Raw genomic sequence first — 72089 nt, 5'->3', positions numbered from 1 at the left:
GAGATTTGAGGACACAAAATTAGCAAAGGGGAGATGGTATATACAGTATGAGGAAACAGAACAGGGAATGGGGGCATGTATGAGGAGACAGCAAGGGGGAATGGGAGACATATATGAGGAAACACTATGGGGGAATGGGGGCATATATGAGGAAACAGTATGAGGGATAGGTGCAGACAGTATGGGGAGCGAACAGGGGAATGTATGTGGACACAGTATGAGTAGCAATGTGAAAAATGTATGTGGACAGAGTATGGGGAGTGAGGGTGATGGGATGTGTGCAGACAGTATGGGGAGTCAGGTGAGCAGGCAGTATAGAAAGCGAGGGGGTAATTGTATGAGGAGACAGTATGGTGAACAGGGGGAATGTGAGAGGAGACAGTTTGAGGGGGAGGGGAATAGTGTCAGAAGAAGACAGTATGGGGAGAAAAGTGGATGGGCACAGAATAGAAACTGAGTAGTGGGGGCGTAGCATGGGGGGACAGTGTAAGGGCACAGTCAGGAGGGGACAGTATACCAAGGAAGGGTGAGTGTGATGAAAGAGTACAGTATAAATACTTGGCCCTATAGGGGAGACACAGTGTGAGAGGACAGTGTGAAGAGGGGGCCAGTATGGAAAGGAGAGGCCAGTGTGAAGGGCATGTACAATAAGAGGGACAGTGTGGGGGTCATATTTTGTGCAGACAATATAGTGAAGGGCAATTTTTTATTCAGGAGCATTATAATGACACTTCTATCTTTAAGGGCATCATGTGGAGATTTTCTGAAAAAGAGCGGAGAAGATGGAAGTTTGCAGAAACGAGCTGTAGATGAGAAAACTCATCATGGGGTCTGGACAAGATGAAGAAAAGAAGGAGAATGGATCCAGAGACGACATCATCTATAGGGTACCCGGATGTAAATGTTATTTATGATACTAACTAATTCTCATCTTTTTATTTATGTTAGGAGCATTAAAGGAAATGTCCAAGTTTGTAATGAGTCTGCAGTCATTCTATGTGACTGGAGACTTCTGAATTCTCACAGTGTGCACTGCACGCTGTCAGGATTCTCTCGTGCTGGCGATTTACATACATGCGGTCATGCGCTGACTAGACATGTGTGGCCTCACTCAATGAAAATGAACTGAGTGAGGCAGGGCACGTCTAGTCGGAATGTGGTCAGAAGTATACAAATCACATGCTTGTGCTGACATAACTGTCCACCGGCAAGGGAGAATCCTAAAAGTGTGCAGTGCATTAGTTGTGAGAATTCAGAAGCCTGCATGTCAGGATTCAGCTCTGTGGGTTCCCGTAGTCATCACATGAACACTTCACTCATATGCGATTTTCATACTTGTGGTCCTGTGACATCGAGCTTCTCTTCCTGCTTCTATCAGTTTTTCACTGAACATTGAGAGCATTAGGGAGAGCGGCTCGTCGGTACATGACTAAATGTGCAAATTGCGTATGTCCTTGGGAGGGGGGCGCCAAAATGAATTCTTGCCCCAGGTGCCAGAAAACCTAGATACACCTCTGCAGTAGGAAGTGCAAGGTGGTTGAGATCATGAGCTTACAATGTGCTCCAGTGATCCCATTGCGCAAATGTTGAAAGTAATGATCTTAGGTAAGACGGCTGTGATCATGGGTTTTATTCAGATGACTGCTTCCCAGGGGCGTAACAACTGCGGTCGCAGGGGTCGCGACTGCGACGGGGCCCACAGTGTTTTCAGGGCCCGCCCAGTCCAGCAAACAAGTAGCAGGGGAAGGAGACAAGTCACGCACGTATCCTGCTGGCCACGCCCACAGCTTCCCCAGACTTTCAGCAGTGTGCGGCGAGTGGGCGTGTCCGTGAAGGACATGTGACCTAGCAGAAGGGCTGTGCGTGTCACTGACTGAGGCATTAGCTGGTGAGTGATGTGCTGCTTACACACACACACACACACACACACACACACACACACACACCTACCTGTTCTATGCGCACAGGACCTGTGATGAGGTCACAGGAGGGGAGGAGTCAGGGGTCACATGATCAGTGGCCTCAGTGTATGCACTATGCAGGACTCTGCTGTGCTTGATTGTCATGGTGCTGAATGAGGGGATGTTTATGTAACAGAGCTGTGTGTGTACAAGGTGTACAGAGCGGAGCCGTGTATGTGTGTAGTGGAGCAATGTGTACGAGGTGTACGGAGCGGAGTCAGGTGTGTACGAGGTGTACAAAGCTGAGCCGTGGGTGAAAGAGGTGAGCGGATTCGTGTATGTATGGGGTGTATGGAGTGGTGCTGCGTGTGTACAAGGTGTAAGGAGCGGAGCCGCGTGTGTACAAGGTGTAAGGAGCGGAGCCGCGTGTGTACAAGGTGTACGGAGCGGAGCCGCGTGTGTACAAGGTGTACGGAGCAGAGCCACGTGTGTACAAGGTGTACGGAGCAGAGCCACGTGTGTACAAGGTGTACGGAGCAGAGCCGCGTGTGTACAAGGTGTACGGAGCAGAGCCGCGTGTGTACAAGGTGTACGGAGCAGAGCCACGTGTGTACAAGGTGTACGGAGCAGAGCCGCGTGTGTACAAGGTGTACGGAGCAGAGCCGCATGTGTACAAGGTGTACGGAGCAGAGCCGCGTGTGTACAAGGTGTACGGAGCAGAGCCGCGTGTGTACAAGGTGTACGGAGCAGAGCCGCGTGTGTACAAGGTGTACGGAGCAGAGCCACGTGTGTACAAGGTGTACGGAGCAGAGCCGCGTGTGTACAAGGTGTACGGAGCAGAGCCGCGTGTGTACAAGGTGTAAAGAGCGGAGCCGCGTGTGTACAAGGTGTAGGGAGCAGAGCCACGTGTGTACAAGGTGTACGGAGCAGAGCCGCGTGTGTACAAGGTGTACGGAGCAGAGCCGCGTGTGTACAAGGTGTAAAGAGCGGAGCCGCGTGTGTACAAGGTGTAGGGATCGGAGCCGCGTGTGTACAAGGTGTATGGAGCGGAGCCGTGTGTGTACGGGTTCTCGGAGCGAAGCCGTGTGTGTACGGGCTGTACACGGCTGTGGGCAGAGCCCAGCATGTGCACTGTGGGGGAGTATTGCGTGTACTTGCCAGTGTCAGAATGTGCAGTGCGCTTGCTCCAGAGCCAACCAGTACACCCAATACACCCCCACACTGCACAGGTCTGGAAATGACGCACTGTAGCGTCATACCAGGAAGAAACAGCACACAGATTTCAAACGCCGGGAGTGCGCTTGGAATTAGAGCGAGGGAGGACATATTACTATAGGGACATGTTAGTTATAAAATCATTTTTCTCAGCGAGTACAGGGCAGTATTAGGTCAGACTACACAACATTGCAACACAAATATAGTGTGCGAAATGAATAGGGAAAATGTGAATTTCGGTGGGAAATATTTTGGTGCGGGGGGGGCCCCATTTGAAAGTTCGCATCGGGGCCCCTCACTTTGTAGTTACGCCACTGCTGCTTCCTCAACTGTCCTAACTTCTGCACAAGTGCTAAGGGTTGTGCATGCACAGGAATAGACAGCAGCTCCGCATAGAAATGTTGGGACAGTCAAACATGCTAGCTTGCTGGATTTATCATGTGATACCCTCTATTTTTGTGCTTGATGTAAAAGCAACCCTAATCAGATGATTGGAACTGATTTTTGGTCACAGAAATTTCTGAAACAGAATTGACACAAATAAATATACCCTAATTAAAAAACTGAAGTAGGGGAATACATTTGGGGAAACAATCTTGCTTTAGGTGAATGCTCCTACCATGTATACTTTATGGTACAGATATTCTGACCTACATGGAACCAGTTTATATAAGGTTCATAGTTAAAGAGCCTATCTATTTTCCATGCTTAAGTAGGATCTTGAATTGTGAATCTTATTTAGGCTATGTGCACACGTTGCGGATTAGCCTTAGGAATTTCTGGTGCAGATTCTGCCTCTCCTGGCAGAAAACGCACTTGCGGATTTGTTGTGGTTTTTGTGCTGTTCCGCAGCATTTTTTGTGTGTTTTTGCTGCGGTTTTCTTGCGGATTTGCTGCGTTTTTTACCCCTGCGGTTTTCCATAATGGAATGGGTACGAAAACGCTGCAGATTCACAAAAAATAAGTGACATGCTACTTCTTTTAAACCGCAGCGTTTCCGCAGCGGATTTTCCGCAAAGTGTGCACAGCATTTTTTTTCTCTCATTGATTTACATTGTACTGTAAATAAATTGCGGATCTGCAGCGTTTCTGCACTGCAAAAAACGCTGCGGATCCACAGAGAATCCGCAACGTGTGCACATAGCCTTATACTGTTTCTATGTAGGTCAGAATATCCTTGACATATAGCACATAAGTCAGAATTGAAGTGACTGTTATTTTCTAGTAGGATATGACTGAGGTTGTGTAAGGACAGAAATATGGGAAATTACTAAGACTGACTGCATTTTTATGTACTGAATAGTTTCTCAGTCCACTCTATTTGCCCACATTTTTTTGTGGATATCTCAATTCGTGCTTGACTTATGAAAACCTTCAATGCAGCTGTTTTTGGTTATAGAAAAGATTTGTTTTCGTCTATCTGATACCAAACTGAATGATATCCATTTATATGTCCAGTATCCACAGAGTTAATTTTCTTTATAAGAAATATGCTGCAAGGCTGTAGAGAAGCAAGAAGGTTGATGTAAGAACAAGAATAAACTGATAACTATCTGGTTACAAATTATGTCTTCATAAAATGTGCTGTGTGACATTTCATTACACTGCCAATAAAAAATATTTCAACTTTCAATCTACTCTAGCAGCCGGTCACTAGAGTCTAATGTTACTCCAGGTCTTTGTCATTTAAAAGCAGTCTCTTGGCTTAAATATAAAGCCCCAGGCTTATGGGGTGAATTGCTGTAAATCTTTTAGAAGCATCTCAACCAGTCCATGGGGCTTAGCAGACAGTGATTTGGAGAATCATGGTCTAATGCATCTGAGAGATGTCTGTGGAGGACAAAAAAAATGTAAATTATGATGCACCTTGTAATAATATTGTTCTTTGCCACCCAAAGAGAAAGGTGCAAGGTACATCAACGTGCATAGATATGAGTATTTGTGGAACATTTCGTAAACTTTGCTATGAATGGAGAAACAAAGTAGTCAAACAATAAAGCTGAGGTATAGGCAAACTCTTGTATAACAGGCACTCGCAGGTATTGAAAGGGTATTCATGGTGTGTTCTTGGCACAAAATAATGTAGAGACTTAGTGGTATTCGTGCTGGAGCCAGATGTTGTGCACCAATAGACACTTTAGAATAGTATGTGTCCCTAGGATGAAAATGCAATCAAAATTTATTGCAGATATCTAGAAAAACATGCTAGGCTACAGGCAACTGTGGTACTTGGGAGGAAGGAATTTCTTACTGGGCACTGCAGGAACATAGAGGTGAGTATTTGTCACGCATCTTACCAGGCATTGCATGGACTGACAGTTTTGGTGAGGCATTATAGGTGGATCTTATTTCGAATTGGTGAATCTGGAAAAACTGTTTTCCCAAAGTAAATCTTCCTCTGTCAATTAATACAAAGCATGGGTGTTATCTAGCAAGATAACAAAGAACCAAATTAATGAAAAGAGAAACTTTCTAAATCCCTTGATCACTTTCTAGATGACTTTTCTAGATCACTAGTGGTGATAGAATCTGGAATTATTCGAATATGGCAAATAAAAAGATTTTACTTGGAAATTTGTTTCTCAACAAAGTTAGTCCTTTCAAGTTTTTATGCTCCACAGTCTCTTCAGACCCCATAGCATAATAAGTGTTGAATGTAGAAAAAATGAATACTCACCTGACTGCTCACCTGTCTCGATATTCCATCATACCATTGTTTAGTTCTTTGTGCCTCTTTTCCACTTCATCCATCACATTTCACCCACTCAGGCCACCTTGCTTGCTGCCTTTGCCATGAGTAGGCCTCGGCTGTCACTGTACTAACTAGCCATCAGGTGACACACATTGTGACGTCAAGACATGCAGTGCGATAGCACAGCGGACAGTGACCTCAGAGTCCTAGTCATCGATAGAAGCCACTGCATCAAATGAAGTGGCCAAAGAAGATGTATACAATGAGCAAAGGAGAAAAGAAGAGGTGCAGAAGACCAGATGGCACGCTGCCGGGCAGTGGAACAGATGAGAAGCGAGTGTAATATGAGTATCATTATTTTTTTTACTATTTGCCTAGCCGTCTATGGTTCAACAAAATGGCACCTGAAGTAGGCCACATGTTGTCAGAATTTGCATAGAGCAAATTGAAAAAAAACTGTATTCTGGAAATTATGAATTCTTGTAAAATTTTAAGAGAATTCAATTCCATTTTAATAAATTTGCACATCTTTAGTCATAACCAGTAAATGTTATTATTAATATCCCATAACAAGGTTGACTGAATGTCAGCTGAGTAAAAAAACATAAAACAAACTTGCATTGATCATACAATGGACTATAAATGTTATGTATTTTTTTCTTGGAAAAGTCAATTGTTAGACGGTTTTGCACTGGCTACACAGGGGTACATACTTGAGGGGAATTCTACTGTATTTTTCATCCATAGGGAATGGGCACAGGTCGTCATTTTTAGGGATATCACCTTGAATCTGACTGAAAATGTAATGCAAAACCACCCCTCTTACCAGGTAACTCCAGCATCCAACACTTCCTTATTCCAGAAAAGAAGGGGGAGCTCTAACACCCAGTTTCAGGGTAGCTTCCCTATAAGTTATGGCCTGGAGGCGGGGTTAGTTAGTCTGAGTTTGAGAGAGTGAGAGGAGAGGAGAGAAGTCAAGGAGAACCTGGGGAGTGGAGCTGTAACCAAGCTCATCCCAGAGCTGAGCGCTAGAAACCGGACACTGGAGAACATGGTTGCTCGGGTACTGAAGTCCCAGCAGCTAAATCTGGAGGGCAGAAGATTGCAGGTCCGCTGGCACAGCTAACACCCAGCGGCACGGCAGTATATCAGAGCCCAGAGCCCCCACGAAGGAGCGACACCTGTAATAGGCTCAAGCGGCTTGCCATGCGGTAATGTTTTAATTCTAACTGTCACACAGTGAGAGGAACTTGAGGAGAGCTTACAGCTGCAAGAACCTAATAGGACAGTGCAGTAGGAAGACCTCCAAACATACCTGGCTAGGTGGATCCTAAATTACTTCCAGGCTGCCCGATCTCCATTACCATCTGTTACCTGTGCCCCGGACTGCAGCTTCAGCCATCGAGTAAAGGTAAAGAAAACTACTGCCCTTGTGTCCTTCAGTCATTTCTCGCACTCTCAGTCCTGCACCCCAATGTTCACAAACCCTTACAACAGTACCAGTAGCCCTGGGGCCCCGCTCCACCTGTGGGGAGCAGTACAATCCCAGCTGCGTCAGCACCGGCCCAAGCGGTCCCCTTAAGCAGCATTGGCCATCCATTACCAAACACGACAGGTGGTGTCACATTAAGTCCACTATAAACTTTCCCTCATTATTTTATTGCGTGCCCAGGGCCTCGGACCGGGTCACTGCTGCCGTGACAACCCCCTGAACAACTGCCCGACCCGAACCGAGTACCCCATAGCCCTAGCGGGCATCGCACTTGGTATAATTTAAATGATAAAAATAGCTGCAAAAGCATTAAAAAAAACTCCTCTGACGACGCTTCAGGGAAAAAAATCCTGGCATTTTCCTGAGGTGTTATCACCTACCCTACAAAAGACTTGGTGAGTATGTAGGCAGAAATTAGATGTCATGTACACATTCCCCTAACCCCTTTATGCAATGGATAATTTCTGTTTTTCTTCCCCTTCTAAGAACCAAATCTTTATTTTTCCTTTCATATAACCATGTGAGGGCTTGTTTCTTGCCTTGTGAGTTGTACTTTTAAATGACATTATTAATTTTATCATGTGAAGTGGGAAAAAAATTACAAGTTCAAAAATATGCAATTCCACAGTTGTTTTTTCGTCTCTCCTGACAATATGATTTTCCAGGTCAAAACAATCAAGCAGATACCAAACATGTAGAGTTATAAAATGCTATTTATATGTTATATAAATGCATTCAATACTTTGTCGGGGCTCCTTTTGCAGCAATTGCTGCATCAATGTGGCATGGCATGGAGGCGATCAGCCTGTGGCACTGCTGAGGTGTTATGGAAGCCCAGGTTGCTTTGATAGCGGCCTTCAGCTCGTCTGCATTGTTGGGTCTGGTTTCTCTCATCTTCCTCTCTACAGTACCCCATAGATTCTCTATTTGGTTAAGGTCAGGCGAGCTTGGTGGCCAATCAAGCGCAGTGAAACTGCTGTTATTAAACCAGATATTGGTACTTTTGGCAGTGTGGACAGGTGCCAAGTTCTGCTGGAGAATGAAATTTCCATCTCCAAAAAGCTTGTCAGCAGAAGGAAGCATGAAGTGCTCTAAAACTTCCTGGTAGATGGATGTGCTGACTTTGGTCTTGATAAAACACAGTGTACCTACACCAGCAGATGACATGGCTCCCCAAACCATCACTGATTATGGAAACTTCATACTAGACCTCAAGCAGCTGGATTGTGTGCCGCTCCACTCTTCCTCCAGACTCTGGAACTTTGATTTTCAAATTAAATGCAAAATTTACTTTAATCTGAAACCAAAACCTTGAACCACTGAGCAACAGTCCAGTTCTTTGTTTTCCTTGGCCCAGGTAAGACGCTTCTGGCATTGCCTATTGGTCATGAGTGGCTTGACACAAGGAATGCAACACTTGTAGCCCATGTCCTTGATATGTCTGGGCGTGGTGTCTATTCAAGCAAAAATTCCACCAACAGTCCACTTCTTTTGAATCTCCTCCAAATGTTTTATTGGCCTTTTCTTAACAATCCTTTCAAGGCTCTGGTTATCCCTGTTGCTTGTGCACCTTTTTCTAACACTTTTCCCTTCCACTCAACTTTTCATCAATATGCTTGGATACAGCACTCTGTGAACAGCCAGCTTCTTTAGCAAGGACCTTTTGTGGCTTACCCTCCTTGTGGAGTGTGTCAATGACTAGCTTCTGGACATCAGTCAAGTCAGCAGTCTTCCCCATGATTGTGGAACCTGCTGAAACAGACTAAGAGAACTTTTTAAACCGTTAGGAAGCCTTTGCAGGTGTTTTTGTTAATTATTCTAATTTACTGAGATAATAACATTTGTGTTTTCATTGGCTGAAAGCCATAATCATCAACTTTAACAGAAATAAACACTTTAAACAGATCATTCTGTTTTGTAATGACTCTATAATATATGAGTTTCACTTTTGGATTGAAGAACTGAAATAAATTACGGTAACTTTTTGATGATATTCTAATTTTGTTAGAAGCACCTGTATATAGAAGGGGACATAGCATAATACCATGCAAAACATACTCTAATGCGTGGAGAAAAAAAAACTTGCACAAATCATATATTAAATCTATGCCAGCTATATAGATTTCAGTTCCAGAGGCACAGACAGATGAAAGATGTGTATATGTATGGCCAGATTTTTTGGGTTGGGTACAGATTGTGCAGAGAGTTCTGCTGTGTGCATGGGCCCTGAGGTGGAGAGAATTGTGTTACAGCATTGAAAAAATGGTGCTCCACAGAGACTTCATCACAGCAGTTTGGTATCTTCAGCAAAGGCTATAAAAAATAATTACTAATTCTTAATAGTTTTAATACATTTTTTTACAGAATTGTGATAAAAGAATCAACTAATCAACAAGTAAAACTTTATGGTCCATGATTAATATGTGAAGTCCAATCTAAAGGTTGTTTATTCTTTACACAATCTGTTTTCCTCTGCATTTTCTTCAGTGTAGGCAACAGTCACTTTGCTGCCAGATGAGGGGCAATTAAATTCTCAAGGCCATAGCGGAAAAATTCACAAGAAATAACTTCCACTATTTTATTCCTATGAGGAAATAAAACTTAGGTATCTACTACCATGTCAGCTTCAGATGTCAGCACACAAATCACACAGTGCAGCTGAATTACATTACAAATTACATCAAGTTTGTGGACAATTTTCAAGATATGAGGAGTGCACATTTTATTAGCACAGGAGAAAATGTTCTCTTAGCACATTGCTATCATTGTTCACGTATTTAAGGAAAGCGGTATTTACAAGGTCATCTTTTTATGTGAATTTTATAAGCCCATTCCAGAGAGCACTTTCGTCCTCACATAACTTTGGATATCAGATTTTACATAAATGGGTGCAAAAGTATAGCATTTATGATAAAATTTACACTATTACATATTTAAATAATATATGTTTTGTATTATATTAGATTTAGCTTTAATACACGGCAGTCTATAAGAGCCTTTGAAGGGGACATACATGACAATCCTTGTGAGTCAGATAAGCTGAAGAGCAGCCACATGGTTTAGAAGAAGACTGAAACAGCGCTAGAAACAGGAGAAGATGACGATTGATAAGTGTTTAGAAACATCCATGCTATAATACATTCAATGGATATAACCAGTCTACACCAACGCTAAAATGCCAGGTTTTTGTCATGTAAAAAAAATCATACCAAGAAGATTTGTTTTTCAGCAATCTTTCTACCTTTAATTTCGCTCTTAATCTTTACGAATTCATTGAGAAAACAAATCATTTGAGGGGGAAATAAAAATAACAAAACTCATGTTAAATAGTAGTCAGTAAACAACTGCTTTCATTTACAGTGATTCTGATTAACTCCATATTAAGCTTAGCTGTTCTAGTAGAATTTTCTTGACTTTTTCTTAGTTGCATTATACAGCAAAAGACCTGGTCTATAAACAGCTTACAACACAGCAAAAGGATCTCATTGTTAAAAGTAATCAAGAGAAGGATGCAACATTTTTTCTAAGGCATTAGACATATCATGGAACACTGTGAAGACAGTCATCAATAGGCGGCTTATATTTGGCAGTGACATTGGCCAGAACTGAAAGACCCTGAGACATTGATGAAAAGACAAGAATAAAATTGATCCAGAAGGCTGCTAAGAAACCTACAGTAGAATCAAAAGAGCTGCCGGAATTTCTGGCAAGTACTGATTGTTTAATACATGTGAAAATCTCCCATATACACTACCGATCAAAAGTTTAGGGTCACCCAGACAATTTTGTGTTTCCCATGAAAACTCATACTTTTATTAAGCAAATGAGTTACCAAATGAATTTAAAATCTAGTCCAGACACTGATAAGGTTCGAAAAAAAGATTTTTATTTGAAATAATAATTTTTTCCTTCAAACTTTGCTTTCGTCAAAGAATGCTCCCTTTGCAGCAATTACAGCATTGCAGACCTTTGGCATTCTAGCAGTTAATTTGCTGAGGCAATCTAGAGAAATTTCACCCCATGCTTCCAGAAGCCCCTCCCACAAGTTGGATTGGCTTGATGGGCACTTTTTGCGTACCATTCGATGAAGCTGCTCCCACAACAGCTCAATGGGGTTGAGATCTGGTGACTGCACTGGCCACTCCATTACAGATAGAATACCAGCTGCCTGCTTTTTCCCTAAATAGTTCTTACATAATTTGGAGGTGTGCTTTGGGTCATTGTCTTGTTGTAGGATGAAACTGGCTCCAATCAAGCGCTGTCCACAGGGTATGGCATGGCGTTGCAAAATGGAGTGATAGCCTACCTTATTCAATATCCCTTTTACCTTGTACAAATCTCCCACTTTACCAGCACCAGAGCAACCCCAGACCATCACATTACCTCCACCATGCTTGACAGATGGCATCAGACACTCTTCCAGCATCTTTTCAGTTGTTCTGCGTCTCACAAATGTTCTTCTGTGTGATCCAAACACCTCAAACTTGGATTCATCTGTCCATAACACTTTTTTCAAATCTTCCACTGTCCAATGTCTGTGTTCTTTTGCCCATATTAATCTTTTCTTTTTATTAGCCAGTCTCAGATATGGCTTTTTTTTTGCCACTCTGCCCTGAAGGCCAGCATCCCGGAGTCACCTCTTCACTGTAGACGTTGACACTGGCATTTTGCATGTACTATTTAATGAAGCTGCCAGTTGAGGACCTGTGATGCGTTGATTTCTCAAACTACAGACTCTAAGCCTTCATTTCTAAGAACAAGAATAGACTGTCGAGTTTCACATGGAAGTTCTTTTTTTCTGGCCATTTTGAGAGTTTAGCAAAACCAAAAAATGTAATACTCCAGATTCTCAACTAGCTCAAAGGAAGGTCAGGTTTATAGGTTCTCTAATCAGCCAAACTGTTTTCAGCTGTGCTAACATACTTGCACAAGGGTTTTCAAGGGTATTCTAACCATCTATTAGCCTTCTAACACAGTTAGTAAACACAAAGTACCATAAGAATACTGGAGTGATGGCTGTTGGAAATGGGCCTCTATACACCTATGAAGATATTGCATTACAAATCAGATGTTTGCAGCTAGAATAGTCATTCACCACATTAACAATGTGTAACAACTCTGCTGGCATCACAGCATGGCCTCACATCTCTCACACTATCTTACCCACTGTTCCAGGCCATGATGTGGTTTCTGTTTCATGCCAGCTCCATGTTCTGTGCCTCTGCTCTCTGCATGCTTCCTGGCTATGTGTATAGGGGGCCAGCGCCTGAACTCTCAGGTTCTCATAGGAATCAGGTGCATCTGTCTAATCAGTTCCTGACCAATTACCAAGAGGCCTCCTGTATATAGTGCAGCTCCACCCTGTGGTCTGGGCCTGTGCAATGTGTTAGCTCAGTTAGTGTTTAGCTGCTGAGTTTGCCTGGCCTTGCTCTGAGTTACTCCCTCTCTGGAGGCTTTTCTCTGTGCTATTGCCTTGATCTTGTAGTCCGCCCTCCAGGAGGCAGAATATCCTGGTCCCTGAGTCTTTGTCCCTGTGTCTTGTTCCATTGCCTTGTCTGTACTTTGTCTTTTCTCGGTCTCCTTGTCTGTGGCTTCCTTCCCTGCTTTGTCTTTCCTTGTGTTCTCAGTCTGCTTACACTCCGCAGTCTTGCGGCTCTGCACTCAGTCCTTGCTTCGCACTCTCTGGCTTTGCTCTGTGGCTCCGCTCTCTGCGGTTCTATCTGGCTCCGCCTCCTGTGTTTCTGCACTTGGCTCCGTCTGTGCTCTTGGCTCTGCCTCCAGCGTCTCTGCTCTTGGCGTTACCTCCAGCGTCTCCGCTCTTGGCTCCGCCTCCAGCGTCTCTGCTCTTGGCTCTGCCTCCAGCGTCTCCGCTCTTGGCTCCGCCTCCAGCGTCTCCGCTCTTGGCTCCGCCTCCAGCATCTCCGCTCTTGGCTCCGCCTCCAGCATCTCCGCTCTTGGCTCCACCTCCAGCGTCTCCGCTCTTGGCTCCGCCTCCAGCATCTCCGCTCTTGGCTCTGCCTCCAGCGTCTCCGCCCTTGGCTCCGCCTCTTGCGGCTCCGCCTTTGGCTCTGCCTTCTTCTCTTCTCTTTGCTCCACCTTCTACTCGTACTCAGCCTCCTGCGTTTCTGTTCTTGGTTCTAGCTCTTGTGCTTTCGCTCTGCATCCGCTCTTGCGGTCTTTCTCTACTTGTTACTTAGTCCTCCTGTCTGAACAGGTTCCAACCTGTTTCACATACCTGCCTGCAGACCGGTCCCTACCGGTTCTTCCTATGTTCCAGCCGTACCCGCCTGCCTACCAGAGAGCCAGCCGTGTCCGCCTGCCCGCCAGTGTCTCTGTTGTACCCGTCTGCCTGCCTGTGTCCCAGCCGTGCCCACCTGGCAGCCAGAGTGCCAGCCGTGCCCGCTCCGTTCCTTAGTGGGATCAGCAGCCACAGCCAGACATCACCCTGGAGTGGCACCTGGTAGCTTCCTATTGTACAAGTCTGACCTCACCATCAGAGGCTCCAGCGAACACCTAGGAAGCTACTTAGTTACGCCCCTTCCAGGGAAGTTTGGTCTGTGGTCCAGTGGGGCCACACCCCCGTATGCCGGCACCAACCAGTCTGGGCGCATGCGTGACAGTTTGCACAGGCCATGGTCCCCGCTGCTCCATCCCCAATTGTCATCGCTAATGAGCTGTTGGATGAACTTCAAGCCTGCGCTCCTAATGACGAATCCAAGCCAGCAGATCCTCCATGCTACTATGGGGACCCAAAGCAATGTCGTGTGTTCCTGGAGCGGTGCTTGCGTTATTTCAAGTGGCATGCTCCCCAATTCCCCACTGACTGGTTGAAAGTAGGTTTCTTAATGGCCTACCTTAGAGGAGATGCTTTGATGTGGTGCGACCCCCTTTGGGAAGCAGGGGACCCCATCATCTCGAATCTGCCGGCCTTCCTGGTGGCCTTCTGTAAAGCCTTCGATGAGCCAAGTACTGCATCTCCTGAAAAGTCTTCCCCTTCAAGCTCACAGAGACGGTCCAGATGAAAGAAACCTGTAGGTAAACCGTCACTTCCATCCATGACCGTCCAAGACTCATCTGTTCCACAACCCGCCAAAACGGCCACCCAAGCAAGATCCAAGAAGTCTAATAAAAGGGGTCTGGCAAATCTGCAGCCTGAATCTGGTGCTGAGATTGAAATACGGTATCCCTGTGGTTGTAAAGAACATTCAGATGGTCTTTGCCCTGTGAAGCCTGTACTCCAAAACCCTGGGCCAGTAGGAGAGGCTGCCCCTGGCGAGAGTACTTCCTCTCCGTCAAAGTTAATGACTGTTTCTCTGCCTTCTGGGAGCTTTGGTGTGTTTAAGCTGCCTATCATTCGGAGTCAGTGTATGGTCTCCGTTCTACAGCTCCAGAACCCGGTGTGGGCGTTGCCTGATAATGGCCGAGCCCTGCTAAAGAGCATTCTAGTCCTGCAAGGACAACTACAGCTCCAAGTTGGAGCCTTATGCATGAAGAAGTTTGTTTTCCGTATGCTGTCTGTTATGCCCATGGGTCATTCTGAGCCAAGGACTCTACCACCCGCTCTGGTCAAGAGTTCCAGTAAAGTGCTTCGTTTGAACTTACCCAGTCTTGAGAAGTGTCTGGTTCCCATGCATCAAAGACACTCAGCAGTGTCATCTTCTTCAGCTGGTCTGCTAGTCGTCGAGTCAAGGTGTGCTGACGTCACCGAAGATGGGGAAACGGTGACGATGTCTCCACACATCTCCAATGACTATACCAGTAAACAGTTAGTCGTCGAGTCAAGGTGTGCTGACGTCACCGAAGATGGGGAAATGGTGACGATGTCTCCACACATCTCCAATGACTATACCAGTAAACAGTTAGTCGTCGAGTCAAGGTGTGCTGATGTCACTGAAGATGGGGAAGCGGTGACGATGTCTCCACACATCTCCAGCGACTATACCAGTAAACAGCTAGTCGTCGAGTCAAGGTATGCTGACGTCACTGAAGATGGGGAAACAGTGACTATCTCTCCACACATCTCCCACGACTATTCCTGTAATCCGTTCCTAGGAACATCCCCGCCGTTTGGACGATTTCTTCTGGATAACAGGCAGAAGATGGTTCCTATGTGGATACCTTCAGCGTCCTTGTGGCCGGCTGGTGAAGATTTCAAAACAGAAGTTTGTTCACCTCAATTTTTCTCTGACCCGGTGGAGCTGTTGTTCTCCTCTCTCATCTCTAATGACTTTTCTTGTGTTCCGTATCTAAGAACATCTCTGCTACCTGTCGGGCAAAAGTTGAATCCTATGAGAAGGCTTCCAGTTTCCATGTGTCCGGCTGGTGAAGATGTTAAGACAGCAGCATTCAATTCCCTGTTACCTGTCTACCTGAAGGAGGTGCTCCAGCTCATTGTGGAAGCTAACCCTGTTGAGCACCAAGAGACTTTGTTTTATGAGATTCCTGGTGACCCGCCTGCCTTATTCTACCCTGAAGATGTCATGTTGGCCTGGACTATGTGTGCTCCTATCCTTCTTCTACAAGTTATTCTGGCGGGCTTGAAGAAGAGGGGCCGTAAAGGGGGGGGTACTGTAACAACTCTGCTGGCATCACAACATGGCCTCACATCTCTCACACTAAAAAGGAATATCACTGTCCAGCATCCAGCATGACAACAACCTTAAGCATACATCCAAATCAACAAAAAAAGGCTTCGCTCAGACCTGAATCCAATAGAAAATCTGTTGGATGACCTGAAGAGGGCTGTACAAAGGAGATGCCGTCCAAATCTGTCAGATTGTGATGGCAACTCAAGGAAGAGTGGATAAATAAATTGACAATTCTTTCTAGATATACCGTGCTGACAGAATGCTGTTGTAAATTGAAAGGGTACTTCAGCAAAGTGTTAGTTTAAGGGTGTACATATTTATGCAACCCTACTATCTTAGTTTGTAGTGTTTCTTTTTCCACCTGAAAATAATTCAGTTTATTTTTCAATTGAGGCTACTTTCACACTAGCGTCGGAATCTCCCCGTCGCAATGCGTCGGGGAGAGATTCCAACGCTAGCGTTTAGCGCATTGCACAATGGAGGCAGCGGATGCATTTCTCCGGCGCATCCGCTTCCCCATTGTAAAGTGCGGGGAGGTGTGGGAGGAGTTCCGGCCGCGCATGCGCGGTCGGAAAAAGCGGTCCGTCAGGAGCAAAAAACGTTACATGTAGCGTTTTTGCTCCCGACGGTCCGCAGAAGCACGACGCATCCGTCGCTCGACGGATGCGACGTGTGGCAATCCGTCGCAAATGCGTCGTCAATGCAAGTCTATGGGGAAAAAACGCATCCTGCAAGCACTTTTGCAGGATGCGTTTTTTCTGCAAAACGACGCATTGTGATGGATTGCAGAAAACGCTAGTGTGAAAGTAGCCTGAATTGTACTGATTATAGATGGAAAATGTTTTGAAATCTAAAAATCTGGCATTTTAACAGGCATGTGTAGACTTTTTATATCCACTGAACATATTGAAAAGAAAAAAGGAACACATTTTTTGCTGGGACTTCTCCTTTAACCCCTTCCCAAACCCGGATATACTGGTACATCTAATGAGTTATTATTTATTATGCATTACTTATATAGTGTTATCATATTCCACAGTGCTTTACAGACATCATCATCGCTATCGCCATTGGGGCTAACAATCTAATTTCCCTATCAGTATGTCTTTTCAGTGTGGGAGGAAACCGGAGTCCCCGGAGGAAACCTATGCAAACACCTGGAGAACATACAAACTCTTTGCAAATATTGTCATTGGTAGCATTTGAACCTAAAACCCCAACAGAGCTAACCACTGAGCCACTGAGCTGCCCCAATGTAGACTGTAGTGATGTTTTTAAAAATCTAAAAATATATCGAAAAATTTGAATCACTCCCTCCTTTTCCCCAATTAAAAATAAACAAAGTCCAATCTATCAAAGTGTAAAATTACTTAACTAATACAGTAAAAGACGTAAGGAGATCAAAATCAAAACTGCAGTTTTTCAGTAACTACAGCTATTCAAAAAATACAGTAGAAAGCAGTGAAAACAGCATACACACCCCAAAATTATATTAACATAAATGTCTGTTCATTGTGTAAAAAAACAATTCTTCATACAGCTCTATTAATATAAACATGAAAAATAATGATACGAACCAATTTTTTTTACACATTTCTGAACTTTTTTCACTGCTAAGTTTGGAAGTTTGGTGTCACTATAATCATACTGACCTATAGACTAATATTCCCTTTTCATTTTTGTGCTTTGCATAGTGGATGGAGGACATGCATACAGTGTACTAGAATGCTATGGTTAAAGATGCTGGACACTTTTTATATGGGGGAAAGCCTGGTGATGTTCCCTTTAATAAATCAGGCACGTCTGAAAATAGGCATGCACCTCCATGCTCTTCGCAACACTTTGGTGTATCATTAGTGCCATGGTGTTTACACTAGAGAAAAAAAATCTTTGAGTAGTTTGCAAAATGAGAGAACACTACACTATATTCCCTAATTATTATTATAAGGTTACACTTGTATCCTAACACTAGAAGTCCCAGAGAGGGGTCATTTAACATTTCTACCTTTGGAGCTCGAAATTTCTGGGACTTCTAGTGTTAAGGACATGTAAAGCGGTTCTCAGTCTTTTCCTTTTGTTTTCAGGTTTTAATTTGTACAAATGACAATAGATTGGTGAACATAGGAATATGAGAAAAAAGATGCAGCCATACCGGCCAAAACACATTGGTCTTGAATGGATGAATATTATTTAGCATAGAGAATAATCTTGCTTCATTATGCTCTGCTCCATAGGCCTCAAGGACACAGCCCTCTCCTGGTTCTCCACCTACCTCTCTGACCGCTCCTTCACTGTATCTTATGCTGGCTCCTCTTCATCTCCTCGTCCCCTTACTATCGGGGTTCCGCAGGGCTCAGTCCTGGGCCCCCTCCTTTTCTCTCTATACACTGCCCCTATTGGACAAACAATCAGCAGATTTGGGTTCCAGTACCACCTCTATGCTGACGACACCCAATTATACACTTCTTCCCCTGACATCACCCCCACTCTAATTCAAAATACCAAGGATTGTCTGTCTGCTGTCTCTAACATCATGTCCTCCCTCTATCTGAAACTAAATCTCTCCAAAACTGAACTACTTGTGTTTCTCCCTTCTACTAACCTCACTCTACCCAACATCGAAATTACCCTGGAGAGTTCAACCATAACTCCCAAGCAGCATGCCCGCTGTCTTGGGGTCATATTCGACAAAGAACTTTCCTTTACTCTCTATATCCGATCACCCACTCGCTCCTGTCACCTGCATCTTAAAAACATCTCCAGAATCCAACCTTTTCTCACCTTTGAAACTGCTAAGACTCTTACTGTTGCTCTTATTCATTCTCGTCTGGACTACTGCAACTCTCTTCTGATCAGACTCTCTGTTTCCAAACTTTCTCCTCTCCAATCCATCTTGAATGCGGCAGCCAGGGTCATATTTCTATCCAGCCGCTTCACCGATGCCTCCATCTTGTGCCAGTCATTACACTGGCTACCCATTCGCTACAGGGTCCAGTATAAACTCATCTCTCTCACCCACAAAGCTCTCCACAGTTCTGCACAGCCTTATATCTCCTCTCTCATCTCCATCTATCGCCCTACACGTGCCCTCCATTCTACAAATGACCTAAGACTAACATCCCCCATAATCTGAACCTCGCACCTCCGTCTCCAAGACTTCTCTCGTGCTGCGCCAGCTCTCTGGAATGCACTTCCCCAGATGATCAGACTGATACTTAGCCCCGACCTATTCAAGGGCGCTTTAAAAACCCATCTCTTCAAACAAGCCTACCACATCAATTACTCAGTAAACTAACATTGTCCTGTTCCCGCCTTCCAAATATTATCTGCGTGTGAATCTGCACCCTACTATTCATCTGTCTCCACACCCTCCATGCACACGATAACTGCATTTGATACTTGACTATTGCACTTAAACACACGGGCTGATGACCAGATCATGCAGCTTTATATGAAAATCCCTATTTATTATAATTGCCAGACCTGAAATAACAAGCACTTTTCACCTATTGTGTCCCCCCATTTCCTTGTAGATTGTAAGCTTGCGAGCAGGGACCTCACCTCTAATGTCACGGTTTAAATTGTCTTAACTTGTACTGAATTTATTGTCTGTACATGTCCCCGCTTAATTCTAAACTGCTGCAGAATATGTTGGCGCTATATAAATAAGAATTATTAGTATTATTATTGCGTCGTACATTACAGCCGTCTCTTTTATATAGGGTTTTATATGTTCTGGAGAATCCTTATACACATTAGCCTGCCTGTACAGATGACAATGTCAATGATAAAGATAAGGAAATACTGATTATGGTACAATAAGAAAAATGACGTGAGGAGCAATGGAAAATGAGATTTAAAAACTATTGGGTATTTACGTTTTTATCTTCTAAGTGCATTTGGCCAAAGGCAAGAAAAAGCTTTTACCAAGTGCCTACCCTGAAATAGTAGCTCTCCATAGTTTTAGCACCTTTATTATTTGAAAAGTGATATGAACCAGAACATGCAATATGTTGCCTTGACTCATCATTAAACCTATCTAAAATAGTATTATTTTAGTCTCAGTCTACATTGATACCATTAGTTCCGTTTTTAAGGGACTCGGTGATGGATATAACAGATCCTTTTCTTCACATATTCGTTTTTATTTCATATGGGAAAATAACAGACCAATTTTCATCTGTGTGTTAGATCAGATTTTCATTAGTGATTTGTCAATGTGTCCATTTTTATCTTTAGTGATTTTCTCATATATATTGCTTACATTTTGTTTTGCAAATCTTATATTTCCCGTTAGAATGCTAAAATTCACACAGCACACAGATAATACACAGATGGAAATGTGCTGTCTGTGATTGTCATCGAGCTGGAGACTTGTATGGGTGATTTTTATTTGTGACTCAGCGCAAAAATGGACATGTATCGGTGAGGTTTATATAGACAACATGGTCCACAAAAAAATCAGACATTTGAACAGCTTCATAAACTATTATGGGTTGATGTGATTAGAGCGACTGGGAATTTCTGACAGCTAACTTTAGAATGCTTAATCCAAGGGGCATGTCATTCATCTCGCCTCCAGGACCACCTGACATGCAATCTGTGACGGATCACACAGGGGAAGGGGTGTGTCGACTTCACTCACCTCTGGTGAAGGGAGAGAAGGTCCCACAGAGATCGGCTCTCTTGCACCACTACTTGCCCCCGGTCAGTTGGTCTGTACTACAAACGGCTGCACAAAGTCAGCAGCTTGTAGTACTGGGGAGCTGAAGAGAGCGGTCTCGCAGGCGACTGACCAGTCTACCGCGAGAGGCAGCTCTTTCTTGGTGAGTTAAAAACACAGATGTACCGAAAATTACTCCAATAAAAATATAAAAACAATATAAAATATGTATATGAATACAGATTCAATAATCAGATGTTCGTGAAAGAAGTAGAAACCACCAAACCAAGAAAAACAGCCCAAACAACCAATCTATGGATTACCAAAGAAGCACCACGCAGGTAATAGATTATAAAATGCCTTTATTGAATATTGATGGCAAAATTAAAAAACAGACATCTGTGCGCATAACAGGACTAAGAAACAACACATATAATTGCTTCACAAAAAAGGTAGTAATGGTCGACCCTATGTATATATGAATAAATCCCTCAGGGGTGAAAACTAAAACATGTGCAAATATATAACTGTGCAATCAAATAATTCAAAAATAGAAAGTGTATCAAGTCCAGATATAATGTATTATCTCATACAAAGTGCAATGTGCAAAAGCGGCAATTCAAATACCAAAATCTGGTCACACAACCAAAAGTTTCAATAGAGCCAAAAGTGCAATGTGCAAAAAGAGGGATAAAGTATGCTCAATATCTACCTTATGGTTTTGCAACATCCCGTAATTGCACACCCCGACGCGCGTTTCGGAAGTTCTCCTTCGTCCTGACGATTATATTACCAATTCACTTTTACAGCACAATGAAAGCCGTAAAAACTAAATTTAAAAAACCATTGATAAATTTTCGCTGTACTTAAAGTTTTTCCCATTTTTCATTACTGTACTTTGCATGGTAAAAATGACTGGTGCCTACAACTACAAATCATCCCCAAAAAACATGCTTTTCATCCGGCTATCTCAATGGAAAAATAAAAAAGTTATGGCTCTTGGAAGAAAGTGAGGAAAAAACAAAAGTGCAAAAATGGAAACTCGTCCGCTTGCTTGGGTCTGACCAGGATCTGTCTCTCACAGCCATGGGTGGAGTGCAGCACTGCTGCAACTGTTAACCTATTAACTGTCACTGTCAATCTCTGATGGCAGTATAAACAGCGCACAGAATGGGTGGTGCGTCATTCTATGCACCCATCGCACTCCTCCGACGTAATTACAGGGTGCTGATGGGTTGATATGGAGGAATGTTGAAAACCATTGTCCCCGCCAGCATGGAGCTCAGATGAATCTCAACATGTGGACTTGGCTTCAAAGGAAATTGTGCTTTTTACTATATACTGCAATACTAAAGTACAGTCATGGCCAAAAGTATTAACACCCCTGCAATTCTGTCAGATAATACTCAGTTTCTTCCTGAAAATGATTGCAATCACAAATTCTTTGGTATTATTACCTTCATTTAATTTGTTGTAAATGAAAAAACACAAAAAGAATTGTCCTAGAGCCAAATTGGATATAATTCCACACCAAACATAAAAAAGGTGGTGAACAAAAGTATTAGCACCATTCGAAAAATCATGTGATGCTTCACTAATTTGTGTAATTAACAGCACCTGTAACTTACCTGTGGCATCTAACAGGTGTTGGCAATAACTAAATCACACTTGCAGCCAGTTGACATGGATTAAAGTTGACTCAACCTCTGTCCTGTGTCCTTGTGTGTACCACATTGAGCATGGAGAAAAGAAAGAAGACCAAAGAACTGTCTGAGGACTTGAGAAACCAAATTGTGAGGAAGCATGCGCAATCTCAAGGCTACAAGTCCATCTCCAAAGACCTGAATGTTCCTGTGTCTACCGTGTGCAGTGTCATCAAGAACTTTAAAGCCCATGGCACTGTGGCTAACCTCCCTAGATGTTAATGGAAAAGTAAAATTGACAAGAGATTTCAGCGCTAGATTGTGCGGATGTTGGATAAAGAACCTCGATTAACATCCAAACAAGTTCAAGCTGCCCTGCAGTCCGAGGGTACAACAGTGTCAACCCGTACTATCCGTCGGCGTCTGAATGAAAAGCGACTGTATGGTAGGAGACCCAGGAAGACCCCACTTCTTACCCCGAGACATAAAAAGCCAGGCTGGAGTTTGCCAAAACGTACCTGAAAAAGCCTAAAACGTTTTGGAAGAATGTTCTCTGGTCAGGTGAGATAAAAGTAGAGCTTTTTGGGCAAAGGCATCAACATAGAGTTTACAGGAGAAAAAAAGAGGCATTCAAAGAAAAGAACACGGTCCCTACAGTCAAACATGGCGGAGGTTCCCTGATGTTTTGGGGTTGCTTTGCTGCCTCTGGCACTGGACTGCTTGACCGTGTGCATGGCATTATGAAGTCTGAAGACTACCAACAAATTTTGCAGCATAATGTAGGGCCCAGTGTGAGAAAGCTGGGTCTCCCTCAGAGGTCATGGGTCTTCCAGCAGGACAATGACCCAAAACACACTTCAAAAAGCACTAGAAAATGGTTTGAGAGAAAGCACTGGAGACTTCTAAGGTGGCCAGCAATGAGTCCAGACCTGAATCCCATAGAACATCTGTGGAGAGATCTAAAAATGGTAGTTTGGAGAAGGCACCCTTCAAATATCAGGGACCTGGAGCAGTTTGCCAAAGAAGAATGGTCTAAAATTCCAGCAGAGCATTGTAAGAAACTCATTGATGGTTACCGGAAGCGGTTGGTCGCAGTTATTTTGGCTAAAGGTTGTACAACCAAGTATTAGGCCGAGGGTGCCAATACTTTTGTCTGGCCCATTTTTGGAGTTTTGTGTGAAATGATCAATGTTTTGATTTTTGCTTCATTCTCGTTTGTGTTTTTTCATTTAAGACAAATTAAATGAAGATACTAATGCCAAAGAATTTTTGATTGCAATCATTTTCAGGAAGAAACTGAGTATTATCTGACAGATTTACAGGGGTGTTAATACTTTTGGCCATGACTGTATATAGTAGAAGCAATCAGATGATCACAGGTTCAAGTCTCCTAAGGAAATAAATAGGAAAAAAAATAATGAAAAAAGTTAAAAGCACACCATCACACTCCTTTCCCCCCTCCCTAAAAATAAAGATAATAATAATAATAATAATAATAATAAATACACATATGCAGTTTCATCGCACCCATAAAAATCTGATCTAGCAAAAAAAATGATAAACCCGATCCGTAAACACTGTTAACAGAAAACAATTCAAAACAACAAAATTGAGGCATTTTGGTCACCGCAATGCTGCAAGAAAATGGGTTTGAGAAGAAATCAAAATATCTTGTTACCCCAAAGTTATATCAATAAAAATGTTTTCTCGCCCTGCAAAAAATAAAGACTAAAACCACTTCATCGACAGAAAAATGAAAATATTACTGGTCTAGGAAAATGACACAATTTTAAAAAATCACAAATTTCTGATCTTTTTTTACCACTCTAAGGCTACGTGCACACGTTGCGGATTTCTGTGCGGATTTTTCCGCTCAGTTTTTTAAAAATCCACACTGCGTTTTACCTGTGGATTACCCATGGATTTACTGCCGTTTTCCAGCATTTTTTGTGTGGATTTCACCTGCGTTTTACCACCTGCGAATTCCTATAAAGGAACAGGTGTAAACCGCTGCGGAATCTGCACAAAGAATTGACATGCTGCAGAAAATAAAACGCGCGGTATTTTCCGCAGCATGTGCACTGCGGATTTTGATTTCCATTGGTTTACATGGTACTGTAAACCGGATAGAAAACTGCTGCGAATCCGCAGCGTCAAATCCGCTGTGGATCCTCAGGCAAATCTGCACCGTGTGCACATAGCCTAAAAGTAAAAATAAACTGAACAACTTTAGTACCGCTATAATTGTACTGATCTGGAGAATCATAATGCCAGGTCATTTTTGCTGTACAATACTCATAATGTCAGAATTACGTTTTAGGTTTTTTTTTTTTTTTTTGCAACTTTACTACACTTTAATTTTACTATGTTGTAAAATGATTGGAGTCATTCAAAATACCTAATTGAATTCAGTAATTGAATACATTTGTATGCATTTAATAGACAGAAGCACATTTCATATTACACGACATTCTCAATCTATATTGCAACTTTTGTTTTTATTGACTTTGCTCTTGTCCTACATTTTAAGGACATATATTAATCTACAAATATGTAGAGACACACGTCTCTATATCTACTCAAGGTTTCCGTTGTATTTTTAATGTCAATTCTAAGAATGACATTGTGCGACACTGCTTAATACACCCATTCCATTTTTCATTTGTTACACTTGGTCATCCATGTAGAAACAATAAATCTTCATCTTTTCAAGCACACACAGAAAACACTTGTAATCCTCAAGCTCAATGGATTGGTGTCTTAATAACTTATCTTTACAGAGTTTGTATACATCTGCTTTTTAATGAACATTAGACAGAGCACCTAAAAATTAATTAATAATTGGTAATTAATTCTATTCATCATGTCCTAAGGTGATCATCAAGGGGCAAGCGACTCGAGTTGAACCAAAAGCTTGCATATGGCATACTGAGAGCATTGCCAGTTGAGTTAAACATATTTCCCATTTCACTCTTATTCCAGCTCAAATTTCAAACTTTAGTGTTACATATAGAATAAAAATTTACAACATCTCAGTTTGCTGTAGCTAAGAAAGTAGCACTACATGCATGATTTCAAACTGTAAAGATTGCTGATCGGAGACAAACCAACTACAGCTGGTCACTAACGGATTTGGGATAGCAATGTCTAGGGAATTGTGAATTCTTCATCCATAAATGGAACCTGTCAGCAGGACTTACCCCTTATATATGACATACCACCAGGGCTGCATCAGTCTTTTAGAAAGGCTTTCTATCAGCCCTTAATATAGAAAAGTGTAACAGCTATTTTGCAAAAAAACTTGAATAGTCAAAGGGGCGGCTCCACACTTGTTGCAACGTCAATCATGGCTCTCTCGATATGATTACGATGGATTCTAATGAACTATTCCTAAACACTTTGCTGTAATCATGATATGATAATACACCTCTGTAGTAAAGGTAAAGTGCTGGTGGCATTATAAGTGGATAAATCCAGCAAGTTCCCCTTGATCCCTGCAACGTGCTCAGGATTTTCTCACAAGATACACACATGGTCAAAATTGTTGGTACCCCTCATTTGATGACAGAAAAACCCACAATGGTCACAGAAATAACTTGAATCTGACAAAAGTAATAACTAATAAAAAATCTATGAAAATGAATAAATTAAAGTCAGACATTGCTTTTCAACCTTGCTTCTGTAGAAGGAAAGACCAGGCTGCCAGAGCTGCTAAAATGCTGGGTCCGGAACTGCTAGGGCCGAACCTCCTGTTCCAGAGGAGAACGAGATTGCAGCCGGAGCAAGACAGTAACCAGGGTGAAAGGGGCATGGCCAGTCATTGTGAGGAGAAATGAGTGGCAAATGAAGTGGTCTTCCCGCTAGAACACTGATGAGGTACAGACCGCAAATGCTGAAAGAGGAGCGACAGGCCACAACGTGAAGAGAAAGGGTGGCATAGTGAGGGACTCACCAAAACCGGTGGGTGCGCAGGGGAGTGTGCAATTGACGAAGCATCGCAGAACAGACGTCCAGGTGTAGGCCGATATCCAGAGAGGCGCACGCTGGGTAAAAGATTGCAGCACAGCCCTTCAGGCCACAGCAGCTGCATAAGGAGACCCGCACCAAGAGGAATCTTGTGGGGAGCTCTACTCTCTTACTCCACAAATATATGGACTAGGGGCTCAGTGGGTAGAACAGGAAACCGCCCACTGCCGCCAGAAGGACCGTGTGCTATGCGAGGATGCCAGCAGACATTACACCGAATACTGCCAAAATTCACAGGACTTTCAGAGAGTGACAGGCTACAGAGTCATGATAAGTTGAACCATCATCAAGAGACTGTTTAGTTAACCAACGTTTATTCAGTTTTACCTTTGTACCTTTTATTTACCCTACTATCTCCTTGTGAGGAGTTTTCCCGCTAAATGGAGTTTATCCCTGCTCGGCAGCATCTGTGTTACTGCATCCCAGTGCCTGCTTATTACACTTCCACAGAATTAAAAAAAAAAACTCATGAAATAGGCCTGGACAAAAATGATGGTACCCTTAACTTAATATTTTTTTGCACAACCTCTGGAGGCTATCACTGCAATGAAACGATTCCTGTAACTGTCAATGAGACTTCTGCACCTCTCGACAGATATTTTGACCCACTCCTCAAGAGCAAACTGCTTCAGTTGCCTCATTCTTGAAGGTTGCCTTTTCCAGACAGCATGTTTCACCTTTTTCCAAAGATGCTCAATAGGATTTAGGTCAGGGCTCATAGAAGGCCACTCCAGAAAAGTCCAATGTTTTCCTCTTAGCCATTCGTGGGTGTTTTTAGCTGTGTGTTTTGGGTCATTATCCTGTTGCAAGACCTATGACCTGCAACTGAGACCAAGCTTTCTGATAATGGGCAGCACTTTTCTCTCTAAAATTCCTTGATAGTCTTGAGATTCCATTGTACCCTGCACAGATTTTAGATACCCTGTGCCAGATGCAGCAAAGCAGCCCCAGAACATAACAGAACCTCCTACACGTTTCACAGTAGGGACAGTGTTTTTTTCTTGATATGCTTCATTTTTCCATCTGTGAACATAGAGCTGATGTGCCTTGCCAAAAAGTTCCATTTTTGTCTCATCTGTCCATAGGACATTCTCCCAGAAGCTTTGTGGCTTGTCAACATGCAGTTTGGCAAATTACAGTCTGGTTTTTTTAATTTTTTTTCAACAATGGTGTCCTCCTTGGTTGTCTCCCATAAAGTCCACTTTGGCTCATACAACGACGGATGGTGTGATCTGACACTGAAGTTCCTTTAGCTTGAAGTTCACCTTAAATCTGTTAAGAAGTTTTTCTGGGCTCTTTTGTTACCATTCATATTATCCGTCTCTTTGATTGGTCATAAATTTTCCTCCTGCGGCCACATCCAGGGAGGTTGGCTACAGTCCCATGAATCTTATATTTCTGAATAATATGTGCAACTGTTGTCACAGGAGCATCAAGCTGCTTGGAGATGGTCTTATAACTTTTACCTTTAACATGTTTGTCTATAATTTTCTTTCTAATCTCTTGAGACAACTCTTTCCTTTGCTTCCTCTGGTCCATGTTGAGTGTGATACACTCCATGTCACCAAACAGCACAGTGAGTATCTGTAGCCCTATATACAGGCCCACTCACTGATTCCAAGATTGTAGACACCTGTGATGCTAGTTAGTGGACACCCCTTGATTTAACATGTCCCTTTTGTCACATTATTTTCAGGGGTACCATTATTTCTGTCCAGGCCTATTTCATGAATTTTTTTTTTTTTTAATTCTGTGGAAGCATGGTTGAAAAGCAATGTCTGACTTTCATTTGTTTATTTTCAGAGATTTTTTATTATTACTTTTCTCAGATTCAAGTGACCATTGTGGGTTTTTCTGTCATTAAACGAGGGGTACCAACAATTTTGACCACTTGTGTTGATGTGCTATGCCCAAATTATATGAATGCAAACTATAATATACAAGATGGTGGCCCGATTCTAACGCATCGGGTATTCTAGAATATGTACAGTATGTATATAGCAGCCACATAGTATATAGCACAGGCCACAACATATTCTTGAATACCCAATGCATTAATACAGGCCACGCAGTATATAACAGTGGCCACGCAGTATATAACACAGACCAAACTGTATATAACACAGCCCATGCAGTATATAACATTGCCCACATAGTATATAACACTGGCCACATAGTATATAGCAGCTATGCAGTATATAACGCAGCCCACACAGTATATAACACTGCCCACATAGTATATAACACTGCCCACGTAGTACATAGCAGCCAGGTAGTATATAACGCAGCCCACGCAGTATGCAGCACAGCCCACGTAGTATATTGCACAGCTACGTAGTATATAACATAGAGCACGTAGTATATTGCACAGCCACGTTGTATATTGCACAGTCATGTTGTATATTGCCCAGCTACATAGTATATAGCAGAGATGTAGTATATAACACAGCCCACGTAGTATACACAGCCCATATAGCAATGTGAGCACTATATGCGTAGTTAAAAAAGACTTAAAATAAAAAATAAACATATACTCACCTTCCGAAGGCCAATTGAAGCCCTGGCGCCTGTGTGCGGTGCACACGGCAGCTTCCGGTCCCAGGGTTGGTATGAGCGCAGGACCTGTGATGACGTCGCGGTCACATGACCGTGATGCCATGGAAGGTCCTTCTCGCATAGCATCTTTGGCACCGGAACCTGCCGCTTGCACTGCCGAGGACAGCGCGCCACGTCGGAGGGTGAGAATAACTTTTTTTTTATTATTTATTATTATTTGTAACATTAGATCTTTTTACTATTGATGCTGCATGCGCATCATCAATAGTAAAAAGTTGGTCACAAAGGGTTAATAGCTGCGTTAATGGAGTGCGTTACACCGCGGCATAGCGCGGTCCATTAACGCTGCCATTAACACTCTGTGAGGGCTGACTGGAGGGGAGTATGGAGCGGGCACTGACTGCGGGGAGGAAGGAGCAGCCATTTTGCCGCCGGACTGTGCCCGGTGATGATTGGTCGTGGCAATGATCGTGGGCGTTTTGCCACGACCAATCAGTAACTTGGATTTCCATGACAGACAGAGGCCATGACCAATGACTATCCATGACAGACAGACAGACAGAAAGACAGACAGACGGAAGTGACCCTTAGACAATTATATAGTAGATACGGTATTATCAGTGATAGCGAATAGTGATGAGCGAATATACTAGTTACTCGAGATTTGCCGAGCATGCTTGGGTGTCCTCCGAGTATTTGTAAGTGCTCAGAGATTTAGCTTTCATCGCCGCTGCTGAATGATTTACAGCTACTAGCCAGCATAAGTACATGTGGGGGTTGCCTGGTTGCTAGGGAATCCCCACATGTAATCAAGCTGGCTAACAGATGTAAATCATTCAGTTGCTGCAAGGAAAAAAAATCTCCGAGCACTTACAAATACTCGGAGGACACCCGAGCGTGCTCGGGAAATCTCGAGTAACGGGTATATTCGCTCATCACTAATGGCGAACGTTTCAGAGACCAAGTGCCAAAACAGCAACTCAAAACCCACTTATTTATCAGAAAGTACCAATACGGCAATTTAACATCACATTACAGAAGACCTGCAAAATACTCCCCCTTACACACCCACAGACACACACTACCCCTCTGAAAAATACACACTCATACAGCTCCTCTGCAAAATGTATAAATACACACACACACCCTGTCCCTCTGTAAAATATATACACACACTGCCCCTCTGCAAAATACACACACACTGCCCCTTTGCAAAATACACACAGCCCCTCTGCAAAATATATACAAACAAACACAGATACACGCAGACTTCCTCTAAATAATGCAGCCCCCCATCCCCACATCTCTCAAAACTAAACTTAATACATTTAATGTCTAGCTCCTGCTGGAGCTCTTACAAGTGCACGCCTGCACTGTCTTTATTCCTCTTCGGCCCCAGCAGAAATGTAGCACATTGGACCTGGGGCTGACAGCATCACCAGGTAGGCACATAGATCACCAGGGGGGCACAGAGATCATCGGGGGGTGGAACGAAGATCAAAGGGGGCACATAGCTGGGGGCACAGTGATCTCAGGGGGGCATATAGCTGGGGTGGCAGAGAGATCACAAGGGAACAGAGATCACAGGGGGGCACATAGCTGGGGGGGCACAGAAATCACAGGGGCACATAGCTGGGGGCACAGGGATCATAGGGGGGCTAACCCCACCCACCCTGATGATGTCATCAGTCATGTGCAGGCAGCGTCCTATAATGAACTCTGCATATGGATCGCCCCCCCCCGTAGGGCAGTGGGGTACTCGGATCCGGGCCCTTTGGTTCTCAGTGGGGATGTCACGGTGGCTGACCCGGTCCGTGGCCCTAGGGGAATGTCCGTTGTAAATGGGGAAAGGTCTTTAAAGGGATAGTGTTTGTGACGCCACCTGTGGTATTCGGTCAGGGTGACCAACGCTGCTTACGGGTCTTTTCAATGTCTCTTTCTTTGGATGCTGCCACACGTGGGGCAGGTGCAGCTCCGTGAACCCTCGTTCTCCCACAGACCTCGGTCTGCTCTCCTCTCCTCGTTCTCACTTTCTGACCAGACTACGAGTTTTACCTAATTGTGAGGAGTGCCCTAATTACACTGGAGTGTGAAGTGTGTATTGTGGTTGTGATACCTGGACAGAAGATCTCCTTCATTGCCTTCAGACGTAACATCACTCCCCCTGGTGGAAGAATAACATTACTGCAACGACCAGGACTCTGGGGCGCTGCACCCATCCCTTGCCCCCCGTTAAATCCAGTACTCCCAGACTAAGAAAATGAAAACAACAACACATCAGCAAAAGACATGCAATATTTTTGAAATGCTATAAAACAAGTTAATATATACTAAGCTTCCCTTTATGGGAGGTTCGAACACTTGAACGTTGCAAACAATTACATATTTTCATTGCGCGCGCGACTTTTAAAGGCAAAGGGAAACCAATTACTATCTAACTATAAAACACAATTACCCGTACAGGTATTTTGTCTACTTAGTGCAAGTACCCGCTAAGGGTATACTATCATTAACCCTTAAAGTGCAAATCAACATTTTCTTTATCTCTCTTCTACACATGCAGGACTATCTGTCTACCCCCACGGGCCTACTGCATTTCTTTCCCTAAAACCTCAATTTTATTTAAAGTACATCATTTAACATTTTATTCTCAAAGTACATCAAACGTGCTACTAGGAGCTACAGACTCGCACACCTGTTCAGCTATTCTCCTTACGTACCAGCTCCGCCTAGCTGATGTTCCATGACAAGCTTCATTTATTTTATTCAAAAGTGCCTTATCAAACATTTTGCTATTATCTAATGTGAGGCAGTGACCGGTGTCATATGCGAGGGTCGCTATGTGTCCCCCAGGATGTGCTTAGAAGCATATTAGATCCGCTGGAGTGCCTTGTGTTCACAGCAGGTTGCCTGTGAGACACAGGGAAGAATAAAAGTAAGTGTGAACTGGGTCAAGTTATTTGTCCCAGAATTTATTCAGGAAAACCTGGTATGGGCTTTTATTTTGAAACGGACTGCAGGATGGTAGTGGGGCCGGTCCGTTTCCTCCAGCCCAGATCTTATAGTGGCCCATGGCCATAGAATCTGGAGGATAGAAAAAAAAACCCCAGCAAGAGAGTTTGGGTGTGTCAGTCTGGTCTGGGATTCAGACCAAGCAGGAGGCTTGTGCAGAGCTCCTTCCGTGTGGAGAAACACGGGCCAGGCAGAGCCTGAAAAGCCAGACACCCCAGCGTACATGGGGGTGTAATACGCTCACAGCAGCGGACTGTGGACTGTTGTTATTTTTCCCGGCTGCATACCGAAGGACTTGTTTGTTTTCTTTTCCGGTTTGTGAGTATGCTGTGAAATAAACAGAACTTTGTTTGAACTTTATACGGGTCACTGCCTATTCACTGCACAGCAAGGACATCGCTACATCACAATTGGTGGAGAATGCGGGCAGTGTGAATTAAGGCATACCCCAACGCCATTTGCATGTCTGTTATTAAGCCTGCTACATTGCAATTCAGGCCTACAGACAAAATGGAGGAGATCCTGAGACAGCTAGTCCTCACACAGCAACAACAGCAACAAACTAATAATCTGTTGCTGCAGCAAATTACAGCCCTGCGAGAGGCACCTCCAGCACCGACCCCGGAACGTCGCGATGCCCGTGACAAGGTCCGCTCCGCTTTGAGGAAATTGAGTCCGGAAGATGACGTGGAAGCTTTCCTCACCGTCTATGAGCGCACGGCAGAACGGGAGAATCTGCCAGCAGCACAGTGGGTTGAAGTTGTGGCTCCGTTCTTGAGGGGTGATGCGCTAAAGGCCTACTTTGACCTCAGTCGGGAGGATGCCCAGGACTATTCCAAGTTAAAAGGTGAGATCCTTGCCCGACTGGGGGTTAATACTTATGTGAGAGCTCAACGGGTGTTTTCTTGGACTTTTGTGGAAGCCCAGCCTGCCCGGTCTCAGATTTTTGACTTATTGCAGCTTGTGAAACGGTGGCTCCAACCTGAAACTTTATCCACAAGTCAGATAGTGGAGAGGGTGGTGGTCGACCGACTGGTGAGGGCTCTGCCAGCGGCCATTCAGCGTTGGGTGGGTCAAGGGGACCCGGGTACCCTAGACCAGGTTGTAGGCCTGGTAGAGCGATATAAGGCCACCCAGGACTTTATACGGGACACTGCTCCGCTTCGGCAGTCACGTAAGGCTCCGCCAGCTCAGGAGTCTGAGAAAAGTCCACGGCCCTCCACTGGGACAAGACCGGACCGAGTCCGTGCTGAGGGATTGTCTCGGAAAGAGAGTGACCACAGACCTGTGTCCCCTAAACTGGCTCCAAGGTTACCTCGTGCCACAGTCGTTACGTGTTGGCGGTGCAAAGAACCTGGACATGTGGTTGCTAATTGTCCCCTAACAACAGAACCCATGGACTGCGGGTATACCCGCCCCGTGTCTATGTATGCCCAGCCAGTCTGCATTGCCACTACAGACCCTGCCGGTACCGAACCTCAGCTGTGCAGAGTGCTCGTTAACGGGTACCAAACGGATGCTCTCTTGGACTCGGGGAGCTTGGTGACCCTGGTACACGGTCCTTGGTTGCTGGGGACAGTCCTATTGGACGAAAGGTGGGGGTAGTGTACATACATAGGGACCTCCGAGAGTACCCGACTGCGGAGGTCACGTTCTCCACCCCATGTGGAGAGATAAAACATGTGGTGGGAGTGGTAAAAACTCTTCCGTATGGGACTGTGTTGGGTAGAGACTTACCGTTGTTCTGGTCCCTCTGGGAGACCAGAGTTAACCCTCTGAGGGTAAAAAGCATTCCGGGTGCAGAACCCGAAGATCCCGAGTCAGGGATACCTGCCGTAGGGGTCGCCATGATAGGGACAGTGTGTAATCCCGATAGGTTTCCCCTAGAGGTATTGGCAGGGGAAGTGGAAGAGAATCCACCAATTCATGAGCTGGAGGTGTCACCTGGTAAGTTTGGGACTGCCCAGCTCCAGGATCCCACTCTGACCCGGGCAAGGGAAAGAGTAATCGAGGTAAATGGGGTGGCACAACAACCTGGTGCAGAAAAGGAGTTTCCCCGGATGGGGCACATGGGGGCCAAAAAGACGTTAGAGCGCATATTACAGAGGTTCTTTTGGCCTGGTGTCTACGCTGAGGTTACAAAGTACTGTGACACTTGTCCTGAGTGTCAACTAACCTCACCCACCACAAACTACCGGAGTCCGTTAGTACCTCTGCCCATCATAGAAGTACCCTTTGAGCGGATAGCGATGGATCTGGTGGGACCAATAGTAAAATCCGCCCGGGGCCATCAGCACATATTAGTAGTCGTAGACTACGCCACCCGGTATCCAGAGGCGATACCGCTCCGGCACACTTCGGCTAAACTAATAGCCCGTGAACTGTTTGCCATGTTTTGTCGTCTTGGGCTCCCCAAGGAGATCCTTACAGATCAGGGAACCCCTTTTATGTCTAAAGGGACTAGGGAGCTATGTAAATTGCTCCAAATTAAACAGTTGCGTACGTCAGTGTACCATCCACAAACCGATGGGTTGGTCGAGAGGTTTAATAAGACCCTCAAGGCCATGCTCAAAAAGGTGGTCGCCAAGGATGGGAAGGATTGGGATATGTTATTGCCATATTTAATGTTCGCCATACGCGAGGTACCGCAGGCGTCCACGGGGTTCTCCCCATTTGAGCTATTGTATGGCAGGCACCCGAGGGGGCTGCTGGATGTAGCCAAAGAGACATGGGAACAGGAGCCCACTCCACATAAGAGTGTTATCGAGTATGTGGCAAGTATGCAGGATCGGATTGCAGTCGTGCAACCCATCGTAAAGGAGCATCTGTTGGATGCCCAGGCCGCTCAGAGCCGTACCTATAATAAAAGGGCCACGGTCAGGTCCTTTAAAGAAGGAGACCGGGTGTTGGTACTAGTGCCCACCCCAGAGAGTAAACTCATGGCCAAGTGGCAAGGGCCGTATGAGATACGGGGAAAGGTGATGGAAGTGAATTACAAAGTGTACCAACCCAGGAAAAGAAAACCCGAGCAGTTGTACCATGTAAACCTGCTAAAGGCCTGGAAGGACCGAGAATGTTTGGTCACAGATGCAACTACGGTCATACAATCGGAGGTCCCTCTGGCCCTGGCCAAGGACACAGCCAGGTGTGAGGTAAAAGTCAATGATGCCCTCACAAGACAGCAGCGGCGGGAGGCTCGAGCTTTGGTACAGCAGAATATGGATGTAATCTCAGAGCTGCCGGGGCGAACCTCAGTGATTCAGCATGACATTGTCACTGAGCCCCGGGTAAAGGTGCGGATGAAACCGTACCGAGTGCCAGAAGCCCGAAGGCAAGCCATCGCGGCCGAGGTAAAGCAAATGCTTCAGTTGGGAGTCATTGAGGAGTCCCGAAGTGAGTGGGCTAGCCCCATTGTACTTATACCAAAACCTGATGGGTCATTACGCTTCTGTAATGACTTTAGGAAGTTAAATGAAGTGTCAAAATTTGACCTGTATCCCATGCCACGGGTGGACGAGATAATTGAGAGACTGGGGAAGGCCCAGTACTTCACCACGCTGGATCTCACGAAAGGTTACTGGCAGGTTCCCTTAACAGAGTCAGCGAAGGAAAAGACTGCTTTTATAACCCCAGAGGGTCTCTTTCAATATATTGTCTTACCTTTTGGGTTACATGGGGCTCCGGCCACATTCCAGAGGCTGATGGACATTGTGTTAGCACCACATAGAGATTACGCATCGGTCTATTTGGATGACATAGTCATCTTTAGTACCGACTGGGATACCCATCTGTCCCAGGTACAAGCAGTGCTAGAGTCTCTTAGAGCCGCAGGGTTAACAGCAAACCCAAAGAAATGTGCGATAGGTCTCACGGAAGCCCGGTACTTGGGATACGTGATCGGCCGGGGGGTTATCAAACCTCAAGTGAACAAAATTGAGGCCATTCAAAACTGGCCCAAGCCCTTAAGTTCCAAACAAGTGAGGGCATTCCTTGGCATCATTGGGTATTACCGTCGGTTTATACCCAATTTTGCTGGTAAATCGGCTTCCCTAACGGACCTGTTAAAAGGGAAGAAAACGGTGATGGTCAAGTGGAATCCTCAAGCAGAGGAAGCGTTCCAGTCTCTGAAGTCTGTGTGGACAGCCGGTCCTCATCAGCCCCGACTTCAAGAAAACCTTTATTGTGCAAACCGATGCCTCAGAGGTAGGCTTAGGAGCGGTGCTGTCGCAAGACGTGAACGGGGATGAGCATCCAGTCACCTATTTAAGCAGGAAACTGACCCCGGCAGAGAAAAATTATAGCGTAGTGGAGAAGGAGTGCTTGGTGATTAAATGGGCCTTGGAGTCCCTACGCTACTATTTGCTCGGGCGTCAATTTCGGTTGGTAACAGACCATTCACCCCTTGTCTGGATGAGAAATGCAAAGGAAAGGAATGCCCGAGTCACCAGATGGTTCTTGTCCCTACAAAATTTCAGCTTCTCTGTGGAACATCGGGCTGGGAAATCACAGGGAAATGCAGATGCCCTGTCACGGGCACCATGTATGCTGACAAATGTTCAACCCCACAAGTCTGAACAGAGGGGGGGGGTATGTGAGGCAGTGACCGGTGTCATATGCGAGGGTCGCTATGTGTCCCCCAGGATGTGCTTAGAAGCATATTAGATCCGCTGGAGTGCCCTGTGCTCACAGCAGGTTGCCTGTGAGACACAGGGAAGAATAAAAGTAAGTGTGAACTGGGTCAAGTTATTTGTCCCAGAATTTATTCAGGAAAACCTGGTATGGGCTTTTATTTTGAAACGGACTGCAGGATGGTAGTGGGGCCGGTCCGTTTCCTCCAGCCCAGATCTTATAGTGGCCCATGGCCATAGAATCTGGAGGATAGAAAAAAAAACCCCAGCAAGAGAGTTTGGGTGTGTCAGTCTGGTCTGGGATTCAGACCAAGCAGGAGGCTTGTGCAGAGCTCCTTCCGTGTGGAGAAACACGGGCTAGGCAGAGCCTGAAAAGCCAGACACCCCAGCGTACATGGGGGTGTAATACGCTCACGGCAGCGGACTGTGGACTGTTGTTATTTTTCCCGGCTGCATACCGAAGGACTTGTTTGTTTTCTTTTCCGGTTTGTGAGTATGCTGTGAAATAAACAGAACTTTGTTTGAACTTTATATGGGTCACTGCCTATTCACTGCACAGCAAGGACATCGCTACATCACACTAACTTTCTAGCTACAGACTATCGGCTATGCAAACATTATTACTATCTACTTTCTCTTGCATTAACTCACTATCTATTATATTAACTTCTATAATATATTAACTTTTTAGCACAGTGCAACTAGTAAACAATCCCTCTAAGGGCAAAGTCAAGTCTTTCTCTGAGGTAGTGCAAAGTATCAATATACAAGTCACTTATTAACTTTAAAACAGCAAAAACTTTCACGATGTCATCAGGAACAGTTTCTTCGAAAATCTCCTCTTGTAAAACCAATAGAGAGCACCCTTAAGAAGGTGCAAACTATGTACAGGCAGTTTGTGATCATGCACAGTTCATGATTCTGCAGTTCTTTTGAAACAATGATGAAACTTGTGCAAAAACTGAGGATCCCTTTAACGCGGGACCCCTATAAGGAATATCCCTAGACGGGTTTTAAAGCAGCAAGAAAAATGTTTTTAAGAACTATTTACAGTCTTCAGGTCCTTTGAGGTTTATTGATGCCACTCTGGGGGTAGTACCGGTGGGGGTAGTCCTGTTGGATATTGGCTACCACTGGGTACTACGTAGAGTGGGTCTGCACTCTGAATAGGGGTCTGTGTACTCACAGTTCTCCGTGCTACTGAGGTCTGGGTGCACTTTGAGCACATGGTGACCGGCGCACGGGTGGAGCTTGTGGCATTTCCTTAGGCACTGGTGCAGGGCGGTGGGATGGTGATGCAGTGACTTCTGGCTTGTACTTGTAAACATGGAGAGCATACCACCCCTTGTCTCCTCAATGCCGTGTGTATGTGACACGGTCACCTGGATACAGATCCCGACCTGGGTGTCCCTCCATGAGGTGTGTCTCTACGTCTCGCCTGTTCACAAACACCTCCGGATAGAGGCCTGGTTCTTTTATGAAGCCCCAGCCTCCCTGCAGGCGGAAGGTTACAATAGTCCCATAACGCTGTGGGCCCCAGTCCTCCTCAGTCATCTGCCTAGCCTGAGCTTTGGTCTGCAGGTCTCTCTCGCGGTCGGCCTGACGTCTGAGTTCTTTCTACCTGGCCCACTCTTCCTGCTGCCGGAGTAGCTGCTGGCGGTAATCCTGCTGGAAAACGACCTCTATGCTCTCTCCTTCCCATTGAGCCTCCCCAGGGAACCCGATCAGGTCAGTGGTGGTATGGGTCCACTTGAATGTCACCCACTCTCCCTGGACATTCACAGTCTGCTTGGTGGGTTGCAGGGGGAAGTCGGAGGTCTTTAAAGTCTACCAGGGCCTCTCGCATTCTATGCAGCTACACAGCCGGCCGGGTGGTGGTGGTGGGGGTGAGTCTATGGCCACAAGCAGCGGTTCCTTGGCTACTGGGGCAGGGTCGGTGTTGTTACCTGCCTCCGTGGCGTCTCCGGTGCCGGTCTCCTCTGCCGCAGGCTGGGGTTCTGGCAGCTGGCTGCATCGCTGCTCCTCAGGGCCGGCAGTCGCACGATAGCACAAGCTCCAGAGCTGCCGACACAGCTCGTCTACTTCCGCTCCCAGAACCTCCTGGTTCATGCGACCTGGTAGGGTTCCGCTCTGCTTCCATTGGCTGGGACAGTGGCGGGTGTTTTCCCCCTCTTCCGGGCGACCTCTGCTCGCCATGTTGCCAACCAGGTTCTGCCTAATGGCGTCCAGCAGTTCTTGCTCCTCCTCCTCCGGAGGGCGGTTCCTTCTTCTTCCTCCACCATCCCAGACCAGGAGGCGGACCTTTTTGGTTGATGGGCATATCTCCCGGACATAGTAGTATCTGTGAGGAGCTGGCTCCACTTTCGCGCCATTCTTCCAGGCTATGCCCACGATGACACGCCCCACTCCTCTGGCACACCACATGGTGCTGCAATGGTGGCGAGTTTGGCGGTAATTTTGGCGGGAAACAGCAATACACAGTCTTTCAGCACAAACAGTTCAAATACGATTCTGGCACAGTTCTTAGGCGCACATGACACGATTTTTCAGGCTTAAGTACATCCTGTTCGTGACGCCAAAGTTGGATCCCCCCGTAGGGCAGTGGGGTACTCAGATCCGGGCCCTTCGGTTCTCAGTGGGGATGTCACGGTGGCTGAACCGGTCTGTGGCCCTAGGGGAACGTCCGTTGTAAATGGGGAAAGGTCTTTAAAGGGATAGTGTTCGTGACACCACCTGTGGTATTCAGTCAGGGTGACCAACGCTGCTTAGGGGTCCACTGGGGTGATGTTATGACAGCTCGAAGGTATACCTTCCCACAGGTGAAGTATGTCCCCAGGGCTTCCCAGAGTGTAGATGGTGGATGATGTAAGGTGCAGTGAATAACGAGGACACAAGGTTGCAGTCTCTTTACCTTTACTGAAGGCTTCAGCATCCACAGTCCAGGGTAAGGACCACAGGGTAGGCAGAGTCCGGCCGGTCTGAAGGCAAATCCAAAGCCCCCTTATCCAGGTGGAATTCAATAGCCTTCCTCTAGTGCCTGAGTGTTGTAGTCCCTCCCTGCTGAGCAATTCGGTAAGGTTCTCACAACTATCGTAGGTGTTAAGTCTCTTCCTCTCTGTCCCCCTGATGGATAGGATAGGACAAACCTGTATGAATGGTGGCCTGAGGCTTTTTATAGGGACCCTAGAGATGCCCCGGCCCCCACAAGTTGCCACCGTGCCTCCTGGGTATATGGCCGGGCAGCCAACGTGGAATCAACTGTCCTGCCAGTCTCTGAAGTAACAGCATAGAGATCCTTACTCCCTCAGTGTTCTGGCTAAGGGTACTGCGCTTCAGAAGGAGGCAGCCTGCTTCTAGCTGGTCTCCCCCTGATGTTCCTCTCCTTTTCCTATGACTTTCTTTCTCACTCACTGCAACACAATTCCTTTCAATGTCTCTTTCTTTGGATGCTGCCGCACGTGGGGCAGGTGCAGCTCCATGAACCCTCATTCTCCCACAGACCTCCGTCTGCTCTCCTCATTCTCACTTTCTGACTACCAGTTTTACCTAATTGTGAGGAGTGCCCTAATAGATGGAAGCATGGCTCCCCCTGGCGGCCTGGAGTGTGAAGTGTGTATTGTGGTTGTGATACCTGGACAGAAGATCTTCATTGCTTTCAGACGTAACATCACTCCCCCTGGTGGAAGAATAACATTACTGCAACGACCAGGACTCTGGGGCGCTGCACATACCATGCAATAGGGGGTTAAAGGGCCGGCAGCTATCGGGATACGGCTGTCGCCTGAGCATTGCAGACACCAAGGGTGGGGAACCTCCTGCCTGCAGGCCACATGTGGCCAGCGGTGACTTTTCATGCGGCCTGTGGGCTGGAGGTTCCCCACTCCTGGTTTAAATGTATTAGCATCTAAAAGACACAAATACATTTAAACATCAGAAGGGAGATGGAGTGTGTATGGCGGCAGGCCAGGCATGCGTGCCCACAAAGAGGGCTCTACGTGCCCCCTGTGGCACGTGTTGCCATAGGTTCGCCATCACTGATATACAGTATATGATACTTATCAAACTATGAAAATTGCCTCTTCAGAGAAAAAGAGGACTTAAACTCTATAGCGCCACCTGTTGGAAGTAGCCATCCTACAAGTCACAATCAACCCTTTAACGAGTCGTGCAATATGACTTAGGATAAAAGCCAAATCAGTATCAAACTTATCAAACTATAAATTGAAACAAATTGTACAATTACATTTTAATTAATTAAGATTTAAAGACATAATTTAAAGATTTTCTTCTTAAAAAGGAACTATTTTAAATTGTCTTTATAGTTATTACTCCCTTCTAAAGGTGAATATTTTGATGTTTTTTGTTGCTTTTTCCGATTAATTTATTATGGCACATCTCTCCTTTGCAACAAATATTCCTAAATCCATTTTTCACTGATATTTCTATGTCCTCTATGGCTTATTGCATTTGTGTGTGAATTATTACAGTGAAAGCAACTTAATTCTGCCATGTAAGTTGTAAATTGTGTCTCCTAGTTGATCTTTTATATCAACTCAACAATTCATTTTGTTTATATAAACGTCTGAAACACATTCACATAAATATGGAACAGGCAATAAACTGAAAGCAGAGAAATAAGATAATATGTGGAGTTGGCATTGCCAAAGAACAGTCAAATGAAAGCAACAACATGGCTGCACTGCTGTACTTTCTGTGCTTTAACCTTTTTTAGGACGCAAAGTGCTGTAAATGGACGAGGTAATATATTACCATATATGTATTAATATAAACTACGCTTCTTATCTGGGAAATGTAGTATGGTGCATGCCTTCGCTGTTAGGTTAAAGGGGTTGTCCCGTCTAAATTATGACTGCAGACTTATGACTCCCCCCAGGACACACACTGTTCACTGCGGGGACTCCCTGGCTTCTGAGCAGGGACCAGCAGATACTTATGCAGTATGTATACTCCTGGCCAGGGCTCATCTAGTGGGCACAGCCTCGTACCATCGAAGTGTATGTAGCAAGGCTGTGCCCACTAGACGGCATCTGCCCAATTTCCCCAGTTAGAGCATGAATCCATTATTCTATGGAGCAGTTCACTTGTTTGTAATTTATTACAGACCATGGGTGTCTGCAAAAAATCACAGAGACATCACAATTTTGTATCCAAGTCTTGGATTAAAATCATCCATATAAGTCTATGGGTCTGTGAAGATCGCGGACAGCACACATTGTCATCCGAACACTGCAATGGATAAGAGAAGCTTTGCAAAAACAATTTTGACATATGATACTGATGCACTGCTAAAGACTGATAAAAATCTGACCCAAAACACTGATGAAATCTGTCCATTTGGACATGCACTTCTAGATTAGTCCGTAGTCAGGTAAACGCATGTAGAAAAAGCAAAACACTGTAATGATTTCTAAAGGGGGTGTCCACTACTTGGAAAACCCCTAGTTATTCTCACCTTCAGCAGTGCTGTTAATGTTGTGTTGACTTCTTCTCTTCCAAGGCTCTCGTGAGATTGATATGTCACAAAAGCCCTATAGCTTCGGTCACTATTTTAACCATTTGGGTGCCACTATTGATCTCTGACCGTATCCGGACTTCTAGCAGCAGCCTTGGCCCCTGTGGAATCTAGTGCGACTGCATGCATCATATTGCAGTCTGCCTGTTGTAATGTATATTTTCCTTCCTTTTATCTGCATTTGGGTCGGTCGTGTTCAGTAGGTATTTTCTGCACTGACATGCACTTTATATTCATATTAATATTGATGCCCTGATATATTTGGGGGTACTAGTATCATCATCCATAGGTTAATTATTAGGGCCCAGGCAATTTGAATTTATAGGCTATACATTTGAGTGACCACTAAGGGTACTTGTAATCAGCGTTGGACTGGAGCACCTTGGGCCAGAGAAAATCATTCTTGGGGCCCACTATGCAGCTACCTAGAAATACAAGACCACCAATTGTGTGGTAAAATACGCTAATATCAGGGTATAATATAAGGTAGTACACGTCTTAATTATGTAGCAGGTGTTGGGGTAGAATCATAGAGGGGTAGCCCCCTCATAGAATATAATGTCACCCCCTGAGAGAATAATGCAGCCCCATCACAGAATATAATGCAGCCTCCCCATAGCGTACACTGTAGACCCCTAATATAGTAATATGGAGCCCCCAGAATATAATGTAGTCCCCTGAGAGAATAATGCAGCCCCACCACAGAATATAATGCAGCCCCCATAAAGTATACTGTAGTCCCCTCATATAGTATGATGTAGGTCCCCAGAATATAATGTAGTCCCCTGAGAATAATGCAGTTCCCCCACAGAATATGATGTAGCCCCCTCACAAAGTATAATGCAGCCCCTCTCTACCCCCCTCATTGTCCTCATCACCACCTCCATCATTGCCTTCTTCTCCCCCACCACCCCATCACTGCCCATTCCACCATCTCCATCATTGCCTCCTCCCACCCATCGTTGCCCAGTTCATCACCTCCATCATTGCCTCCCCCCACCACCATCATTGCCCATCACCTCCACCATTGTCTCCCACACCACCATCATTGCCCATCACTTCCATCATTGCCTGCCCCACCACCATCATTGCCTCCCCACCATCATTGCTTATCGCCACCATCATTGCCTATTGCTTCCATCATTGCCTTCCCTTACCATCATTGCCTCCCTCCCCACCATCATTGCCCATCACCTCCATCGTTGCCTGCCCCCACCGCCATCATTGCCCATCGCCTCCATCATTGTCTCCCCCCACCACCATCATTGCCCATCATCTCCATCATTGCCTTCCCCACCATCATTGCCCAATCGCCTCCATCATTGCCTCCTCTCACCATCATTGCCCATCACCTCCAACATTGCCCATCACTTCCATCGTTGCCTCCTCTCACCATCATTGTCCCCCACTATTATTGCCCATCACCTCCATCATTGTCTCCCCCACCACCATCATTGTCCATCACCTCCATCATTGCCTCCCCCACCACCATCATTTCCCATCACCTCCATCATTGCCTGCCCCACCGCCATCATTGCCTCCCCCACCATCATTACTTATCGCCATTCACCACCATCATTGCCTATTGCCTCCATCATTGCCTCCCCCTACCATCATTGCCTCCCCACCACCATCATTGCCCATCACCTCCATCGTTGCCTGCCCCACTGCCATCATTGCCCATCACCTCCATCATTGCCTCCCCCATCATCATTGCCTCTCCCCACCATCATTGCCTCCCCCACCATCATTGCCTCCCCCACCACCATTGCCCATCACCTCCATCATTGCCTAATCACCTCCATCATTGCCCATCACCTCCATCATTGTCTCCTCTCACCATCATTGCCCATCACCTCCAACATTGCCCATCACTTCCATCGTTGCCTCCCCTCATCATCATTGCCCCCCACCATCATTGCCCATCACCTCCATCATTGTCTCCCCCACCGCCATCATTGCCCATCACCTCCATCACTGTCTCCCCCATCGCCATCATTGCCCATCACCTCCATCACTGTCTCCCCCCACCGCCATCATTGCCCATCACCTCCATCACTGTCTCTCCCCACCGCTATCATTGCCCATCGCCTGCACTATAGCATCCCCCACCAATATCATTGTGCTTCCCCAACACACACACGCAGGCACACTCACACACAGACACGCAGGCACACTCACACAGCACAGCTCACCTCCCTGCAGCCTCTTCTTTGCCTGCAGCTCTCTGTGTGAGAAAGCATGCTGGATGATGACGTCGTCCAGCTGGGCTGTCTCAGACAGGAAGCAGGACGCCGGAATGTGCTGCTGCTGCCAGGAGGTGAACTGTGTGTCTGACTCTGTGTGCCTGTGTATGTGGTGCGGATGGTGCTTTTGCGGTGCTGTGTGTATGTGGAGCGGTGGTGGGGCTTTACACCCTGCGGCTAACGCTGCCTGCTATTAAAGAGAAATGATATTCACACTTCTCCTAGCCCATAGGGGTGTGGGGAAGCGTGAATATTCATTTTGCTTTAGCAGCGGGGACAGGATCCTGTCTCCAACTGCTGCTAGGCTGGCACAGAGCAGGCCCCCTTGACTCAGAGGCCCCATAGCCACTGGCTTGGGGCCCCTGGAGCAGTGGGGGCCCTTGAAGCAGTGGGGGCCCTAGGCAGCTGCTGGCAAGTATGCCAGCAGGTGTCAGTGCCTGGGCCCACCGGAGAATGCTCCGGTTCTCCAGTGGGCCGGTCCGAGTCTGCTTGTAATTACTTGGACTGCAGGTCAGGATATTGTTATAGATGACTGATTAATATCTCTTCCTACCAGGTGCCAAGATTAGCGTTTGCTACATTATACTGCCTACTAGTGCACAGGCTATATATGCCAGAGTTTACCAGTTATTTGTGGTCTCATGGGGTGGTTTCCATCTATTGGGGAATTGTTTGCGTGTTTTAAAATGTTTTTAGGTAATTTTTGGTCTGTTTGTACACATAAATAAAGCATTTATTTGTTTAACATTTCGGTGGTCTCCATATTAGTGTGTCCTTTCCCCTTTTTCTGTTTATCGACCTCTGACAGAAGCATTTAAAGGGAAGGTGCCATCAAAAAAACATTTTCAGCGATAGAAAAAATGTAAAGAATTAATGTTTAAATTTTCTTAAAAAATATTATAATTTGTTTATAATTTTGTAAAATATGAAAAATAATTTTAAAAGGTTTGGCATTTCCACTTTTAAACACTAGGGGGAGCAGCTAATGAAAACCTAGTGTACAACTAGCTCACATTACAGCACTGCAGTAATTATGGGCGGAGTCTGCTGACATGGCTGTGAACACAGTGAGAAGCCATTTTGTTGGTGACTGCAAAGTTATGCTGACAAGTAGACAGTCACCGAGGATGGCAGGCAGCAAGGCTTCTGGGAGATATATGGTGGAGGGAGCAGGGTGACAGGAGCACAGAGTATTTCAGGAGAGCAGTGTGCTGGTCTATGGGGGGGGCACCCTGTTCGTTACGCGGAGCAGCCAGAAATTGTACATAGAGCGCTGTCTTTTATACACATGGATGGACAGTCTGCTTTTCTGCTCCACAGAAATCCAGGAAACATTTCTGCAGATTGATGGCCTGTTCTGATCCAGACTTTGCATGTAAAGATCCCATTCCCCTCCTCAGATCCTGTCTTCTCCATCCTGTCTTGGCGATGTGTGAAAGCGAGGTGACAGGCACAGCCCGGTTGAAATGTAGCCATATAGTAACAATAAAATTAAGACCCCTCTCTTCAGCTGCCTCACCAGCCTTTCCCTGACTGCACCTAACTGGAGGTCATGCTGCCCCCTCTATTACCCCAGACCAGTGTGCAGGTGCTCAGCCAGAACCACCCTAGAATGGGTCCCATTTCTGAAGATAATACTGCCATAGTGTTCTCACATAATACCGCCATACAGATCACAAATAATACTGTCCTATAGATCTCACATAATACCATCATATAGATCGCAAATAACGAATCCATAGTGTTCTCACATAATACCGCCATATAGATCACACATAATACCGCCATATACTTTACACATAATCCCGCCATATAGATCACACATAACAGGGGGGAGAGGAGTGCATAGGAGAGGATTAGATACACGGCTCAGCAGTCAGGGTCACACAGGGTAGGATTAGATACACATCTCAGTCAGTATCACACAGGGTAGGATTAGAAACATGGCTCAGCATACAGTAACACACAGAATAGGATTAGATACACGGCTCAATCCACAGTATCCCACAGGAGAGGATTAGAAACACGTCTCAGCACAGTATCACACAGGGTAGGATTAGATACACGGCTCAGCAGACAGTATCACACACGGTAGGATTAGATACATGGCTCAGCAGACAGCATCACACAGGAGAGGATTAGATACACAGCTCAGTCAGTATCACACAGAGTTGGATTAGATACATGGCTCAGCATACAGTAACACACAGAATAGGATCAGATACATGGCTCAGCACACAGTATCCCACAGGAGAGGATTAGATACACGTCTCAGCACAGTATCACACAGGGTAGGATTAGATTACCTCTCTCTCGCTGATATTACTTGACTGCTGTCGACACTGCTCCTTTCTCCCTCCTGTGCCGTCCTTGATCTCCTCCTCCTATAACAGCAGGGCTCTAAAGTGGAGCTCACAGATGATCTGTGAGCTGCAGAAAGATGGCGCCGATATCCTGCCTCTGCTGTGATGTGGACGGCTCATGGGGTGTGGCCTGATCATGGCAGGGAGCAGCTCAATGCAAAGTATAGGGTCGGATGCCGACCACAGATGTCTATGCCCAGGGCCTCTCTGAGGCAAGGTAGGCTTTATTTTTCTATCTTTTCTATCTTCAGGGCTAGCTAGTTTCTTAGGCTGTGCCGAGTTGCATAGGGAGCGTTAGGTGCAATCCACGGCTACTTCTAGTGTGTTTGATAGGATTAGGGATTGCGGTCAGCAGAGTTCCCACGTCCCAGAGCTCGTCCTTTATTATCAGTAACTATCAGGTCATTCCGTGTGCTCTTAACCACCAGGTCCATTGTTGTCCTGACCACCAGGTCATAACAGTACAGGTGGCCCAAAGTACTAATGCATCTCAATAGAGGGATAAGAGAAGTTCTGAGACCATTTTTTTTTCTTTGCAGTGTGTTTTGTCTCTTTTTTCCCCTTTACCTCTGGGTGGTTCAGGACACTGGTGTAAACATGGACATTCAAGGTCTGTCCTCTTGGATGGATAATCTCACTACAAGGGTACAAAACATTCAAGATTTTGTGGTTCAGAATCCGATGTCAGAGCCTAGGATTCCAATTCCTGATTTGTTTTTTGGTGATAGATCTAAGTTCTTGAATTTCAAAAATAATTGTAAATTGTTTCTTGCCTTGAAACCTCGCTCCTCAGGTGACCCTGTTCAACAAGTAAGGATCATTATTTCTTTGTTACGTGGTGACCCTCAAGACTGGGCATTTTCCCTTGCGCCAGGAGATCCAGCATTGCGTGATGTTGATGCGTTTTTCCTGGCGCTTGGATTGCTTTATGACGAACCTAATTCAGTGGATCAGGCAGAGAAAATCTTGCTGGCTCTGTGTCAGGGTCAGGATGAAGCGGAGATATATTGTCAGAAGTTTAGAAAGTGGTCTGTGCTCACTCAGTGGAATGAATGTGCCCTGGCAGAAATCTTCAGAAAGGGTCTCTCTGAAGCCCTTAAGGATGTCATGGTGGGGTTTCCCATGCCTGCTGGTCTGAATGAGTCTATGTCCTTGGCCATTCAGATCGATCGACGCTTGCGTGAGCGTAAAGCTGTGCACTATTTGGCGGTACTATCTGAGCATGGGCCTGAGCCTATGCAATGTGATAGGACTTTGACCAGAGCTGAACGGCAAGAACACAGACGTCGGAATGGGCTATGTTTTTACTGTGGTGATTCCACTCATGCTATCTCCGTTAGTCCTAAGCGCACTAAGCGGTTCGCTAGGTCTGCCACCATTGGTACGGTACAGTCTAAATTTCTATTGTCTGTTACTCTGATTTGCTATTTGTCATCCTATTCTGTTATGGCATTTGTGGATTCAGGCGCTGCCCTGAATTTGATGGACTTGGAGTATGCTAGGCGCTGAGGTTTTTTCTTGGAGCCCTTGCAGTATCCTATTCCATTGAGAGGAATTGATGCTACGACTTTGGCCAAGAATAAGCCTCAGTACTGGACCCAATTGACCATGTGCATGGCTCCTGCACATCAGGAGGATATCCGCTTTCTGGTGTTGCATAATCTGCATGATGTGGTCGTTTTGGGGTTGCCATGGCTACAGGTTCATAATCCAGTATTGGACTGGAAATCTATGTCTGTGTCCAGCTGGGGTTGCCAGGGGGTACATGGTGATGTTCCATTTTTGTCTATTTCGTCATCCACCCCTTCTGAAGTTCCAGAGTTTTTGTCGGATTATCGGGATGTATTTGATGAGCCCAAAGCCAGTGCCCTACCTCCTCATAGGGATTGCGATTGTGCAATTAATTTGATTCCTGGTAGTAAGTTTCCTAAGGGCCGATTGTTCTATTTATCTGTGCCAGAACACGCCGCTATGCGGAGTTATATAAAGGAATCCTTGGAGGAAGGCCATATTTGCCCGTCGTCATCACCGTTAGGAGCAGGGTTTTTTTTTGTGGCCAAGAAGGATGGTTCTTTGAGACCTTGTATGGATTACCGCCTTCTTAATAAAATTACAGTCAAGTTTCAGTATCCTTTGCCGTTGCTATCTGATTTGTTTGCTCGTATTAAAGGGGCTAGTTGGTTCACCAAGATAGATCTTCGAGGGGCGTATAATCTTGTGCGTATTAAACAAGGCGATGAATGGAAAACAGCATTTAATACGCCCGAGGGCCATTTTGAGTACCTGGTTATGCCATTCGGGCTTTCCAATGCTCCATCAGTATTTCAGTCCTTTATGCATGACATCTTCCGAGAGTACCTGGATAAATTCCTGATTGTGTATTTGGATGATATTTTGGTCTTTTCGGATGATTGGGAGTCTCATGTGAAGCAGGTCAGAATGGTGTTCCAGGTCCTTCGTGCGAATTCCTTGTTTGTGCAGGGGTCAAAGTGTCTCTTTGGAGTTCAGAAGGTTTCATTTTTGGGGTTCATTTTTTCCCCTTCTACTATCGAGATGGACCCTGTTAAAGTCCAGGCCATTTACGATTGGACTCAGCCGACATCTGTGAAGAGCCTGCAAAAGTTCCTGGGCTTTGCTAATTTTTATCGGCGCTTCATCGCTAATTTTTCTACTGTTGCTAAACCGTTGACTGATTTGACCAAGAAGGGTGCTGATGTGGTCAATTGGTCTTCTGCAGCTGTAGAGGCTTTTCAGGAATTGAAGCGTCGTTTTTCTTCTGCCCCTGTGTTGTGCCAGGCAGATGTTTCGCTCCCGTTTCAGGTTGAGGTTGATGCTTCTGAGATTGAAGCAGGGGCTGTTTTGTCGCAAAGAAGTTCTGATGGCTCGGTGATGAAGCCATGTGCTTTCTTTTCTAGAAAGTTTTCGCCTGCTGAGCGTAATTATGATGTCGGCAATCGGGAGTTGTTGGCTATGAAGTGGGCATTCGAGGAGTGGCGTCATTGGCTGGAAGGAGCCAAGCATCGCGTGGTGGTCTTGACAGATCACAAGAATTTGACTTATCTTGAGTCTGCCAAATGGTTGAATCCGAGACAGGCTCGATGGTCGTTATTTTTCTGCCGTTTTGATTTTGTGGTTTCGTACCTTCCGGGCTCTAAGAATGTGAAGACTGATGCCCTGTCAAGGAGTTTTGTGCCTGACTCTCCAGGTGTTCCTGAGCCGGCGGGTATTCTCAAAGAGGGGGTAATTTTGTCTGCCATCTCCCCTGATTTGCGGCGGGTGCTGCAAAAATTTCAGGCAGATAGACCTGACCGTTGCCCAGCGGAGAAACTGTTTGTCCCTGATAGATGGACTAGTAGAGTTATCTCTGAGATTCATTGTTCAGTGTTGGCTGGGCATCCTGGAATCTTTGGTACCAGAGATTTGGTGGCTAGATCCTTCTGGTGGCCGTCTTTGTCATGGGATGTGCGTTCTTTTGTGCAGTCCTGTGGGACTTGTGCTCGGGCTAAGCCCTGCTGTTCTCGTGCCAGTGGGTTGCTTTTGCCCTTGCCGGTCCCGAAGAGGCCCTGGACGCATATTTCTATGGATTTTATTTCGGATCTCGCCGTCTCTCAAAAGATGTCGGTCATTTGGGTGGTTTGTGATCGCTTTTCTAAGATGGTCCATTTGGTACTTTTGTCTAAATTGCCTTCCTCTTCTGATTTGGTGCCATTATTTTTCCAGCATGTGGTTCGTTTACATGGTATCCCAGAGAACATCGTTTCTGACAGAGGTTCCCAGTTTGTTTCGAGGTTTTGGCGATCCTTTTGTGGTAGGATGGGCATTGATTTGTCTTTTTCCTCGGCTTTCCATCCTCAGACAAATGGCCAAACCGAACGAACTAATCAAACTTTGGAAACATATCTGAGATGCTTTGTTTCTGCTGATCAGGATGATTGGGTGTCCTTTTTGCCGTTGGCTGAGTTCGCCCTTAATAATCGGGCCAGCTCCATCCTCGTTTCTCTTCAGGGCAGGTTGAGTCTTCGGACTGTCCTGGTGTAGATACTGTGGTGGATAGGTTGCAGCAGATTTGGACTCATGTGGTGGACAATTTGACATTGTCCCAGGAGAAGGCTCAACGTTTCGCTAACCGCCGGCGCTGTGTGGGTCCCCGACTTCGTGTTGGGGATTTGGTTTGGTTGTCATCTCTTTTTGTTCCTATGAAGGTTTCCTCTCCTAAGTTTAAGCCTCGTTTCATTGGTCCATATAATGTTTCTGAGGTTATCAATCCTGTTTCGTTTGGCCCTTCCTGCTTCTTTTGCCATCCATAATGTGTTCCATAGGTCGTTATTGCGGAGATACGTGGCGCCTGTGGTTCCATCCGTTGATCCTCCTGCCCCGGTGTTGGTTGAGGGGGAGTTGGAGTATGTGGTGGAAAAGATTTTGGATTCTCGTGTTTCGAGACGGAAACTCCAGTACCTGGTCAAGTAGAAGGGTTATGGTCAGGAAGATAATTCCTGGGTTTTTGCCTCTGATGTTCATGCTGCCGATCTGGTTCGTGCCTTTCATTTGGCTCATCCTGGTCGGCCTGGGGGCTCTAGTGAGGGTTCGGTGACCCCTCCTCAAGGGGGGGTACTGTTGTGAATTCTGTTGTCGGGCTCCCTCCTGTGGTCATGAATGGTACTTCGGCTGGTTCTGTCCATGGACTTCCTCTGGTGGGTGTTTCTGAGTTTCCTTCCACAGGTGACGAGGTTATTTCGTTAGCGGGCTGCTCTATTTAACTCCACTTAGATCTTTGCTCCATGCCACCTGTCAATGTTCCAGTATTGGTTTAGTTCACTCCTGGATCGTTCTTGTGTCCTGTCTTCCCAGCAGAAGCTAAGTTCCAGCTTGTATTTCTTTGGTTTGCTATTTTTTCTGTCCAGCTTGCAATTTTTATTGTTATCTTGCTTGCTGGAAGCTGTGGGACGCAGAGGGAGCGCCTCCGCACCGTGAGTCGGTGCGGAGGGGCTTTTTTTCGCTCTCTGCGTGGTCTTTTTGTAGGTTTTTTTGCTGACCGCAAAGTAACCTTTCCTATCCTCGGTCTGTTCAGTATGTCGGGCCTCACTTTGCTATATCTATTTCATCTCTGTGTTTGTATTTTCATCTTACTCACAGTCATTATATGTGGGGGGCTGCCTTTTCCTTTGGGGAATTTCTCTGAGGCAAGGTAGGCTTTATTTTTCTATCTTCAGGGCTAGCTAGTTTCTTAGGCTGTGCCGAGTTGCATAGGGAGCGTTAGGCGCAATCCACGGCTACTTCTAGTGTGTTTGATAGGATTAGGGATTGCGGTCAGCAGAGTTCCCACGTCCCAGAGCTCGTCCTTTATTATCAGTAACTATCAGGTCATTCCGTGTGCTCTTAATCACCAGGTCCATTGTTGTCCTGACCACCAGGTCATAACAGGCATGTCCATGCATAGTGTAGTAGACTGTGAAGACTAGTGTGTGAAGCTTACAAATAACCATGACTTTGATGCTCTATGAGATACAGTAGGGAAAATAAGTATTTGATACACTGCCGATTTTGCAAGTTTTTTCACCTACAAAGACTGGAAAGGTCTGTAATTTTTATTGTAGGTACACTTCAACTGTGAGACAGAATCTACAAATAAAAAACAGAAAATCACATTGTATGATTTTAAATAATCAATTTTAATTTTATTGCATGAAATAAGTATTTAATCACCTACCAACCAACAAAAATTCTGGCTCTCACAGACCTGTTAGTTTTTCTGTAAGAAGCTCTCTTAAGGCCCCTTCACATTTAGCGACGCTGCAGCGATACCGACAACGATCCGAATCGCTGCAGCGTCGCTGTTTGGTCGCTGGAGAGCTGTCACACAGACCGCTCTCCAGCGACCAACGATGCCGGTAACCAGGGTAAACATCGGGTAACTAAGCGCAGGGCCGCGCTTAGTAACCCGATGTTTACCCTGGTTACCATGCTAAAAGTTAAAAAAAACAAACACTAGATACTTACCTACAGCCGTCTGTCCTCCAGCGCTGCGCTCTGCTTCTCTGCACTCCTCCTGTACTGTCTGGGAGCCGGAAAGCAGAGCGGTGACGTCACCGCTCTGCTTTCCGGCTCACAGACAGTACAGGAGGAGAGCAGAGCACAGCGCTGGAGGACAGACAGCTGTAGGTAAGTATGTAGTGTTTGTTTTTTTTTTACTTTTAGCATGGTAACCAGGGTAAACATCGGGTTACTAAGCGCGGCCCTGCGCTTAGTTACCCGATGTTTACCCTGGTTACCAGTGAAGACATCGCTGGATCGGTGTCACACACGCCGATCCAGCGATGTCTCCAGGGAGTCCAGCGACGAAATAAAGTTCTGGACTTTATTCAGCGACCAACGATCTCCCAGCAGGGGCCTGATCGTTGGTCGCTGTCACACAGAACGATTTCATTAACGATATCGTTGCTACGTCACAAATAGCAACGATATCGTTAACAATATCGTTATGTGTGAAGGTACCTTTACTCTGCGCTCATTATCTGTACTAATTGCACTTGTTTAAACTTGTTACCTGTATAAAAGACACCTGTCCACACAATCAATCACATTCCAACCTCTCCACCATTGCAAAGAACTGTCTAAGGACACCAGGGACAAAATTGTAGAACTAGGCTGGGATGGGCTACTTAACAATAGACAAGCAACTTGGTGAGAAGGCAACAATTGTTGGCACAATTATTAGAAAATGGAAGAAACACAAGATGACTGTCAGTCTTCCTCAGTCTGGGGCTCCAAGCAAGATCTCGCCTCGTGGAGTAAGGATGATTCTGAGAAAGGTCGAGAATCAGCCCAAAACTACATGGGAGGACCTGGTCAATGACCTGAAAGAACTGGGACCACAATCTCAAACATTAGCGTTCGTAACACACCATCATGAATCCTGCTGGACACGCAAGGTTCCCCTTTTCACGTCAACACCAGGCCCATTTTAAGGTCACCAATGACCATATGAAAGTTCCAGAGGAAGCATAGGAGAAGGTCACAACTCCACTATATTGAAAAGAGGGGAAATGGGGTCATGTATGGCAAGATTTTGGCCAGCAACCTCCTTCCATCAGTAGGAGCATTGAAGATGGGTTGTGGCTGGGTCTTCCAGCATGACAATGACCTGAAACACACAGCAAGGGCAACTAGGGAATGGCTTTGTAAGAAGCATTTCAACGTCCTAAAGTGGCCTAGTCAGTCTCCAAACCAGAGCCCAATAGAAAGTCTTTGGGGGGAGCTAAAACTCAATGTTACCCAGCAACAGCTCTGAAACCTGAAAGTTCTGGAGAAGATCTGTATGGAGCAGTGGGCCAAAATCCCTGCTGCAGTGTGTGCAAACTTGGTCAAGAACTAAAGGAAACATCTGACATCTGTAATAGCAAACAAAGGTTTCTGTACCAAATATTAAGTTCTGTTTTTCTATGGTATCAAATACTTATTTAATGCAATAAAATGCTAATTATTTAAGTAAAAATCATACAATGTGATTTTATGTATTTAAAAAAAAAATTGTCTGTGCAATTATGATAACATTTACAGACCTCTCCCTTCTTTGTTGGTGGAAAAACTTGTAAAATTGGCAGTGTATGAAATACTTATTTTCCCCACTGTAAGTAGCAAAGCTCCCTTTAACTGTTACAAAACACTATATAAATCAAGTCAGCACAGTATATGGTGAGAGTGATGATGGCTAAGGGTGAGATGATCTGCAAATGTTTGGATTCACTAGGTTCATCCTAACTGTAGTTTAAAGTTCAGTTTGGCATCCAGACTTGACCTCAAACCCGAACCCAATAGGAGTCAATGGAGACCCAAACTTTGGTGCTTTAACCCCTTTACCCCCAAGGGTAGTTTGCACGTTAATGACCAGGCCAATTTTTACAATTCTGACCACTGTCCCTTTATGAGGTTATAACTCTGGAACGCTTCTACGGATCCCAGTAATTCTGACACTGTTTTCTTGTGACATATTTGATATTACCTGCGTTTATTTGTGAATAAAACAGAAATTTGGCGAAAATTTTGAAAATTTAGCAATTTTCCAACTTTGAATTTTTATGCAATTAAATCACAGAGATATGTCACACAAAATACTTAATAAGTAACATTTCCCACATGTCTACTTTACATCAGCACAATTTTGGAACCAAAATTTTTTTTTGTTAGGGAGTTATAAGGATTAAAAGTTGACAAGCAATTTCTCATTTTTACAACACCATTTTTTTTTAGGGACCACATCTCATTTGAAGTCATTTTGAGGGGTCTATATGATAGAAAATACCAAAGTGTGACACCATTCTAAAAACTGCACCCCTCAAGGTGCTCAAAACCACATTCAAGAAGTTTATTAACCCTTCAGGTGTTTCACAGGAATTTTTGGAATGTTTAAATAAAAATGAACATTTAACTTTTTTTCACAAAAAATTTACTTCAGCTCCATTTTGTTTTATTTTACCAAGGGTAACAGGAGAAAATGGACCCCAAAAGTTGTTGAACAAATTGTCATGAGTACACCGATACCCCATATGTGGGGGTAAACCACTTTTTGGGCGCCATTTGACTTTTCAATGCAAAATTGACTGGAATTGAGATGGGACACCATGTTACGTTTGGAGAGCCACTGATGTGCCTAAAAATTGAAACTCCCCACAAGTGACACCATTTTGGAAAGTAGACCCCTTAAGGAACTTATCTAGAGGTGTGGTGAGCACTTTGACCCACCAAGTGCTTCACAGAAGTTTATAATACAGAACCGTAAAAATAAAAAATCAACTTTTTTCACAAAAATATTTTTTCGCCCCAAATTTTTTATTTTCCCAAGGGTAAGAAAAGAAATTGGACCCCAAAAGTTGTTGTACAATTTGTCCTGAGTACGCTGATACCCAATATGTGGGGGTAAGCCACTGTTTGGGCGCATGGCAGAGCTCGGAAGGGAAGGAGTGCCGTTTGACTTTTCAAGGCAAAATTGACAGGAATTGAGATGGGACGCCATGTTGCATTTGGAGAGCCACTGATGTGCCTAAACATTGCAACCCCCACAAGTGACACCATTTTGGAAAGTAGACCCCCTAAGGAACTCATCTAGATGTGTGGTGAGCACTTTGACCCACCAAGGGATTCACAGAAGTTTATAATGCAGAGCCGTAAAAATAAAACAAAAATTTTTTCCCACAAAAATTATTTTTTAGCCCCCAGTTTTGTATTTTCCCGAGGGTAACGGGAGAAATTGGACCCCAAAAGTTGTTGTCCAATTTGTCCTGAGTACGCTGATACCCCATATGTGGGGGGAACCACCGTTTGGGCGCATAGGAGGGCTCGGAAGGGAAGGAGCACCATTTGGAATGCAGACTTAGATGGAATGGTCTGCAGGCGTCACGTTGCATTTGCAGAGCCCCTGATGCACCTAAAGAGTAGAAATCCCCCACAAGTGACCCCATATTGGAAACTAGAACCCACAAGGAACTTATCTAGATGTGTTGTGAGAACTTTGAGCCCCCAAGTGTTTCACTACAGTTTATAACGCAGAGCCGTGAAAATAAAATAAAACTTTTTGAAAAAAAATATTTTTTAGCCCGCAGTTTTGTATTTTCGCAAGGGTAACAGGAGAAATTGGACCCCAAAAGGTGTCCAATTTGTCCTGAGTACGCTGATACCCTATATGTGGGGGGAACCACCGTTTGGGCGCATGGAAAAATTATATGTCTCAAAATGTGGTAACGCATAAAATATTTTTTGCAATAAAAAGCATCTTTTAGTGTGCGACGGCTGCAAATCATAAAAATCCACAAACAAAACGCTATAAAAGTAAATCAAACCCCCTTCATCACCCCCTTAGTTAGGGAAACATAAAAAAATTAAAAAAATGTGTTTATTTCCTTTTTCCCATTACGGCTTGGGCTAGGGTTAGGGCTAGGCTTAGGGCTAGGGTTAGGGCTAGGGTTAGGGTTGGGCTAGGGTTAGGGTTAAGATTATGGCTAGGGTTAGAGTTGGGGCTAGGGTTAAGGTTAAGGCTGGGGTTAGGGCTAGGGCTAGGGTTAGGGCTAGAGTTCGGGCTAGGGTTAGGGTTGGGATTAGGGTTTGGGTTGGGGCTAGGGTTAGGGCTACAGTTAGGGTTAGGTCTACAGTTAGGGTTGGGGCTAAAGTTACGGCTGGGGCTAAAGTTAGGGTTAGGGCTGGGGCTAATGTTAGGGTTAGGGTTGGGGCTAAAGTTAAGGTTAGGGCTACAGTTAGGGTTGGGGCTAAAGTTAGAGTTAGGGTTGGGGCTAAAGTTAGGGTTAGGGTTGGGGCTAAAGTTAGGGTTAGGGTTGGGGCTAAAGTTATGGTTAGGGTAGGGACTAAAGTTAGTGTTGGGGCTAAAGTTAGGGTTAGGGTTTGGATTACATTTACAGTTGGGATTAGGCTTGGGGTGTGTCAGGGTTAGGGGTGTGGTTAGTGTTATGGTTGGGATTAGAGTTAGGGGTATGTTTGGGATAGAGTTTTAGTTAGAATTGGGGGTTTCCACTGTTTAGGCACATCAGGGCTCTCCAAACGCGAGCTGGTGTTCGATCTCAATTCCAGCCAATTCTGCGTTGAAAAAGTAAAACAGTGCTCCTTCCCTTCCGAGCTCTTCCGTGTGCCAAAACAGGGGTTTACCCCAACTTATGGGGTATCAGCATACTCAGGACAAATTGGACAACAACTTTTAGGGTCCAATTTCTCTTGTTACCCTTGGGAAAATAAAAATTTGGGGGGCTAAAAAAAACATTTTTGTGGGAAAAAAAATAATTTTTATTTTCACGACTCTGCGTTATAAACTGTAGTGAAACACTTGGGGGTTCAAAGTTCTCACAACACATCTAGATAATTTCCTTGGGGAGTCTTTTTTCCAATATGGGGTCACTTGTGGGGGATTTCTACTGTTTAGGTGCATCAGGGGCTCCGCAAATGCAACGTGACGCCTGCAGACCAATCCATCTAAGTCTACATTCCAAATGGCGCTCCTTCCCTTCTGAGCTCTGCCATGTGCCCAAACGGTGGTTCCCCCCCACATATGGGGTATCAGTGTACTCAGGACAAATTGGACAACTTTTGGGGTCCAATTTCTCCTGTTACCCCTGGAAAAATACAAAACAGGGGGCTAAAAAATAATTTTTGTGGAAAAATAAATGATTTTTTATTTTCATGGCTCTGCATTATAAACTGTAGTGAAACACTTGGGGGTTCAAAGTTCTCACAACATATCTAGATAAGTTCCTTGAGGGTCTAGTTTCCAAAATGGTGTCACTTGTGGGGGTTTTCTACTGTTTAGGTGCATCAGGGGCAAATGCAACGTGATGCCTGCAGACCAATCCATCTAAGTCTGCATTCCAAATGGGGCTCCTTCCCTTCCGCGCTCTGCCATGCACCCAAACGGTGGTTCCCCCTACGTATGGGGTATCAGCGTACTCAGGACAAACTGGACAACAACTTTTGGGGTCCAATTTCTCCTGTTACCCTTGAAAAAATACAAAACAGGGGGCTAAAATATAATTTTTGTGAAAAAAAAAATAATTTTTATTTTCACACTCTGCGTTATAAACTGTAGTGAAACACTTGGGGGTTCAAAGCTGTCAAAACACATCTAGATAAGTTCCTTAGGGGGTCTACTTTCCAAAATGGTGTCACTTGTGGGGAGTTTCAATGTTTAGGCACATCTGGGGCTCTCCAAACGCAGCATGGCGTCCCATCTCAATTACAGTCAATTTTGCAATGAAAAGTCAAACGGCACTCTGTTATGATCAGGTGGCCTTGGAGCAGCATGAAATGACCTTCGCTGGAGCAGTGGTAACTTTACTGACCGCAAACCCTGATCCTATCACCGCAACTAGAAGTAGCCGTGGGGTGTGCCTAACCAGACCTAGACACCTCGACACAGCCTAAGGACTAAATATCCCTAAAGATGGAAATAGGAAAACTCTCTTGCCTCAGAGTAGATCCCCAAAGGATAGATAGCCCCCCACAAATAATGACTGTGAGTAGGAGAGGAAAAGACACACGCAGACAGAAAACAGGGATAAGCAAAGGAGGCCACTTCTACCTAGATAGGAAAGGATAGTACAGGATACTATGCGGTCAGCATAAAACACTACAAAATATCCACAGCAGAAAAATACAAAAACTCCACCACCTAACTAAAGATGTGGAGAGTATATCTGCGACTCCAGCGAGTCCAACTAGACTGAGAAAAACATCAGGCACAGTCTAGCAGGAACAAAATAGAAACAAGATAAGCACAGAAAATAAACACACAGCAGTGTGTCTAAAAAAATGAAGCAAACACTTATCTTAGCTGAATTGGCAGCAAGCAGGAGAGGCCAGGCAGAGGACCAACACTTCCAAAGGAACATTGACTACTGGCAAGTACTAATGAGTCCTGCACAGCTAAATACCCCAGTCAGAATTGCAATTAGCAGAAACACCTGTCCAAGACTGCTGCTCAGGAATAACTGCATTACCATTAACAAACACCGGAGGAAGCCCAAGAGCAGAATTCACAACTACAGTAACCCCCCTTGAGGAGGGGTCACCGAACCCTCACTAGAGCCCCCAGGCTGGTCAGGACGAGCAAGATGAAAGGCACGAACCAAATCAGCGGCATGGACATCAGAGGCTGAAACCCAAGAATTATCCTCCTGGCCATAACCCTTCCATTTGACAAGGTACTGAAGCTTCCGCCTCGAAAAACGAGAATCCAAAATCTTCTCAACCACATATTCCAACTCCCCATCGACCAACACAGAGGATCAACAGAGGGAACAACGGGCTCCACATATTTCCGCAACAAAGATCTATGGAAGACATTATGGATAGCAAAAGTGGCCGGAAGCGCCAGACGAAAAGACACCGGATTAATTATCTCAGAAATCTTATAAGGACCAATAAACCGAGTCTTAAACTTAGGAGAAGAAACCTTCATAGGAACATGACAGGAAGATAACCAAACCAGATCCCCAACCCGAAGCCGGGAACCAACACAGCGATGTCGGTTAGCAAAACATTGAGCCTCCTCCTGAGACAACACCAAATTGTCCACCACCTGAGCCCAAATCTGCTGCAACCTGTCAACCACAGAATCCACACCAGGAAAGTCAGAAGACTCAACCTGCCCAGAAGAAAAACGAGGATGAAAACCAAAATTACAAAAAAAAAGGCGAAACCAAAGTAGCCGAACTAGCCCGATTATTAAGGGCAAACTTGGCCAATGGCAAAAAAGCCACCCAATCATCCTGATCAGCAGACACAAAGCATCTCAAATAAGTCTCCAAAGTCTGATTAGTACGCTCGGTCTGGCCATTTGTCTGAGGATGAAATGCAGGAGAAAAAGACAAATTAATGCCCAGCCTAGCACAAAAGGCCCGCCAAAACCTAGAAACAAACTGGGAACCTCTGTCGGACACAATATTCTCAGGAATACCATGCAAACGGACCACATGCTGAAAAAACAACGGAACCAAATCAGAAGAAGAAGGCAATTTAGGCAAAGGCACCAAATGAACCATCTTAGAGAATCGGTCACAAACAACCCAGATAACAGACATCCTCTGGGAAACAGGAAGATAGGAAATAAAATCCATAGAAATATGCATCCAGGGCCTCTCAGGGACCGGCAATGGCAAAAGCAACCCACTAGCACGGGAGCAACAAGGCTTGGCCCGCGTACAAGTCCCACAGGACTGCTCAAAAGAACGCACATCAACGGTACCAAAAATGCCAGGATGACCAGCCAACACAGAACAGTGAACCTCAGAAATCACTCTACTAGTCCATCTGTCAGGAACAAACAGCTTCCCCACAGGACAACGATCAGGTTTGTCAGCCTGAAATTTCTGAAGAACCCGTCGTAAATCAGGAGAAACGGCAGAAAGGACCACCCCTTCCTTCAAAATACCGACTGGTTCCAAGACCTCAGGAGAATCAGGCAGAAAACTCCTAGAGAGGGCATCAGCCTTAATATTCTTAGAACCCGGAAGGTACGAGACCACGAAATCAAAACGAGAAAAAAACAAGGACCATCGAGCCTGTCTAGGATTCAACCGTTTGGCAGACACGAGGTAAATCAGATTCTTATGATCGGTCAAGACCACAATACGGTGCTTGGCTCCCTCAAGCCAATGTCGCCACTCCTCAAACACCCACTTCATAGCCAACAACTCCCTATTGCCGGCATCATAATTGCATTCAGCAGGCGAAAACTTACGGGAAAAGAAGGCACACGGTTTCATTAAGGAACCAACAGGATCCCTCTGAGACAAAACAGCCCCTGCCCCAACCTCAGAAGCGTCAACCTCAACCTGAAACGGAAGAGAAACATCCGGTTGATGCAACACAGGAGCAGAAGTAAAACGATGCTTAAGTTCCTGAAAGGCAGAGACAGCCGCAGGGGACCAATTTGCCACATCAGCGCCCTTCTTCGTCAAATCAGTCAAGGGTTTAACCACGCTGGAAAAATTAGCAATGAAACGGCGATAAAAATGAGCAAAACCCAAAAATTTCGGAAGGCTCTTCACGGATGTGGGCTGAATCCAATCATGAATGGCCTGAACCTTAACCGGATCCATCTCTATAGACGAGGGAGAAAAAATAAAGCCCAAAAAGGAAACCTTCTGCACCCCAAAAAGACAATTAGACCCTTTCACAAACAAGGCATTGTCGCGAAGGATCTGAAATACCATCCTGACCTGCTGCACATGAGACTCCCAATCATCGGAAAAAATCAAAATATCGTCCAAATATACAATCAGGAATTTATCAAGATATCATGCATGAAGGACTGAAAAACAGATGGAGCATTAGAGAGTCCGAATGGCATCACAAGGTATTTAAAATGGCCCTCGGGCGTGTTAAACGCAGTTTTCCATTCATCACCCTGCTTAATACGAACAAGATTATAAGCCCCCCGAAGGTCAATCTTAGTAAACCAACTAGCTCCCTTAATCCTAGCAAACAAATCGGAAAGCAAAGGTAAAGGATATTGAAACTTGACCGTGATCTTATTCAAGAGGCGATAATCAATACAGGGTCTTAAGGAACCATCTTTTTTAGCAACAAAAAAGAACCCCGCTCCCAACGGTGAAGAAGATGGCCGAATATGCCCTTTCTCCAAAGTCTCCTTAATATAGCTCGCATGGCGGCATGTTCAGGTACAGACAGGTTGAAAAGTCGGCCCTTAGGAAACTTACAGCCTGGAATCAAGTCAATAGCACAATCGCAGTCCCTGTGTGGTGGAAGGAAACTAGACTTGGGCTCATCGAATACATCCTGAAAATCAGACAAAAACTCCGGAATTTCAGAAGAGGGAGAAGGGGCGATAGACATCAGAGGAACATCATTATGAACCCCCTGACAACCCCAACTAGTCACAGACATGGACTTCCAATCCAAAACAGTATTATGTACTTGCAACCATGGAAAACCCAGCACAATAGCATCATGCAAATTATGCAACACCAGAAATCGACAATCTTCCTGATGGGCTGGCGCCATGCGCATGGTCACCTGTGTCCGAAACTGGGGCTTATTTTTAGCCAAGGGTGTAGCATCAATGCCTCTTAAAGGAATAGGGTTCTGCAAAGGCTGCAAGGGAAAACCACAACACCTGGCAAACTCAAAGTCCATTAAGTTCAAGGCGATGCCTGAATCCACAAACGCCATGACAGAAAATGATGACAATGAACAGATCAAGGACACAGATAACAGAAATTTAGGTTGTACAGTACTGATGGTAAATGAACTGGCGATCCTCTTGGTCCGCTTAGGGCAGACAGAAATGACATGGGAAGCGTCGCCACGCGGCGTCCCATCTCAATTCCAGTCAATTTTGCATTGAAAAGTCAAATGGCGCTCCTTCCCTTCCGAGCTCTGCCATGCACTCAAACAGTGGTTTACCCAACATATGGGGTATCGGTGTACTCAGAACAAATGGGGTCCATTGTCTCCTGTTACCCTTGGTAAAATAAAACAAATTGGAGCTGAAGTAAATTTTTGTGAAAAAGAGTTAAATGTTAATTTTTTAAAAACATTCCAAAAATTCCTGTAAAACACCTGAGGGGTTAATAAACTTCTTGAATGTGGTTTTGAGCACCTTGAGAGGTGCAGTTTTTAGAATGGCATCACACTTGGTTATTTTCTATGAAATAGACCCCTCAAAGTGACTTCAAATGTGATGTGGTCCCTAAAAATTATTGGTGTTGTAAAAATGAGAAATTGCTGGTCAACTTTTAACCCTTATAACTCCCTAACAAAAAAAAATTTGGGTTCCAAAATTGTGCTGATGTAAAGTAGACATGTGCGAAATGTTACTTATTAAGTATTTTGTGTGACATATCTCTGTGATTTAAGGGCATAAAAATTCAAAGTTGGAAAATTGCAAAATTTTTAAAATTTTCGCCAAATTTCCATTTTTTTCACAAGTAAACGCATGTTATATCTAAGAAATTTTACCACTATCATGAAGTACAATATGTCACGAGAAAACAATGTCAGAATCGCCAAGATCCGTTGAAGCGTTCCAGAGTTATAACCTCATAAAGGGACAGTGGTCAGAATTGTAAAAATTGGTCCGGTCATTAACGTGCAAACCACCCTTGGGGCTTAAGGGGTTAAAATGGCTGTAAAATGGTCATTGTAATAGCTAGGCAGCTGCAAACGGAAGCAAAATGGGGGTAAGAGCAGGACAATTGCCCTGCAAACAAAATGTAGATAGGGAAATTACAGTATTTTTAAAACTATTGACACACTTTTTCCCACCAAATTTGAGAGGAATATGGAAAGGTGCATCCCATAGTGCAAATGCTGACTTACTGGTGGGTTGCAGCGATGATGGAGCACATTGCGACAGTGACAGAAATGTGGGGATGCTGCAGGCATGGTCTCATCGGTGAGCGGAATGGAGTGAAATATTGGTTTCCCAGCAGCCATTTTCCTGAAGCCATGGGCCACGGGCCTAGCCGAGATCTCAATCTTAGCACACGCCACTGGAGACGGCCATTTTCCTAAGGTTGTGGGCTTCAGGGAAATGGGCACTGGAGGCCACACTTGCACAGATTGAAATCTTGGCTGGGCCAAGATCCCCATCTGCACATACACCACCTCCAGCAGCCCATGGTTTCAAGAAAATGGCAGCCAGGAAACCAATGATGCACTCAGCTCTGTTCACCGCCGACAATGGGCTTGCAGCATCGCCACACTTCTGCTGTTGCCGGCTTCCTGAGGTAGGGACCATGCTCCATGCAATGCACTCTGCTTTGCCTCACCGCCACAGATACCGGGTCCGCAGCATCGCACCGCTGGGATACCTTCCTTCTCCCACCCAGGGCACTCATCATTGCCCCACTTCTGCTGCCACCGGCTTCCTGATCAAAATGAACTACTAGGAAAAATCTACTATTGTTACCGGGTACCAGCTGGCAAATCTCGCGGAGGGCCGGAGGATGGAATAGGATCATCCAGGGATGGCAGAGGTACCGGGGGGCTCAGGGGACCTTATTTCACTCTCCTCTTATATGCTAGTTCATATTAGAGGAGAGAGAAATGAATGGCAAATCGGATATTGTTTTGTGATCGCAGTTATTCGGTGAATAATGGTTATCACGTGACTGGGGATGGTAAAAACCGACTCGAATCATGATGTTTTCTAACACTGGGGGCGCTATACACTAATTTCTCAGCACTGTTAAAAAGCGGCGCTGAGGAATAAGCACCCTTAACTGCCGCCATTAAAAGGCGTATCGGCAGTCGCTAAGGAGTTGAAAAAAGTTTGGAATAAGAGGCCCTCTACCATGACTACTGCGTACACACAGATGGTACAATGAAACTGTGAATGATCATTAAATCAGTTAATTTTACCTGCGTTCATGAATTTCTGACTACAGATCACCATAAAAAACATGAATTTGTCAATGAGTGTATGAAAAAAAGCTATCTAGTTATCGACTGTGGCAGAGATGTATAACAGACACGCTCCACCAGGCTATATTATGAGCATGCAACACTTACTGTCACACTGCAGCAGGATGTATTATGGGCACACTACCTCAGCAGCACCACGGCCATGTCCCCTATTTGATGTTCTCCTCATTTTTAAGTGGTTTTTAGGCACAGTATTCCCACAGACACTGGTGCAGATTAGAAAAAAAAATACGCACAGTACTATTACAGAGACGGTTGCAGATTACAAAAACATTTTTGTACCCACAGTACTATTACACAAACAGGTGCAGAACAGCAGAAAAATGTATTTTTACTTTCGCAGATATGGTTTCAGATTAGAAAAAAAAATTGTACGCACAGTACTATCACAGAAACGGGTGCAGAAGAGTAGAAAATTTGTTTTCACGCACATTATTCTTTAACATTGGGAATGCATGACGTCTGAAATATACACTTTAACATAATCCGGGAATTTTAGGCCCTTGTGCAAATCATATGGGGGAACTCAAATAAATTACTTCTACAAGTTTATTTCAAAATTGCAAAGTAAGATATGAAAAATGCACTAAAGTAATTTTGCAGTAAATAGCAAAATAGTAAGGCATTTTAGGCCCGGGTTACGCATTCTAGGGTTAAAGTAAGTCAAAAACTTTCTCAAGATGTTATTACTGCAGGAGGTTTTTCCTTTCTTCATCTCACCTACAGTATAATTTTTGGATATCTCGTGGATAAATTGATTAGATGATATATAATACATGCTGTGTATAAGTATGAGCATAGACTGTATAATTTAATAGTATATTTGCCAAAAAGTATCAATACTATCCGCAAATCTGTTTAGGCAAATAATCATTTTTATTTCATAGTTTTCAAAACAATGACATTACTAAATACCCATGACATAATTCATCTGGAACAAGTCAGCAAAGAGCTGTCAGATCATGATGGTGTTCAATAATCATTCAACCGGACTAGAGTTATCCCAGGATCCCTGAAGGGTAAAGGTCGTGCACCCCAGTGATATTCCTCTGGGCTGAAATGTTTTCATTTCCATAATGTTTTATGATACAGCAGATGTTCCTTCTAACTTTTCAATCGTAAACATGACCTGTAAAAACTGCAAGGTAAGTGTCTTTTGATTAATTAGAAGCCATTTTGGAAGTCTGTTATTTTTTATAACAGAAATAAAAACATTGAGATAATCATTTACCAACTATTTAAGTCAAAGCACAAAATGAAATCCGGGTAGACAAATTTTAGTAGTGTATCACAAAGTGATTTATGTCCAAGCTTTCATAACACAACCCCCTGACTACATACAATGTCATACTTTATTATAAAGGATGTTGTACTTTCCATTACATCAAGGTCTGCAACTAACTTGAAGTGTGTATACTTCACTGCTTTACTGTAACAGCAAAAGAATAAATAGCTCAGAGATGGAGCCACATTTTATGACAATACCAAGGTCTCTCAATGTTTTAGTTTATGAACAAATAAGCTTGACTCTGGCATATTAAGCAAAAAAAAGTAGAAAAATGCACATGTACTTTATTTCTGCTGACAGCAAAGAGTGACCCTCAAGTGACAAAGAATCCCTAGGTGGGATATTAAAATGTGGCCATTTAAGTGCAGTCTAAGGTAGAAGGCTTGATAACATTGGTATGCTAATGGCAATCTATTTACTGCAGAAAGTGACAAAAACATCAATCAAATCAGAAGAAGCTATTAAAGATTGTTAACTCCCTTCTAGATGGAAAGCAATGATTTCTTCTCTCACATAAATAAATATTCATGAGCCAAATCCATGTGAGAAATGTCACTAGTTATTGAAAGGTTTGTGCACAACTTCAACAGAAAGGATGACGACAAATTTTGACATATCATGGATCAGACACTTTTTATTTAGTCTTCCACATCCTATATAAGTTTATAAATTATAAAACATATTAATGTGGAGACATGGGAGTCAGCGAGTGCTCTTGTCCGCTAGTCCGGCTATCTTTAGAAAGACCACATAGACCAGGGCTCATCCCACAGAACACCACTTCTCTTTTCCCATGGGCAGAACATTACTCAATACTTTATTGAACCACCATCAAACAATAACATATAGAACAGTCTGAGCAAATACCCATGATGACACAAATTACAGAGTCTCACATTTACGCTGACTCGAGCAGCTGCGAATTCGGGTCTTCCAGGGCTGACTACCCCCACCAATGGCACCCCCCTTTTGGTGGGAACCCACAGAGAGTAGGTGATGACAAGCATAGGAAGTTGACCGAGAGCAGTTAGGTATGTGGCCAGGTGAAATGATTGTCCCAACATGGATTCTTCAAGACGTCTCTGAGGATTCAGAAATGGTTAAATGACCAGATCTGTGTTCTTCCAGCTGGGGCCATGGTCCCATAAGCTGACATCCTGTAGAATGTCTAGGGCTGTGGTTTTGCAAAATCTCTCTGATTCTTCTTGCAGAAAAATAGAAATCCCTTTTTATACCCACATCTGTGGCTCAGGTCATCATCCACAGGTCAGGGGAGAGGTGGGATGAGTTTAACTCTCATTATTTGAGTAGTTAATCAATCAGCACAGTGGCGTAATGGTTAGCACTGCAGCCTTGCAGTGCTGGGGTCCTGTGTTGTGAATTCTGTGGTCAAGCTCCCTCCTGTGGTCATGAGTGGTACTTCGGCTGGTTCTGTCCATGAGCTTCCTTTGGTGGATGTGAGTGGGGCTGCAGCTTCTGAGTTTCCTTCCTCAGGTTACGAGTTTGGGTCGTTAGGTGCTGCTCTATTTAACTCCACCTAGTTTTTTGTTCCTGGCCTCCAGTCAATGTTCCAGTATTGGTCTTGCTCTCTCCTGGATCGTTCTTGTGGCCTGTCTGCCCTGCATAAGCTAAGTTCTGCTTGTGTTACTTTTGTTTGCTATTTTTTCTGTCCAGCTTGCTATATTGGTTTGTCTTGCTTGCTGGAAGCTCTGGGACGCCAAGGAAGCACCTCCGTACCGTTAGTCGGTGCGGAGGGTCTTTTTGCGCCCTCTGCGTGGTTGTTTGTAGGTTTTTGTGCTGACCGCAAAGCTATCTTTGCTATCCTCGGTCTATTCAGTAAGTCGGGCCTCACTTTGCTAAAATCTATTTCATCTCTGTGTTTGTATTTTCATCTTTACTCACAGTCATTATATGTGGGGGCTGCCTTTTCCTTTGGGGAATTTCTCTGAGGCAAGGTAGGCTTATTTTTCCATCTTCAGGGCTAGCTAGTTTCTCAGGCTGTGCCCGAGGCGCCTAGGTCTGGTCAGGAGCGCTCCACGGCTACCTCTAGTGTGGTGTGATAGGATTAGGGATTGCGGTCAGCAGAGTTCCCACGTCTCAGAGCTCGTCCTATGTGTTTAGCAACTATCAGGTCATTTTCTGTGCTCGTTTTCACCAGGTCCATTGTGGTTCTGAATCACCTGTTCATAACAGTCCTGGGTTCTAATCCCACCCAGGACAACATCTGCAAAGAGTTTGTATGTTCTCTCCGTGTTTGCGTGGGTTTCCTCCGGGCACTCCGGTTTCCTCCCCCATTCCAAAGACATACTGATAGGGATTCTAGATTGTGAGCCCCATCGGGGACAGTGATGATAATGTGTGCAAACTGTAAAGCACTGAGGAATATGTTATCGTTATATAAAAATAAAGATTATTATTTATTATTATTATCTGCATAGTTCGTCCTTCTATGATTTGCAGCTCAACAAACTAGCTAGCATGGTACAATATGTAATCAACATGTTAACAAACATCTATAGCTCCATGACCCTATATCCCTGTCCTCCAGAGATAACAGACAAAAAGCTACAACAAACATCACCTCATGTGTCAACATTTAGACAATATGACAATAGTTCATGTTTCTTGACCAACCGAAGAAAGAAATACATAAATTCACTAGTCAACATTTAGACAATAACCTATGTCTCTGTGCCTACTGAATGTACATCTGACATAATTAAGAAGAAATGCGGTGTTGTCACAATTAACATATTGAAAAATATGTTGCAGTGATTATCAAAATTTAATTCTTTGTAATAAATGCCTCAGAAGTGATGGAATTTATAGCAATTTCTAACAATGTATTTGTTGTATGTAAGTTTGCTTGCATACATTATTAAAGTATATCAGTACAGGCAAAATAAAAACAAGTCTGCCATACCCATAAGTGAGAACTCTGTGAAGACAAATTAACTAGAAGCTACAATTTGAGATGGTAATTAGTGATGAGCAAATACATTCGGCACTATTCGTTACTCGCACAAATAATATGCTATTCGGGCTATTCGTTACTCAGCAAATAACTTGGTATTCTGTATATTCGAGGGACCCGCCGAGTATGTTTGGCACTTTGTTTGCAGCCAATGAACATGCTGGGCTGGCTTGTCAATCACAGTAATGTCGGCGCCATCTTTGGTATGGCATTACTGAGATTGGCTAGCCTTACAGAGTCATAGGGAATATTTAATGGCTTTTCAAGCACACGCTGGGGGCTTTTCCGACTCCCCTCTTCACTCTGCCTAGAAAGTTCTTCTCTTTTTGCCTGCAGGCAACTCAATCCCCACTGCCATATGGCTGTAACGTGGGCCTAGGGTGCCAGCAACACTCACTGGAAACGCTGAAGTATTTATTTGGCTTTGTGCTGCGAAAGCTTGTCTCCCTAAAACTCCTCATTCCCCCTCCCACCTAATACCAGCCAAAACGGGTACAGAAAATGCATGGGACTCTGTTGTTCTTTTAAAGTTATATATACTGACACTGATCTGGGCTAGAGATATAAGGATTATATATTCCGGATGTCCATCGAGAGATCTATAGCTCACTGAATTTGCTAGGAGCTAAACCCAACGAGTTGCAAGGAGCCATGTTTATACTTCAAGAACCCCCCTGATGTGGTGAACATCCTGATCATAGTGTCGTTCTCATACGAGGTTCATACAGCGAGTTATCTATAGAAATGGTTTGTCATAACTCTAAGAAAAGGGAGGATTCAGCCTCTGAGTGAGGTCACTACAGGAGGAGTGCTTTAGTTTTAGGCTGGGAGATAAGTGACTGAAACAGCAGTCTTCAGTGTCTTTGTCAGGGGCCTAGCTGCAAGACAGGGGTGTAATGCATTGATGTGTCCCCTGAGCACATGGTCAGCCATGAGATGAAATTATCTGAATGAAATGTAAGTGTTTTTCAACTTTCACCCCATTTTATTTGTAATTGTACTGTATATATGACTTGCTTACATTTATAATACCTTTTTCTACTTCTGTGAACACTGCCTACCTTTTTTGGAGTAAAATATATAAAATTACTAGCTTTGCCTCTCCTTGTTCTACAGCCAACTGTCACATCCTCTAAAGTGAATTACGCGACTAATTTGGGTTGGCTTTGAACCCGTTAATTAAGAAATCGGAGCTGGTGGCCGTGGATTTGTCCTGTGCATTTGGGAGGCTTTGTAGCGACTTGCGGCATTGATAATTATTGTTCCTGCCTGAGTGTGAGTAGTTATATCGCTCTTGTTGCAGTGTGCCCATCAGCCAGTACAAACTAAGGGAGCCTTTCTGGCGACCAAGTATCCTAGCTGCAGTACCCTGTTTGACCTGAGTGTAAGGGGGGCGCCAGAGAGCTGCAAGTTCCAAACCGGAACTGGGAAGTGGGATATAGATAAATCTCCTTCAGAAAGAACCAGGGGCAGCCAAGCAACCCCGGTTCATGACAAATTGGTGTGAGTGGTGCGGATGACAAAGGTATCCTCCCTGTGAACCGTGACAGATGGTAATGTTAACCCATTAGTGACGGAGCCAAATTTTTGAAATCTGACCAGTGTCACTTTACGTGGTAATAACTCTGCAACGCTTCAACAAATCCCAGTGATTTTGAGTTTGTTTTTTTGTGACACATTATACTTTATGATAATGGTAAATTTAGGTCAATATGTTTTGTGTTTATTTATAAAAAATATCAAAAATTTGAAAAAAATGTTAAAAAATTAGCAATTTTCGAAATTTGAATGATTATCCCTTTAATCCAGATGGTCATACCACAGCAAACCATTAATAAATAACATTTCTCACATGCCTGCTTTACATCAGCGCCATTTGTAAAATGTTATTTTATTTTGTTAGCATTTTAGGAGGTTTAAAAATGTAGCAGTAATTTTTCATTTTTTCAAGGAAATTTACTAAATTTATTTTTTTATGGACTTATCCATGTTTGAAGTGTCTTTAGGGGTCTCATATATTGGAAAACCCCCAAACGTGATACCATTTTAAAAACAGCACCCCCTGACATATCGAAAACTGCTGTCAGGTAGTTTATTAACCCTTTAGGTGCTTTACAGGAATTAATGCAAAGTGGCATGATAGAAATGAAAATGTGTACTTTTACCACGTAAATGCCTCTAACGTCTGAACAGATTACAACAGCCAGCAGACGCTAAGGCCGCTATTTGGTCATGAATTTCCACGGCAAATATCAGGACCACATAATCATAATCTGAGGGCACCAATTGGGATAAAGAGGAAGCCCCCACACTCTGTTAACCATATATAATGATGTAGTCACAATTTACAGCAGCATCTAAGGGGTTAAACAAATTTGGATGGAGCAAACACTGATCGTCGCTGATACAGCAAGTTGTCAGCTATAGTGCACAGCCAACAGCTGCTGGATTGTCACCTGTATGGGGATGATATTCTCTTATGTCTCAGGTCAGTTAAAAGGCGTATTGGCTGTCATTAAGGGGTTAAAAAAATAATTCCTGTTGCTGTTCATTTTTTCATCCATACAAAAGAGTTGTGAGGACTATGCGATTTGATCTAGCCAATAAAAAATGGATTGCAGCTGGATTGCATTTAAACAGAAGAAATTTTAGGACATTACTGTCCCCATTCAAATGAATGGATCCTGAACTGGATCATTTTATTTTCATTCTTGTCATCCCTAAGTTGATTAACAAACTAAAATAGCCATCGGACATGTGAAAATATCCCAAAGGTGCTTTCACATTGCATTTAGGCATCTGTTCAGTGACCTCGTCAGGGCTTAGGTCCCAACCCCCCCCTATTCCCCCCCTACACACACACACACACACACATAACAGGTTTTGTTAAAAGTGTGCTCTGTCATACACCATTTTCGGGCATTTTTGCCTACTAGAGTTTTACACCCAGATTCAGTCTACTACACCTGTGTGTCTCTCTCCAGTAGGCATACATGCCGAACAATGATGCACAGCAGAGCTGTGTTGGCACCATTACAGTGTATGGCCCCTTCAGCGCATAAGTCCGAATCCTGGTTTGCGGGTGCATCGGACATAAACCACAAAGTGAGACACTGAACAGGTGCCCAAACGCAATGTGAAAGCACCATAAGCGCCAGTTTAAATTTACTACAGGCAGCAGTAAAGCTTGAATCAGTGTAGACTGTCAGACACCATGCTTAGCTTCATAGGAACAAAGGTGAATGCCCAAACTGACTAACCATCAATGACCATGGACATAAAAATTTCCAAGAAAATGTCAAGCTCAACCAAAACTAAGTAATAGC

The sequence above is a fragment of the Ranitomeya imitator genome, chromosome 3 (assembly GCF_032444005.1).
Source record: "Ranitomeya imitator isolate aRanImi1 chromosome 3, aRanImi1.pri, whole genome shotgun sequence".
Classification (NCBI taxonomy): Eukaryota; Metazoa; Chordata; class Amphibia; order Anura; family Dendrobatidae; genus Ranitomeya; species Ranitomeya imitator.
This window is presented reverse-complemented; position numbering follows the sequence as displayed.